Source organism: Magnolia sinica, chromosome 2 (genome assembly GCF_029962835.1).
Source record: "Magnolia sinica isolate HGM2019 chromosome 2, MsV1, whole genome shotgun sequence".
Lineage (NCBI taxonomy): Eukaryota > Viridiplantae > Streptophyta > Magnoliopsida > Magnoliales > Magnoliaceae > Magnolia > Magnolia sinica.
In genome coordinates, this window is record NC_080574.1 from 18,680,448 (window position 1) to 18,752,536 (window position 72,089).

The window sequence follows — 72,089 nt, forward strand, 5'->3', positions numbered from 1 at the left end:
TTTGCCCAAAAAACTAGATTGGCCCACTCATCAAGCAGTATGGACTGACCTTCACATCAAACGTGCCGACACGCCACTATAGGAGATCTGATCCATTAATCAGGCTAGCAGGGCATATCTGCGCATTCCCTGACCCAAAAATTGGATTGGCCACACTTGTATCCAACGGTCCATATTCAACGTACGTTTTTTTGGCCTACTTGATCAATGTACTTACTTGAATTTGGGCCAGAGAGTGCTAAAAGTGGGCCATACCTTATGATTGCCACGTGTCTCAGACAGGTTTCCAAGTTGGAAAGTGTGCCGCGAAGCTCTTACATCTATCTCACGCGAGCGTGTCTCCTTGCATCCTCCTAGTTTCTAGGTATCTCGTCTTGCTTCAGTCCTTCGATCTTACTTCTTACGCGAGAGGATAATATCGTACATCGCCAGCATACTTGCACAGCATACATGGTTTTTAATTCTTAAAAGTGGGGGCCATTTTTTAGTAATCCAGACCATTTGTATGCTGAATCTCAACGTGGATGGAGAATAACCCGAACATGTGATAGATTGGAAGATCCCAGTGATCCTAATAGGAGTTTTTGTCAGTTGATGTCAGCTGTTATTGATTTCCTCATCCTAACCGTAAAATTTTCAGGACGAAAATCGGACGGTTGACATTATACCATCAAGAAAAGTTTCAATTTTCTGTTAATCCGAGGTGGGATTCAATAGACTAATGGTTTTGATTACCGAATCACAGCCCTCACCCATCAGAAATGAAAACCCGCGTATTGTGTGCAAATATGCGGGCGACTTCTCGTATATAATTCTCTCCCGCCACCACGTTTTCACCGGCCTCAAAACGTACTCTTTGAGAAACCCCTTACAATTCAAACCTCCGAAAATTGCCAGAAAAGAAACGGATCTCTCTCTCTCTCTCTCAAGCATTTTGGGGCCCTGGTTTCTTCTTTAGCTCTTCTCCTTGAATTCCACTCTGTTTCGTTAATTGAATCTATTTCTGCTACTTGGGCTTCGCTGGTTTGCTATCTGGTATCTAATTCTTCCCATTTCGGTATTTGTTTCTACAAAGAGAAGCTCTTTTTCGGTGAATTGATTCCTTCTGGCATTTGGGTTTTCTTCTCTTCTTCTTCTTTTATCATACTGGCATTTTCATGATCGAATCTTCCCGGTGGTTAATTTTTGGTTTGAATCAAGGTTCAAATATCAGAATGTATAAAAAATAATAATAATATAATAATAAAAGCATTACGAAGTAGTAGTGTCAAAATGTATCATTTCCATCAGTTTGTATGTTGATAGATTCCACTACAGACACATGGTGGCATTCCTCCCCATATATTTTTTTATGGAATTCAATATCATACCAAGGTCTCTGTGTTGTTATGGCGGTGTAACGTGATGAATTCGCGCAGAAATTGATGTGTTCTAATCTAATAATACTCCGAACCTTGATTTGAATCTTTATTATTATTATTAAGGTTTCCTTGATTCGCTTTTCTTATTTTTTGGTGGAGTATCTCCAGATTCCATCTGGCAAAGAATGATCAGAATCTGCGATATGGGTTTTCATTCTTTCCCAGATTCTCTTCTTTGGTATTGTGATTATTGAATCTTTCTTGGGTATGTTTGGCTGTTTCTGTTTTTTATTTAATTCTGTTTCATTTGGGTTTGATTTTGTATTGATCCTAGATCAGATGTTATCTTCCACTACTTCAACTGGATCAAGATGAGAGGAGCCGGTGGTGCATTGCCAACTGTTGAGGCCAGGCATCGGTCGGCTGGACCGCCGTAAGCTTCTTTTTTATATTTTTTTCGCATTCGATCTTTCTCCTAATTTTGTGCCATTTAGAGCCCAACTGTAAGAAGTAAATTTCAGAACATGGCACAAACTCATGGAAGTATATCTTCAAGTTTCTTCTCAATCCACATGTTTCTACAAGATCAGGCCTTTCATCAGGTGAGATCTGCTATACGTGTGGTGGTCTGTTAATCAGGCCATTGCAGTGGGGGGGATATGATTTCTTTGTATGAATGTCTAAAGAGCTTTCCCAAGCTGGGTAGCAGATAGATTTATATCCTGACCACTGCAAAAAACAGGAAGATGTTAGAATACATTCCAGAATGCTCATGTGGGCAGGCTCTATCATTGATGGATCGCGCTCTCCGGAAATTACAGAGACTGGACATTCCGACCGATCTGGCTGGTGGATTTTGTTCAATGCCGATGATTGCCAGTATTCCTTTTCACTACATTTGTGGATCGTCTTCAGATGTTGAGATCATCTGGAAAATGAAATTTAGCATGGCCCTGCGTGTGAATTTGTGAATTGTTCGAGTCAGTGAATTTCCATGCTATGCATCCAACTTGTGTGCAACACACCCCATAATAAAATCTGTTTGGCATGTGCTGGCCCTTGTTCAAAAGGATCCCATGTATGGTTATCTACTTCGCTGCATCATTCATCTGGCATTGCCTTTAGGAGGGTCGGAAAGGTGCTGAGTGAATAGTTTGGATTGATGCAGGTGGTTTGGATTGATGTGGATTGTGCCACTATATGGAAATTTTCATATAAATTTTGATTCCCAGTCAGGAATGTATTGGGTTCTATCAGCATTTGGAGGATCACTAATAGTTAGTTTCCTAATTACTTCGGGATCTCAAGGGTAGACAATGTAGCCATACAGCTGATTGCTTGCAGGAAGTTTTCTTCCTATTCATCGGTGGAGATTTGGTACATAGTTTGGGAACTGCCATGGGATTGTCGGTAGACTTGTCTAGGGGTGCACACGGTTCGGTTCGGTCTGGTTCTGGGGTGAAACCAAAACCAAACCGTTCCTTACGGTTCCAGGATTTTCGGAATTAGAACCGGACTGTTAGCAACCTAGAACGGAACTAGAATCGGACCGTGAAAACCGGTTCAGTTCCGGATCGGCTCCACGGTTCTGGGCTTTTTATAATCAGGCCTAATTGCATGTTCTATTTTATAATTTAGCCCATGTCCATTCGTGTTGTGATCCACTTGATGAATGATTTAGATATTGTATATAGTGTGAAAAAATACAGTTATGAAAATAAACAAAGGGTGCATTATAAACCATAAATCATAAGTCAAATATACAACTAAAATATATTGTAAACTCACGATTCCAGGTTTGGTTCCACGGTTCGGTCCTAAGTTTGGTTCCACAATTCAGATTCACGGTTCGGATCCACGATTCAGTTCGGATCTACATACCCCCCAAACCGGAACTAAACCGAATTAAACAGTTCTTTAATTTTTGGAACCAAAACCAGAACTGGAATCGGTGTACTCTAGAATTGGACCAAACTAGACTGTTCGGTCGGTTCCGATCCGGTTCTACAGTTCTACTGGTTCAATGTGCACCCCTGGACTTGTCGAACGCCCTCATTGGGAAGTGCTTAAGGCCCCCTAAATCTGAAGGATTAATTCGTTGATTCATTAGTTGGGAAATTTCTCCTTCTCTACAGCTCTGAATTTTTGCCACTTGCAGTTTTTCTGTTCATGGGAGGTGTTTGTGTGTGTCTAAGTGACTTTTCATTACTGACTGGACCATTTTTATTATCTTCTCACTTCTACACATATTTAAAGCTTCCACCATTACAAATATAGAGATGATAATCAGCATTTCAGTTTCCAAAAGTTCAATACTACAATCTTTAGTTTGCGGTGTTCACCAGAATGTGAAAGATGCTCCCAATATCTCTAGTCTATGACATGATTCACCATGTGTTTTGTTCTGTTTTTTAATCTCTACAATAGCCTTGCAATGCTTTCCTTGACCATCCCTCCCCCCCCCCCCCCCAAAAAAAAGTATCATCTTAGACCACATTTTCCTGCTCTAAAAAACAATTTACTTACATTTTTTTTGGTTCATTGTCTCAAATGTGGAATTTCTTTATTTACAATTTCCTGCTAATTTCGTTCCTTGACGCTTGACTGATTTGACCACTAACTTGGTTCATGGATTCTTGCCTGACTAGTGATGATATGAACAAAAGATCTCAAAGAAGTAATGATTTCAAAGACACTGACAAGACCATCTACACTTCCATCCAAGATAGGAGCTCAAGTTGCAAACTTCGTTCTTTGAAGCTTGTCCTAGTTGTTATTGTATGTGGCACTTTCATGACACTCCTCCACTCTCCAGGAGTGTATGACAATGAGCATTTCTCACCTACTGGTTCGCGGTATGTTCTGTTTTCTCACATACAGCTCAATATTTGAGCATGTCCAGGTTTTTGGGTTTTGCCAAGGATGATGAAAATACCTAATTGCCTTCTAAGAACTGTATAAACCTTCTCTCTTTTTGTTCTTTTGAATCAACATTTACCGAATATCCTTGTTATTTTCATGAAAGACTACACTGAAATGTCACTGGAATTTTGGATATTTTGGAGATAAAGAAAACCCCTTGCTATTTCTTATATAACATACGTTTGGATTCTCAATTGAACTGATGTACAATAATCGATATAGAAGAAATGATGAAAATGAAGACACCACCATTTTAATTCGCAAGGATGACCAAGCCCCTAATTGCAATTCCATGCATTTCAAGTCAGAACTAGAACTATGAGAGTCGTAATTTCAATTGGTCATTGAATTTGATTACTGCAATTCTGTACATTAGGCATCTAAAATGTAAATATGATATGCTATTCTAAAATGAAGGTGCTCGGGATATTTAAAGTTTAGCCAAACTTCACACTGTGATGCAGGATAATTAACTGTTTGATATAAAAGCTCGAACGGTTAGAGCATGGCGAATCAATCCTTTTATCTCATAGCCCGAGTTACCCCACTCAAGCCCAGTGTGAAATGCCCCTACATTAATCACCCCCAGTGAGGAGTTTGGAACACGAGACCTCCCGCTTTGATACAAATTTGATGTGAGACAATTAACCACTTGCTTTAAAAGCTGGAACTGTTAGAGCATGACAAATCAATCCCTTTATCTCATAGCCCAGGCCTCACATCGTATAGGTTAGGATCTCGGCCGAACTCTCCTCGTGGACCCCAAATCACATGAGCCGCCTACCCTGAGTATGTCCCCGCATCCCATAGTTACCCCACTCGAACTCAGTGTGAAATGCCCTTACATTAATCACCCTCGGTGAGGCGTCTCGAACACAAGACCTCCCCCGTGGGCCCTAAATCACATGGGTCACCCACCCTGAGTGTATCCCCATATCCCACAGGCTACCCCACTCGAACCCGGTGTAAAATGCCCCTGCATTACATTGTTTCATCATGTTATTCTCGCATCAAATTTTTCTCATCTGAAAATCACACAAAATAAGATTGTCATGAATGCAGGTTAAGATCCATTGGAATCGGGTGGACTTTTGCAGATTCACGTTATGCATCACATCTAGAAGTCAGCTGGGATAGAATTTCCAAAATCGTTGAACAACTGGCGGGGAGCAAGAGTGGAGAGCTGCAAATCGGCCTGTTAAATTTCAACGATGGTGAGATCAACCAGTGGAAGCAGTCGATGCCAGGTGCAAACTCCATCGCTTTACATTTAGAGCATGCCCAGAAGAATATTACCTGGGAGGCTCTGTATCCCGAATGGATTGATGAGGAAGAAGAAGAGGAAGTCCCAGTTTGTCCATCTCTACCTGAGCCTGATGTCCCAGAGAAGTCGCAACTTGATCTAATCGCCGTCAAGCTTCCATGCCGCAAGTTGGGAAACTGGTCAAGAGACGTGGCCCGGCTGCACCTTCAGCTCGCGGCTGCAAAGCTCGCAACTTCTGTAAAGGGCCAAGTGGTACATGTGCTTATTGTTACTGATTGTTTCCCTATCCCAAACCTCTTCACATGCAAGGAACTCGTTCTTCGTGAAGGAAATACCTGGCTGTATAAGCCCAACTTAAGAGTGATGCAGCAAAAGCTCTGGCTTCCCGTCGGGTCATGCGAACTTGCCATCCCACACAAGGCCAAAGGTTGGTTAGCCTGGTTTTCTTTCATTGGTTTCTATCACCTTTAAATTCTTGGGTATTTGGTGAAGCTGGATCATAAGAATGTTATTTTGTCTGGCCCATCAAATGGCACTGGCTGAGCCTAACTTTAAGTGCATATAAGCCGTTGGTCTGGTTCCCCCATCATGGGGTGGGTCATGCCCAAATATCTCATCTATTGGATGATCCTAGCCATCTGATGGAGATGGACAATTACAACTTACTGTTGAAATTTAATGGGAACCAATTTCAGTCAAGGATGATCAAGTCCTTGATAATGGTACACAAATGAACCATGGAAAATCCTTACCGTATGGCATTTTTATCCTCAAGCGGCACTGAAAACTTGAACAAAATTGGCATTGTTGAAATTTTATTTATTTATGGTAACAGATCGGTCTTACGTGGGAAGTGTGCATCGAGAAGCATATGCAACAATACTACATTCTGCAGACATGTATGTCTGTGGTGCGATCGCTGCAGGTCAGAGCATCCGCTTGGTGGGCTCCAAACGTGATCTTGTCATACTCGTTGATGAAACCATCAGTGAGTACCACCGTGGAGGCCTCGAGGCAGCTGGGTGGAAGATCCGGACGATCCAGAGGATCCGAAACCCGAAGGCTGAGCGGGACGCCTACAATGAGTGGAACTACAGCAAGTTCCGACTCTGGCAGCTGACGGACTATGACAAGATCATCTTCATCGATGCAGACCTCCTCATCTTGAGGAACATTGACTTCCTATTCGGGATGCCAGAAATATCGGCCACCGGAAACAATGCGACACTCTTCAACTCAGGTGTGATGGTGATCGAGCCATCAAACTGTACATTCCAGCTCCTGATGGAGCACATCAATGAGATAGAATCCTACAATGGCGGTGATCAGGGGTACTTGAACGAGATCTTCACATGGTGGCGCCGCATACCAAGACACATGAACTTTTTGAAACATTTCTGGATAGGCGATGAGGAGGAGAAGAAACAACAGAAGACCCGTTTGTTCGGAGCCAACCCGCCCGTTCTTTACGTTCTACACTATCTGGGCAACAAGCCATGGATGTGTTACCGTGACTATGATTGCAATTGGAATGTGGATTTCTTACAAGAGTTTGCGAGCGATGTTGCCCATGAGAAATGGTGGAAAGTGCATGATACAATGCCATATGGTCTGCAGAAGTTCTGTCTACTTGAGTCAAGGCAGAAGGCAGGACTTGAGTGGGACCGGAGGCAGGCTGAGAAAGCGAACTACACTGATGGACATTGGAGGAGGGAAATCAAGGACGGACGCCTCATAACCTGTATTGATGAGTACTGTCTTTGGGAGAGCATGTTATCACATTGGGGAGAAACGAATTGGACCGACGACGGGGTTACTGCAGTTCCTCGGACTCCTTCCAAGGTTCTTAAAGTTTCTCTTTCCGGCCTGTAGTTTGTAGTCTCTCTTTTCGTAGGATCCTGAGTTTGTTAGGGGATGCTAATTCCTGAAGCTTATCTTCAGGTGCCAAACATAAGTGCTCCATGCATGCCAACATGGCCCATTTGTGCAGAATTTCATAGGGTCGTCCCGCAGTGAATGTTTCTCGGCCCAAAAACCAGGTCAGTCCACTTACCAAGTGGGCCATGCATGTATGAAGAAATGGGAAGTGGGGAAAATGACAACCAACTCACCTGATGAGTGGCCTACTATTAGGACAGGATCCATGCACTGAGAAGACCATCTGATGAACATACTGGATGTGGCACACATGTACCATGTAGGCAGGTAGGGCAATTGTGTTCGGCACTCAAAAATGGGGGAAATGAATTATCATTCCTCTGAGTTCGGTATAATTGGAGTTTAGACCTATATAGACGGATACTACGAAATGGGTGTTGTATCTGTAGAGGCCATGTTCATGGTACATACCTGCTGTTTCTGGTTCTGGGTACCGTAGGTTTCAGCTGCTTGGATGCACCACGGAGGATTGATCAACACTTGACTTTGTATTGGCACCGTGCAGATCAATTCTTCTATGCATATCTTCTTGCTTATGTCTTGTTCTGCATGCTGCATTGGTGTTTCCTTTCCTTCATAGCTCTCTCTCTCTCTCTCTCTCTCTCTCTCTCTCTCTCTCTCTTCAAATAATTTTTTGTTTTTGATTATGGTCGAATATTATGAATGAAGAAAAAGGTAATACACCCAAAAATTACAACAGCTCCAGCAGCCGCACTGTGAGAAACCATCCATTGGCTGTCCCCGGCTGAAATAATTGCCTGTGGTTTTGAGAAGTTGCTTCAATAATATAAACCTAACATCCTATAAGTGGCATGTGAGAAATGAAAGGGGAGTAGAAAAAGAGGTCAGGATTCAGATGGAAGGATCATCTGATTGGTGCATTTTTGCACGGTGACTGTGGAAGAGTGGATTGAGCTTATTAGAATGTCTAATAGATGTATTGGAGTGTGGACTTTCCCTCTTGTAAATATGTATGTATCCAAATTCTCCAATGTCCTGAACAGTCTGATCATGCTGATTTGATGCAGATGGATGGCAGAATTACAAGATGTCTCATGGCTTAGTGTCTCACTCTACCCTATCCATGACTAATTCTAACAAGAAAAGGGAAGGCAATAGGTGCCTTGGCCTGAAATTTTTCCAGACAGCTGATCAGGTGGAGAGCACGGACTCGGATTGCCTAGTGTAGCACAGCACCAATGTTGGTACTGTGTGCTACTCGAAAATCTGTGGGCCCCACCATGATGTATGTGTTTTATCCACACCGTCCATCCATTTTGTCAGATCCATTTAGGGCTGAAGCCCAAAAATGAGAAAGATCCAGATCTCAGGCAGACCACAGCACAGGAAATAGTTGTGATTGAATGCCCACCATTAAAAAATTTGTGGCGGCTACAAAAGTTTTGGATCAAGCTGATATTTGTGTTTCCCCTTCATCCAGGTCTGTGTAAGGTCTCTGTAATCTAATCAACAGGTTGGATGGAAAATAAGCATTAAGTGGGCCCTAAAATGTTTCTAATGGTGGTCGGTCAATCGCCGCTATTTCCTGTGGAGTGGTCCACCTGAGATCTGGATCTGCCTCATTTTTGGGCTCAAGCCCTAAAAGAATCTGACAAAATGGATGGACAGCATGGATAAAATGCATATACAATATTATACATCAAGCTGCGGCACACAGCTTGTCCAGTAGCCCACAGGACCAACATCAGTGCTGTGTGCTACACTGTGCAATCTGAGTCCAGGGAGCACATGCAAAAGAAAAGGACAGTTAATACATGGAACAAGTCCACAATTAAATCAGATATCATGAGCTTAGCATTTATTTTGACTGCACAAAATGGGAGAGCTAATCACCAAAAGTAGATCCATGTGGCAGTAGGAATCTGCTTGTCGTGGATAAAACACATACATCATGATGGGGCCCACAGCTTTTCCAATAGTGTACAGTACTGACACTGGTGCTGTGTGCCACACTACGCAATCCAAGTCCAAGGAGCGCATGCAAAAGAAACATTCAGTTCATACGCAGAACTAGTCCACAATTAAATCAGATATCATGAGCTTACATTTATCTTGACTACACAAAATGGGGGAGCTGATAGCTCAAAGTAGATCCATGTAGTATTAGGAATCTGCTTGTCATGGTAAGCTGATTAATGAGAGAAATAGATGGCAGAAAACCCACCTTTTTTCAAATGGAAAAACTCTTTGTTTTTAGCTCCCCTTTGTAAATAATGATGAATTATGTGCATGGAATCAATCAGATCCTCTAGAAAAACCCAAAAGACCTAACATACTCAATAGATGGCATACAGATAATGGCAGATGGTCTGATTTTTGCAACATATCACAGGATTCCTTCACAACACATCACAATCTACTTCAACGGATGTATCACAAGCGGATTGTTGCAAACAGCATATGGGATATCACAAGACAACAGCAGATGGTGTCTAGCTGATTCTTCAAACACAAGATAAAACCCGTTCCTATAAATCACAAGCTGATTTTCCAAACCAAATATCACAGGATGACAGAAGATGACAAGTACAATATGATAGCATTTTTCAAAAATCAGAAGCTGATTTTTGAAAAAACATGTCACAGCATGACAGCAGATGATTTTTCTCCACGGAGCAGATGGCTTAACAGGTTTCAAAGATACACTAGGACTACTCATATGTAGATTTCACACAAAAATACATACCGATAAAAGCAGTAAGCTTGCCCTCCATAATACACCTGTTAGAAGTAACGGATCACAGCAAATACATGTTTCAAAAGCAAGGTCGGAAAGGTATCTCCAGTCGCACAATGGATGACCCGTTGGACGATATGCAAATGAGGAAACAATTTACATTGTAAAGATGCCCACATAATATGAATTAACATTAGTATGACAGTTCAAGCAATCCATTGCTATGCCATGGAAAATGGGCATGGTTTGAATAATTGCATTTTGAATTGCCTTTACATGTCTTCAAAATGGTCAATTGACAGACTGCACAGAGGATAATCGATGGATGTTGTTACTTGGAAAGCAATTACCATGGGATATTGATCCATGTTTGGCAGAGCTGCTCTTGGACTTTCCTCTGAAATGCAGGAAAGGGGCATAAGACAAATTGGGAGTACCTTTCTTTTAGTGTTATCTTCTTGCAGCATTGCCAGCACGGTAAATGAAGGTTAGAAGTATTTCAATTCCATGCAACAAGACTTGTGTATTGATCCTCAAATCAAGCATCACGCAGAAGAAATCTTAATCAGGCTGAAAGTTTTATAAAGAGAATGTCTTTAGTCCCGACAGCAAGAATATGGGAATCCCTATTGGTTGCAAGTAGAAACAACGGGAACATAGAATTAGTAGAGCTTGCAGCAAAACATATCTTTGCCTTGCAAAATGATGACACCAGGTGCTGCATTCTGCTATCTGAAATGAATGCCAAAGCTGAGCAGTAAGAAAATGTGTCGTGAAGATGAGCTCTCTCATGAAGAAAGAAGGTTTAGAGAAAACAATATGCTGCGGCATCATTGGGGATAGGTGATGCAGGACAATTAATCACTTGCTCTAAAAGCTCGAACTGTTAGAGTATGGCGAATTAATCCTTTTATCTCATAGCCCAGGCCCCGCATCTCATGGGTTAGGACCTCAGCCAAACCCCCCTCGTGGGCCCCAAATCACATGGGTACCGCCTCACACAGGCCGCCCATCCCGAGTGTGTCCCCACATCCAACAGGCTACTCCACTCGAGCCCGAAATGAAATGCGCATTAATCACCCCCGGTGAGGAGTCTCGAACACGAGACCTTCCCTGTGGGCCCCGCCCACCCCGAGTGTGCTCCTGCATCCCACAAGCGACCCCACTCGACCCCGGTATGAAAATGCCCCTGCATTAATAGGTCCCATGATAAGACCAACATGATTTATAAGGTGCTTGACATTCTGTTGAGGAAGATAAGTGAAGTTGTCTATATTCATAGTACTATGTTTTGATAGCAAGATATACTGATATAGTAAAGGAAAAAAGCAAGCTTACTGAGTAGTATTAGTTGGAGGCCGGTGCGTTGTCTCGGTTGATCTCCACGAAAGTCAAATTCCAATCCTTGTGAAAAATAACATCATCAGGCCACAAAGACAATCTCTAAAGTTAGTAGACTGAAGATTATAGTGGGGGTGATGCAGGACAACAAACCACTTGCTCTAAAAGCTCGAATGAACTGATAGAGTGTAGCAAATCAATTCTTTTATCTCATAGTCCCTGCACCCACAGGTCACCCAACTTGAGTCCGGTGTAAAAATGTCCCTGTATTAATCACCCCTAGTGAGGAGTCTCGAACACGAGACCTCCCCCGCTTTAATACCACTTTGATGCAAGACAACTAACCACTTGCTCTAAAAGCTCGAACAGATAGAGCATAGGGAATCAATCCCTTTATCTCATAGCTCAGGCCCCGCATCCCATAGGTTAGGACCTCGGCTGAACCCCCTTCGTGGGCCCCGCATCACATGGGTTCCACCTCACACGAGCCACCCGCCTCGCACAAACCACCTGCTTCACACAGGCTGCCCACCCCGAGTGTGCCCATGCATCCCACGGGCTACCCCACTCGAGCCCGGTGTGAAAATGCCCATGCATTAAGGGGATTTATGAATCTATCACCACACCACTTGATATTGTTTACTACAGGCTATCGCTTTTCTTTTTTTAGTACTGCACTCAAATTGAAGGTGAGGGTTTTGGGAAATGCATGTTTACCATATAAGATGCAAATGTTGGCAATGAAGGATGAGGTAGAATTTCTTGCCTTTTTCCTTTTGGATGAATGAATGAATTTATTACCATAAATATGCAGTATATGAGCATTGAAGTCATGAAATGATATCATCTTTAAGCATTATACAATGCTTGGGCCAAATGTTCATAGAGCAACATTCTGGCTTTCAGTGTGTACAAGTGAGGCCAGGGTTCAGTGTCCAAACAGTTGATACAATGAACTTCAATGTGGATGGTCCACGCACTAAAAATCTCCCAGATTGGCAATCCTAACTCTTCAGCACTTGGCCAAGAAATAGACAGTTGAGAAGGAAAAGTACTAACTCGTAATAGTTGACCAAGAAATAGAAGGTTGATAAAGAAACCACACCAAAGTTTCACTATTAACCAAACAAAAGCCAAATATTCGACAGCCAGGTTTGGATCTTCAATCCGGGGGATTTTTGGTGCTTGGGCAGTCCACATCATATAAATGGCTTGGATCACTGAACCATGGGCCCCCACTTCTACAAACTGAAAGCCCAAATGCTACCATACAAGCATTCAGTCCAAGCATTGTTTAATATCTAGTCATATCTTTATGTAAAATGCCAGGAAGTTGATGGCAAGCTGCATTTAATGGAGAAATCTGCAGGGGCTCAACAAACTATTCTTGGAATTTTGAGCATCTGACTGACTGATATACTAGCTGAAGGAGCCTGCTAAGAGGTTGATTGGTTCAATTTATGGTGAGGGACCATGCAATGGGAGCTTCTTTTTTTTTTTTTTTTGGAACTACAGTGAGAGAAATTTAGAGCAAGCCTAGCAAACAGTCTGCCATAAATTGGCAAAGGTTTTATGATTGACAGCCTGTTAAACATCAACCGTCCTCTTTTACCCAGGCTCTGGAACTCGCCATGGATACAAAAAACATAAGAAATGCCCCTCATTTAAATCCTCTCGAAAAAGCAACACTATACCATGAAGACTTTCCACTGCCAGTAGCCCTGACCATTAGGGAGTCTCTTTCGTTTAAGATTTCTTTAACGATCTCTTTTTGTAAAGACCGGAAGATGGAATACCTAAAGTATTTCTTGAGAATTGACACCATTTGATGTGTGCGTGCATGCATCAGGGGAACATGTCCTTAACTGAAAGATATATCAGGAGAGCACAATGTACCATATAGTTCTATATACATCCTGATTGCAAAATTTCAATAGCTATAGCAGCCTTCCCCTGGAATGTGAAATATTATTTCATCATCATCTAAGCCTTATCCCAATTAATCAGGGTCGGCCAAAAGAATCTTGTTCTGCCATTCCAATCTATTGAGCACCATGACTTTAACTTTAGTTAGACCATAGGTCATCAAGTCTTTCGTACTACCTCCACCCACGTCCTTTTGGGCTTTACCCTTGCCAATTTAGAGCCTACAACTTGAACCAACTCACTCCTAACTGGTGCAATTCTTTGTCCCTGTTGCACATGACCAAACCATCTTAGTCTACTTTCCCTCATCATATTACCAATTGGTGTTACTCCTAAGTTTCCTCAAATGCATTCATTTTTAATTCTATCTTTGTCTTGCCCCTCATCCATCTCAACATAATGCCAAAATAGTATCTAACAAACAAAAATCAACATTAGTTGGAACCAACCAACATCAAAGAGGAACATGATAAAGGAGTTCACATGTCGGATAACAAAATGAGATAAACAGGGGAATGAAAGAGGCAAATGTGGTTGCTTCTTAGGGAATCGGAGTCTTGAGCTCTGTCGGTGTTGACTGTTCCAGCTGTTGTATTTTTCTGTTCGTTTCTCTTCTCATTTTTTTCTCTGGCCTTTGCCTTCTGAATAAGTTCCATTAATTCTCAAAAAATAAAAAAATAAAAGAGGCAAATGCAGCAAAACAAACAGGGAACAATGTCAAAAGCTTTTCATTATAACTGGTGTCCGAGCTCAGCTCTGCCCACTGGGGGTTCGCTCACAAGGGAATTTAGGGTAGTCTTGGTGGTGGGAACATGTGTGAGAGAATTGGACACATTGGAAATGCCTGTATCAGAAATTGTACAGGATGCATATATTAATTTTTTTGGAGAGGTAAGAGCAACTTTATTAGAAAACTCGCAAAGCGAGGAAAGGATGCATATATTCATGCATATCAAACTGAATAAATTCTTGATACCGTTGTCTATTAGTCACAGTCTCAAAATCAGATTGGTTGAACAATCCTAACCTTTTTTTTTCAAGGGCACTGGCTTGCTGAAATAGGACCATTTGAAATTTTCACTTTCAACCATCCATCAAATGTCTACCAATCTGATAGTTATATATATAATCTAATAAGCATGATTCACCTAAACATGGACAACAGTCTAATCTGAATGAATTGTATTCCATGTCTGCAATTTCTAAATAATTTCTAAGTGCCTGTGTATCATCTATCGCATTCTGCCAGAGTATCAAAGTTTTACTCTTCTAAAACCCTAATACTAAAAACAGGAAATGGATTCAAATGTAATCCACACGCTGTATAAGGCATCAATTTCTAATCTTAAAAGGGGGCGCAATTAACACAAAATAAAATAAAAAAAATGGCGAATTGACATACAATCAATTCCAATTAACAATTTCCAATACCAAACGTTATACCTTTTTATACACCAAATAGAAAAAGTAACAAGACAGAGGATTCTATTTCGATGTGCGATCGTTTTTACCGTCGCCCGCTGCCATCCGTTTGTGTTGGTCCACGAGCTTGTCGAGGGCCGCCTGGACGGCATCCCGGCCACCTATCAAGAGGCGGGTGACGATCTCCGGGTCCCGCTCGTAGCGGGCCTCCTCGAATTCGCGGCGGGCGTTGTCCCTGAGCACATCGCGCCAGGGGACGCCACGGGCGTTGGGCCAGGCGAAGAATCGGGTGGCACGGAGGATGTCGCGGTAGAGGCTGAGGGCCTCGCGGCGGGTGCTGGTCAGGCGCTGGCGGGCTAAAATCTTGTCTTCCTCATCATCACCATTCGGTGGTTGCTTCTTAACGAGATGACGATCTAGGAGCTCTTCTACGGTGTCTGGGCCATTGTGCAGAAATCGCCTCTTCCCGAAGATGCTGCTGCTTAAGGGGATTTTTAGCCATTTCTCTGCTGCTGCTTTCATGGCCATTCTAATCTGTTTTCGATCCTTGTCTGGGTATTCTTCGGTTTTAGGGAGGACGCGGATAGTTACTGACGGAAGCGGATTGGCTAGTGTACCTCACGCCGTTTATATAGCTGCTGCTGTGTTGACGTCAGCAAGTTATGTGGGTCTAATAATGAGGTATGTGTTATATCCAAACCGTCCATTCATTTGGCGAGCTCGTCTTAAGGCTTGAAACGAAAATTAAGACAGATCTAACCATCAACTGGACCACACTTCAAAAGGCAGTGAGGGATTGAACATCTACCATTGAAACCTTTTTTGGGGTCACAGAAGTTTTGGATCAATATGAAATTTATTTTTCCTCTTAATTTATGTCTTTTTAATCTTATGAACAGATTGGATAGAAAATAAACGTTATGGTGGGCTTTATAAATTGTTTAACGTTGAAAATCATTATTTCCGCTTCTTTTAATGGTGTGATCCACGTGATCTTTGAATATGATATATTTTTTTAATAATTCTCTAAAATGATCTCTAAAAATAGATGAACGGTATAGATATAATAAATACACCACTGTGGGACATGTAATTTTGATCTCCTTTGAACTGTTCATACAACTCGGCGCTAGAGGAGCATCAGTAGAGGTGGGCATATTGGACCCGATTCGGTGGATCCGACCCAACTCGGTACCGTTCCGAACAGAACCGACAGCTTAGATCGGCCCTGATCGAGTTTGCCAATCTAGATCCGATCATTTTCGGGTCAGGTTCGGATAGAGGTGTATCCGGACAGAACCGATCCGAAAACTCGAACCAAAATGGTCCGACCCGACCCGACCCGACCCAACCTGGATGTAAATATATATCTAAACAAAAATTTCATCGCCTAGGCTTTTCGTTCGGCACCAAAAAGTCTCGTCCAACTTTATCTCTATATCTATCTATTTCTCTTTATATTTGCCTCTCTGTCTCTGTTGAAGAAAAAAAGTAAGAAGAAAGGAAGGCTAATTAAATGTTCTTTGATAGATCAAATTCTTTTTTTTTGCTGTTGGGTTTTGTAGCTTCATGGTATTTCTCTGTTGGAGAGGAATATATACAGAGAAATGGTATATAGTTTAATTCGAAAGAGAGAGAGTCATACTCGTAGCAGGTTGACAGTTATACCCAAAGTTGACGGAAGAAGATTGATTGGATCGGCCGGTGTAACGGGTCTGATCACGAGGTATGTATTATATCCAAATCATCCATCCATTTGATCAGCTTATTTTAAGGCTTCAGACAAAAAATAAGACAGATCTAGCATTCAACTTGACCACACTTCAAAAATTAGTAGGTGATTCAACGTCTGCCATTGAAACCCTTTCTAGGGTCATATTAAATTTTGGATCAAAATTTGTTTTTCCTCTTCATTTGGTACTTAAGATCTTATGAAATTTATTTTTCCTATTCATTCAGTTACTTGTGACCTTATAAACAGATTGGATGTAAAATAAACGTTATAGTGGGCCCTACAAATTTTTTAATGATGAAAATCATTATCTCTATTGCTATTTATGGTGTGGTTCAGATGATCTTTGGATATGATTCATTTTTTTTGGATAATGCTCTAAAATCATCTCTAAAAATAGATGAACGGTGTAGATATAATAAATACATCACTATGGGGCCCACATAAGATGTAACATTGATCTCCTTTGAACCGTTCTCACAACTCGGAGATCGAGGAGTGTCAGTGCTGTCTTCCCACAACACGTAGCCAATAGGCTAGGGAGTAGGGAAGCGAACTGCGTACTGAGTAACTCAGTACGGTAAGCGTACTAAGTAAACTCCGTGGGCCACTGTGTCAGTCGTGCGTTGTATCCACTCCGTCCATTTCTTTTAACACATAATTTTTGGTCTTTATACCAACAATGGATTATATCCAAACCTCAAATGGACCACACCACCGGAAACTGTGTGAATTGAAAATCTACCGTTGAAAAATTCTTAGGGACAACAGAGGTTTTAGATCAAGCTGATATTTGTGTTTTTCATTCATCCATGTCCTTCTCATCTTATGAACAGGTTGGATGACAAATAAACATACTGGGGGCCTTAAAAAAATTTCAATAGTTGAAATCAATAGTTTCACTTTTTCCAGTGGTATGGCCCACTTAAACTTTGTGTATACATCAATTTTGGATTGAACCCATAAAATGATCTAGAAAAACGAATGGACGGCATGGATAAACCACATGCATTCACAGTGGGTCCAATCGAGTTTACTCGGCACAATAAGAGTATACTACACGGACCAATTTCATAGGCTAGCTGGTGCTAGCTACAAATAGCATTTATAAAGCTTCTCTAAGAAGCTATATCACCGGTGTGAAGCTTCTTCAAGAAGCTACATACCAATAGTTTTTATTTAACTGGGTAAACTATGTGGGCCCATCATGAATTTTTTTGGTTTATCTACACCGTCCATCAGTTTTTTCAGATCATTTAAGGAGTTGATACTAAATTTTAACTGAATTCAATAATCAAGTAGATCACACCATACGGAACACTGATATAATGATTTTAATGTCGTTGGAAAAAACGAACGATTCAAGCTTTCCCCAATCTGATCCGACTCGGTTTTCCTGACCGGGTCGGACCCGGATCGATTTAGGTCAACAAATGTTCGAATCTGTTCGAATTAGATGATCCAAACTCGGTCCCGGATCGGAACGAGTTCGGATCAGGTTCTACAAATTTCGAATCTAGTCGGGTTGGGCCGAATCCGATCTGACTCGGTCCGATGCCCACCTCTAAGCATCAGTGATCTTCGTCTCACGACAAGTACCTACAGCAGCTATATATCTGCTGTGTGGTACACCGGCCAATCCGCTTCCGTTACTGACGGGTTGAGTAGCCAGAATCACTGAGGGCCCGTTTGGCCACCTGCGTTAGGTGGGATTGAGCTTGATGGAATTGAAAAGTAGCATTAAATGCATATATAAGGTGTTGTCTCTGGATTGGATTGAGTGTATCGCATGCTTTTTAATGACATGCTTGGAGGATATGGGAGTAACTTTTATCCAGCAAGATTGGAGCCAAATCCTGTTTGGGAAAGATAAATCATGGGATTGCAAATGTATAAATCATTTTTATATTTTTTTTGTCACCATCGAGGTGGGCTCCATTTGGACAATCCAACCTGTTCACCAAGTAGGTCAGCTCGAGCGAGTCTTATGAATCCTAACTTTGATTGGTTTGGATAATCAGGAACCCCACAGAGAGCCTTGAAAAGTTTCAATAGTAGGAGTTCATTTCCTTCTATGTGGCCACTTGAATCTGCCTCATTTTTTGGCCCATGGCCTAAAATGATATAGAGAAACCGGTGTACAGTGTGGATATATCATATACATCAAGGCGAGGTCACGAGTGGGACACCCCACCCTACCTCAGCGAGCAGTGACATGAGTGGGTCTTACCAACCCACCGTCACCTATAGTGTGGTCCACTGATAGTTGGATCAGCTTGATTTTTTGTTCCAGTGGTCAAAATAACCTAATTAAAGAGGTGGATGGTGTGGATCTAACAACTACCTCATTATGGGTCCCATAAGTAAAAACCCACTATAAAATTCTATGCGTGCGAGTGTGAGGTAAGAGTTTTCCGGTCTTTATGGCCCACTAAGATGAGGATAGACTTCATTTTTGAGTTTTAAGGATAAAACAAAATGAAAAATTGGATTGACAGCTTAAATGAAACGTACACATCAAGTTGGGACCCACGAGTGGAGGCCCCACCCTTCCTTTACAACTCGTGGAGATGGGATTTGGAGAATCAACAAGGGATGGCAAAATCCTACCCATAATCATGTGTTTGGGCACCAAACTTAAAATGATTTTAATCCTCCATTCCAAATATGTCAACCAGATGTATTAGATGGGATTATGAATACCATTCCATCTAATACCACCTAATGCACCTGGCCAAACAGGCCCCAATGAAGAACGTCATCAACTTCTGTGAGCCTCACTGCAATGCACTATGTTGTATCCACACCACCCATTCATTTGAAAAGATTATTTTAAGTCATGAGCTAATGAATGAGAAATATAAAAGCTAAAGTAGACACAACCTAGGAAACAGTGGGATAGTAACACCCAGTGGTGAAACCTTCCTAGGGCCCACCATAATGTTTATTTGAGATCCAGTGCTTTAATAAGTTAATACAAATATGAACTAAAGTAAAACACAATTATCAACTTGATCGAAAACTTCCGTTCACCTGAGCAATTTTTATTGTACTTGTTCAATCACTACTATTTTCTATGGTGGGTCCACTTGAGTTTTGAATTTGCATCATTTTCTTTGTCTCATGTCTTAAAATGATCTCTCAAAATGGATGCATTGTATGATACAACACGTGCATCATGGTAGAGCCCACATAACTTGGTGATACCACTTCAGTAGCAAGATCAATGTCAGTACCTAATCCGCGTCCATTTTAGGTGCAAAAATAAAAAAATAAATCCATGGGTCCATCATAGGATGCGTGTCTAAAAATCAGGCCCTTGAAATCCCGAGCAAAGTGGGGGCAGGGATACGCACCATTGAAACCTTAGTGGGGCCACTATGAGATATATGTGCCATCTAATCCGTTCATAGGTGAGTCCAATAGATAAATGGAATGATTTCAAATTTTCAATGGTAAGTACATGCATCCTCACTTTTTCCTCTGGCGCACCACACTTGAGTTTGATAAGCTTAATTTTTAGCCTCACGTCCTAACTTGAATTGCCGCCTAAAAATGAATAGAGTGGATGTCACACACATATTAGGGTGGGTTCGATAGAGCTTTTTGTTGCACCAGCTCCCAGCAAATTCCCTTCATGCATTAGGCCACACGCGCACAGACAGCCAGTGAGAAAGGACTCGCATCCAGAGATGGACCGTGAATAGGGCTATGTGCCATGCCGGGTCTATTCTAGCTGCTCGGGGGCTTTTGGGTTAGGCAGGTATTTGAATTAGATTTGAATATGTTTTTTTTAAGCCATGAGATGTGCTTGGACTTAAATATTAAACTCGGAACAATTTTAGTACAATATTAGGCTTAGATAGGCTTGAATGATTTTGTGCTCAACCTCAGCTACCCCAGCCAGTACATATTATATATAGAGATGCTCTAGTGCTCTCAAAGCACAGCAAGCTATAGTCCTCTTAGTAGCACCGGTTCACTTGGACTGTCCATTTGATCAATCTAAACTGTCCATGAAATCTAGAATACATTTATAAAGTTATCTTACAAAAATCATACTAACTAAATGATCTAATCCAACTTTGATTTGGTGTTCTCTAAAATCATTTATTTTCTAAAGCATGGATGCGATGGTTAAAATTGCCTAACGAAATTGATTATTTAGGGTCATTAGCAATGTATGATCTACACTAACAAATATTTTGATACAATTGTTGATTGGACCTTTTTTATATATAAAATTTATCTTCACTGTTCATTTTAAAGGCCATTGATCAAATGGTTCATATTCGTCAGAGTGACATGATGTTTGTATGGTAGGCCATGCAATGTGTGCCGGATCTAATTAATGGCCTATATTAATGGATTGGACCGTCCATGTTTCCTAATTGAACCAGGAGCACAATTAACTTCTAGTGCTTTGGAAGCACTTGGGTGACCCATCACCAATGTGATTGTCAGTCATGCAAGTACAAGCAAACCATGATATGGAATTTATGCCAATATGATGATTTTAAACATCCAACCAATGGCATAGAAAATGGACAATTATTATTGAGTGGAGAAAGAAAATAATTCTAATCTTTATCTTGAAACATCTAGCAGCTGAATTTTTTTTGGCTTACTCATGATTCAAAAGTAGCAATTTCGTTTTATAATTATAACCACGTAAATTACTCCTCCTACTTACATAAGTAGATTAGTTAACTATTTAAGATAAGTAAGTTGGGTTCATGATTAGTTATAAGTAACTTTTTTATTAATTAAAATTATTTAATCACTTTAGTTTTTTCTTTTTTCTTTTTTCTTTTTTCTTTTTCGTAAGTTGCTGAAGAAAGGTGTAGAGAGACAAAAGAGAGGAGAAGCCAGACATACTCATATGCTTGATAAGTAAAAACTAAGATAAATTATTTGAGAAATAAGTGGCTTGATCTTAAGTAACTTACAATCCAAACACCCCCTTGGTGAACCTTAGTCACATGATCTAATGTTTATAATTCTAACTTTTTTATTAATTTTTTTAATTAGAAAAACACTTATACGCAGCTGATGGTACATCTAACTAGTTAGAATATGGGGCCTACTATAGTGTTTGTATGATATTTCAACGTGAAAAACATTGTCCCGTCGTTAAAATGAAATGCCCCACAAATCAAGTCAGCGGAATAATCAAGCAAGCACATCATAAAAATCAGGTTAATGGAACTAACCGGCAGAGCATGTAAATAAAAAATACAAATAACCACCGAAAAAGACAAATAAAAACCCCACCTCATTTGAGGAATCTCATTTTCATGTTTGGATCATGGTTTGAAAGCTAACTTGTTTTCATGGAGAAACAACCTTGTTAGATGGGCGAGATGTCATGTGAATATGATAACGAGCATCAAGTGACTTGTAGCTATTTCCAAGTGGGCATTTCTCTTTTAAAGTTGTTGGTTAACTTATCCAAAATTGGCTGAACAAGGCGAAGTTCTTGATTTCCAACGAATCCTTGTGCCAGTGCCCCTACCTAGAAGCTCCTATAGTCAGAAGCTACACAGGCTCATAAAAATGAATTAGAGAAATCCACTATATCCATCAGTTTTTCAAGCCCATGAGAGGATAAAGTGTTCAAAAATAAGCGGGAGGAAAATTACTTATCTTACAATAACACTTTGGTTTGATAATTCTAACTAGGTAAATTACTTTTTCTACTTATAGCAGTAAATAAATAATCTATTCAAGATAAGTAAGTTAGGTTTATGATTAGTTATAAGTAACTTTTTTACGTAAAATTACTTAATCATTTTAGTTATTTTGTTTTGTTTTTTTATTTTTCATAAGTTGCTGAAAAAAAGGATATAGAAATGAAAGATAGGAAAAATTAAAAAATATGTTATTTACCAAACAGACTTATATACTTAATAAGTAAAAGCTAAGATAAGTTACCTGGAACATAAGTAGCTTAATCTTAGATAACTTACAATCCAAACACCCCCTCAGTGAACCTTAGTCACATGATCTAACATCTATAATTCTATCAAATTTATTAAAAATGAAATGCCCCAAAAATCAACTTAGTGGAACAACCAGGCAAGCACATCATAAAAAATCAGGTTTATGTAACCAAACAACAAAGCACATAAATAAAAAATACAAACAACCACCAAAAAAAAGAAGGAAAAGGTCCCACATTCATTTACTTATCTTACAATAACACTTTGGTTTAATAATTCTAACCAAGTAAATTACTTTTTCTACTTACAGTAGTAAATAAATAACCTATTCAAGATAAGAAAGTTAGGTTCATAATTAGTTATAAGTAACTTTTTTTACGTAAAATTACTTAATCATTTCAATTATTTTGTATTGCGTTTTTTATTTTTCATAAGTTGCTGAAAAAAGGGATATAGAAATGAAAGATAGGAGAAACAAAAAAATATGTTATTTACCGAACATACTTATATACTTGATAAGTAAAAACTAAGATAAGTTACCTGAGACATAAGTCGCTTAATCTTAAAAACTTACAATCCAAACACCCCCTCGATGAACCTTAGTCACATGATCTAACGTCTATAATTCTATCACTCTTATTAAAAATATTTTTTAATTAAAAAAGATACTCATACACGACTAATTGCACATCTAACTAGTTAGAATATGGGCCTACTATAATGTTTGTATGATATTTCGCCCATGAAGCAACATTGTCCCGTCGTTAAAATGAAATGCCTCAAAAGTCAACTCAGTGGAACAACCAGGCAAGCACATCATAAAAAATCAGGTTTATGTAACCAAACAACAAAGCACATAAATAAAAAATAAAAACAACCACCAAAAGAAAGAAGGAAAAGGTCCCACATTCATTTAAGGAATCTCATTTTCAGGTTTTGATTTACATGGTTATGAAAGCAAACTTGTTTTTATGGAGAAACAACCTTGTTAGACAGGTGAGATGTCATGTTTATACAATAATGGGCCTCACTCGCTGACTAACTGGACGTGTGGCTATTTCCATGTGTGCATTTCTCTTGTAAAGTTGTTAGTTAACTTAGCCAAATTTGGCCGAACAAAATCAAAGTTCTTGATTTCCAACTGATCCTACCTGAAAGCCGATGGGGCTAATAGAAATGACCCCGAGAAATCCACTGTCTATCAGTTTCTCAGGCCCACGATAGGATAAGAGTTCAAAAATCAACACTTGAAAACTCAAGTGGACCATGCCATATGAATCAGTGGGTATTGAACACCTACCATTGGAAACCTAGCGGGCCAATGAAAGTATTGGATCAGTATCATATCTGTGCCTACAGTTTATCCCAGTGGTTATAATCTTACGAACGGTTTGGATGGCTTATAAACATAATGATCGGTTTCAGGAAGGTTTCAACAGTGGACATTCCCATTCTACTGTTTCTTATTGTGTGGCCCATATAAGATTTGGAACTTCCTGATATTTAAATTACTGTACCATTGTTATATTTAGAAACTGATGAACTGAGTGGATTTCTCACCGGAATCTCTGTGGACTCCATTTAGGTTCCGACCACCGGAACTTCCTGTGGGCGGGAGCACGGGCAATTCTCGTCCGTTTCGAACAACTGGCGGCGAGTCTAAAAAAGGAGGAATGCTCCCGCACGCTGTGTTTTTTTGGTACTTATTCACGCACATTGTTCGCCGTGAACTTCCACACGCCAAGGCTTCCCTTTCCTCCAAATGCGTCACTTGCGATGACCGTCCAATCTCTGCGAAAGGTGGGCCCAACCGAAAAGGTCATTTGGGGAAAAACATCATGGCCAATTTATCAAACGGGCTAAACCATTGAAGTCAATGGAGAGATGATGATCCGACCACATGTATCGTAGTGGCCATCCAATAGGTGGATTGTTCGGATTTTCACTACGGGTAATTTTTTATAGCGCAGACCACCTTTTCGAAGGCTTGGATGTTCTACGAAAAGTGACATTCTTGAAAGAAAAGAGCACTCCAGGTGAGAGTTCACCTACAACCGTGTGTTCAGTTCCCGAAAAATTGATAACAGGGCAGGCCGCACGTGCACAATGTGGCCCACCCGACGATCGACGTAGTTTGGCTTTTCAGGAAATCGGAGCGCCTACTAGTAACTCTGAACGTTCTATCTCACTGAGTCAAGTCCGTTAGCTCATCCTGAATGTATGTGGTTTATCAGCCCATCTATTTTTACATCCCAATCGAAGGATTTTACCCAAAATTGAAATACATCCAAAGTTTAAGTGGACTATTTTACGTCTATATGTTTTTTCAACTCATTTTAAAGATTGAATCCAAAATTGAAACATTTCTAAAACTAAAGTGGACCACCCTACATTGAAATGTTTACAAGGCATACCGTGATGTTTATTTGCCATCCAACTTATTCATGACATACCGTGATGTGTATTTGTCATCCATCTTACCCTCAAACCACATGAACATGGATGAAAGTAAAACATAATATTACTTTGGTTCAAAACTTCCATTGAAGTTTTGGATAATGGAAATTGAATTCACAGTATCTTCTGTGGCATGCTTTTCACCTCTGTCAGACCTAAGTAGGGATTGGACCACGTGAGTAGAGTTCTGTGTGACCCACTTTAATGTACATGTTTTACCAATGCCGTTAATACATTTTCGTATATTATTTTAAGACACAATATAAAAAAGAAGGCACATTGAAGGCTCAAGTGTCCCACATCACATGAAACAATGGGTGTTGAGCACTTACTCTTGAAAAGTTATTGGGCCACGTAAGTTTTGGATCACTGATATTTATGTTTTCTGAACAGGTTGGACGGCAAATAAACATCGGGGAACCGGGTTCGCCTCACGAGCGGTTCCAAACTCGAACACGTTTTCGTCTACCCCACGTGCGAGTGACGTCGTTTCTCAAGGGGGAAAGATGCTGCTGCCGGTGTCTCTGCCTGGGTTTGAAATCTCTCCTCTTCTCTGCGCCTGACTCTGAAACATCTCCCTCTCTCTCTCTCTCTCTCTCTCTCTCTCTCTCGATGGCGAACCTTTCAAACCCAACGTCCTCTACTTCACGACTCTTGCTTGCGCTTTCAAGAACAAAGGTTTCTGATTGAAGGTGAGATTTCTCTCCCTCTCTCTGATTTCATTCTCGTTTCTCCGCAATCTTGATTCGTTTTAGGGTTTTCCGCTTTCAGGACTGTTACCATTGTTTAACACTTTTACTACCCCAAACGCGGCGATATTAGATTTTGCGATTTCATCAGCTGTAGTTTCTTTTATGAATTAGGGTTTTGTCATCCGTCATTGTATCGTCCTCTAGGGTTTCTTTGATGTGTGAATTGCATTTTTGAATTATTTATACACATTGCCGTTTTATTGGTAAACCCTAGTTTTCTTCTCATCCATTTTTCTTCTATTTGTTGTGGGGTTGATTCCGGTGAGAAATGATGGTTTTGATGTTCCAAGAATGCTTTTGAATGTTCGAATATGTATTTTAAAAAATAAAATAACAAAGTAGCTGCTATGGCTTTTGATGGCTTGTAATATATTCATCCACTGATTTCAGTTGGTTTATGTATAACAAGCATCGCAGAATATTTGTTTGCTCTCTCTCTCTCTCTCTCTCTCTCTTCCTTTTTTCTTTCCATAATTTCAACTTATCCTACAATGGATTGCGATGTTTTAACACTTTAGAGTGGTGTTTTTAATGCATTCTTTTGACCGCATGGATTAAAAGAAAATAATATTATACCAAGTTGATCTGGACCCTGTGGAGAACAAAAGGACTATGCTGGTCAAGTTGGAACAGTTTGGGTCTTGGGCTAGTTGCAATCTGAATGTGAGTTTGGATTCCATGTTTGAATATGGAATGGTAGCTTAGATATTTGTACTTGATCATTGAAACTGTCCAGCTATCAGTGCATGATACCCTCAGAGGCAAGTCATTCAGAATAAATGGGAGGTGGATGGTAGTCTGCAGACACCGTCTGACTGAAGACATGGGACTCACCCATGAAATGGTAGGACCCATCTTTATATTGCATGGGTTCAACAACTGGCAGGTGGGTCCTGTTGCTTCTGTAAACGGACTGCTGTGGGACACGATGCTGACTTGTTGCTCATGTTCAGCTTTTTTAACTTAAAATCATGGCCAGAGCTGGCCAGTTGACTCTTAAAGACTAAAATGCTGTTGACTTTGTGACCAAAAATGTCCATATAACTTGGGGGTTTTGACCCTTTAAAAAAAGAAGAGGAATGATTTCTATTTTTCCACTAAAAATTTGTTGGAGAGTTTTGAAGTTACATTTCATTAGCATTGTTGTTGAATTGGTTGCTGACTTATTTGGAATGACAATGGTGCAGTCATTCTCGCAGAATTGTTTTATTGTCGCTTTGGAAACAACTTCTTAGCTTGTTAAGACAAAGTGGCCTGGGAATCTTATGGCTAATTTATCTTGTTATATCAAACAATTTTAATGCTAAGCACTAATTTAGAAGGAAGTTCTTTACATAAATTGATTGATATATCTGCCCGTTTTTAATAAATCCTTTATACATCCCCGAGCAACTATATGGTGGTTTCTTTAATAATATTCCTTTAGATTTATGCATCTCTATTAGTCTATGTGAACGGAGTTATTCAAATTTTGGTAAATTTGTAGCTTATAAACATAGATCCTCAAATGGCTAATGTCACCTATGTTTGTTTGCAGTACTATTTATGGGGGTTGCACGCTTGAGGGTTTAGTGAGGCCCTCTAACGTAGCGGATACACTTGCTAAAGCCGAGACTATCCTCCATTGCACAGAAGCCACATTGGATATTCGTGCATATGAATGACCTTTTTCCAAGTCAATGGCAAGAAGCCATATAACAAAACAATGTTCTTTCAGACACTGCTGAAAGTTCTAGAGCTGACCCATTTCTACCTAGTCTCATGGTTGAGAACAAATAGAGAAGCACGAGGACTATAAGCAAGTTTTTCATGATTTTTTCCTGACATTTGATGCATATCAATGTCATACGCAATCAAATTTATAGCTCCAGACAAGAAAGTTTTTTATGCAATAAGATTGCAACATATGGATTTGGACCTTCTCTACATTGGCATTTCATTGTACGTATGCTTCTTAGGTTTGCTTGGAACTTACCTCAGTGTTTTCAACCAACTTACACCCATCTCAACCCCTTGTAGATGCCCGTGCTGCAACTTAACCCTACTCAATGTAAGCCTATGTCATCCCACGCTTACACACCCTCACGTAAGAACATGACTGAACCAATTGATTTGTCCAACAAGCTCCATGGCAATCGGAATACCCATGATGCTCTGCCCTGTGCCTTCATTACTGAGTCCTACAACACTGCAACATGATGCTTACTCAAATCCAAACCGCCGATTTAGTTGTCTGCCAACTAATGGTGCTCAATCTCCGTTGCACACCAAGGATCTCCCCAGGCTCACATATTGCAGCAAAGCCTCACCCATGATGTTTGTTCAAAACTCGAATCTGTCGATTAAGTAGTCCACTAACCTTAAATCACATGGGCGATTCCATGTATTACAAGCCAACTGATGAAGCTCGACCTTGTGGGCACCATTGTGTGATACAAGCCAACTACCATGATCTGCCTCATAGACATCTTGTGCATTACAACTTACAAGTTAACTAAAATCCACTTCACCAGCTCTTTGGTCCATTTGTCTCTTTTCACCAAAATCTATCTTGCATATATAGCACATAGCTGGACCCAATTCTTCATTGTACAAAAATGATAGTGCAAGTCTCCCACCTTGCAGATCTCCCAATTAACCATGAGAATATTTTCTGCTCTATAGCCATAGGCATTTTTAATTCCAAGTCGGACTTCAACACTTTCTTCCAATGCCGTCTTTGGAACCCAGCTGAATGTATGCCACTGTACAACATCAACACAATGACACCAACCATTGGAGAAACTGAATCCAAGCAGCATTCACCACTTGCATACTCGACATTCACCACCAACCTCATGTTTAATGCCCTGCCTGGTCCAAACGAAACGTTTCGCTCGACACCCCAACTGCATGTCATCTCAGTCATGTGCATGACATCATCCCATGCCAAATTGTTAGCGGCAAGGGAGACGAAGAGGGTTCCCATGTGACCTAGTGCTCTACATTACATGTATGCCTGATGGTGCTTGCTTGGTCTTACACCCATGCTTCTGACCCTAGTTATATACCATAACCTATCAGCACCACTTAGCTGCCAAGAGCTCCTAAAGGTGCTAGAAAAGCATAATCATTGTACTTTATCTCCTTGTGGGCTAACAGTCAATAGTCCCAATCACAACCATGTCTCATGGCCACAGTAAAAAATGCTGTGACAAAGTTTCACTTTATAACTTTGACACCTACATTGATCAAGTTAATCTACCCATCAGCTGACTCCCAATGTGCAACACTTATTCTTTGGCTACTCCATCTTCACCATCAGCATATCCCTCCTTGTGCAATGGCCCTTTCATTGTAGCTTCAACTTTATCTTCACCATCCACACAACTCTTTTTGGTGGTACATGAGCTACCATGTTGTTCCCTATTCCCATGTTAGTTCCCATCTCTTAAACAAGCGAAGCCTCGATACCATACGCTAAAGCCGACAAACCTTGAGGCTTCATTCGTGTACCTTAATGTTCATATGTATTTGCCTTGAAGTTTACTTCAAGACCTCTTTATTCTTCATCTACATGCTGCTTGCTCCTTGTGAGTTGGTGCAATTGCTACGGATCCTATACCTCGAATGTTATAATGCTGGCAACCCAAAACTTAAAATTGACACTTCCGTCCGCTTAAATACCTCGAATGTTATAATGCATCCTTTGCACATTCCAATAATTTTCCCATGGATAATTGAATAGAAAAGACGCAAATCCTTTTATTTCCTCAGTTGGTACTAATCCTTGGAATGCCCTTCCTAATTCTTAATGATTTCCCTTGCCATGGGCACTCACCTCAAATCTTGACCTTACATCATTCTCTACTTGTTGACTTTTGCTCCATCATCCAAACAATTCTGACATGGTCTTAAGATACTCACTGTTGCATGAGGCTTCATGTTCTACATCATGCAACACACTTTGCCTGCTTCCTGGTGCTTGCCTAGCTCACCCATCTTAAGAATCTAGCCAATACTAACCGACATACTTGCATGCTCAAACCAAGTTACCTTGATGCTTGCATCAAAGCAAACCCCACTATTACTCCAGCCCCTCAGTACCTTAATGCATCTTACCTTGACTCCTTGAGTGATCTTATCTTCCATTTTCTAGCAAAATGTGTTTATTTTCTCTTGCAAACTTGCTCTCCCAGTACTGTGTCTTTTTCCCGATCTTCACCTCAAACCCTCGATTGTAGTACCACTACCACGAACTAAGACGCTTTCGACTAGGGTTTGAATAAGCCATTTGTACCTTGAGGAAGATCAAGTTTAGCTTCTCGCCCATTCTTTTGGTCCATACCAGCTAAAGGTAGCCTAACTCTTGAGCGGTACAACTTCAAATTATCTGAAACCCTACGATGTGGCCCTACATGAAGATTGCCAAACTGATCGAACCTTTCCTTGGTTCCACCTTGAAAGTGCATTGTCACTCTCATCCTTTGATGAGTACTTTCCTATTTGTTGACCTTAAGTGTGTGTGTGTGTGTGTGTGTGTGTGTGTGTGTGTGTGTGTGTATTAATAATGTCTCGCTTGCTGTGGCCCAATTGCAAGAAATGTATCACCAACTTCACTTGGAAATCATCAGTCATCACATCACATTTATCTTCACCTTGGACAACACATTCATCATTTTTTTTTTCTTTTGAAAGGTAGCATAAATTTTTGTTAAAGAAAGCACCAAAGAGAAGGCGAAATATGATAGCTAAAGCCTAGACAACAAGGACCAATCACTATGGTCAGGGGCCTTTATACAAGATACCCAACTTATTACATCTAGCTTTGCCCTCTTATAAACATCCATAGCTGTTCACTTTTGTTTTGGAAGCGCCTATTATGCCTCTCACCCTGAAGAGCCGAAATTACTACCAACAAAACCAACATCCACACCACTCTCTCTTTTTCCCAACCCCTCCCTCGTGTCAAGCAAGGAAAAGGCCACTGATGGATCTGACATCACCCATGACATTTTAAAGAAGACGAGAAATCTCTCCCACACCTTCTGAGCAAACGCGCAATGGATGGACAAATGATCTATTGACTCCACATCTCGCATACACATGACGCAACAATTGGAAATCATCATTGATCCTTTTTTTTTTTTTTTTTGTAGATTGTCAATTGTAAGTACCCTATTCCTTCCCACTAACCAAGCGAAAGACGCAACATTGGGAGTGGCACCACAGAACCAGACGTTGGATGTGTGACCATTGCTCTCACCCAAAGGGGGGTCGCACAACAACCTATGGAAGGAGTAAATAAAGAACTGACCCAACTTATCTTTGGTCCACGCCATCTAGTCACTCTTACGTGAAGAAGGCTTGAAATGGTGAAGCCACTCTAAGGGCCTGTGTGGCCATGCGAATCCCATGGGATTAGGAGGGATGGGATGGATTTTAAGGTAATGATGGTGGTGTCAGTGGATTGGTTTAAGATCCATGGGATTGCTATATCCCGGGACAAGTTCACTAGGTCTATTTGGCACGCGGAGCATATTTCGGGATTTTACCTTCCAATCCGTCCAACCTAGGGATGGGATCGATTTTAAGGTAATGATGGTGATGTCAGTGGATTGTTTTAAGATCCATGGGATTGCTTATATCCCAGGACAAGTTCACTGGGTCTGTTTGGCTCGTCATGCATATCTCGGGATATCGCGATCCCATCCCTCCTAATACCGTGGGATCGGTCCGGCCAAACAGGCCCTAAGAGCCGAATGAATTCTTTGCCTTCCCCATACTTCGAATTCCTTTTAACATGTAGGGGATAAATAACTGTATCGCCTGAGAAGGAAAAGCAACAATCCACGGTAATGTCTATATTCGGAACTAGCCTAGCTAACATCGGAAACACAGCTTGGAGTGTACTCTCATTGATCCATAGGGCCACCCAAAACCAAATCTTCTTCCCATCACCATTGTTCTCAAAATTGTTATCATATTGCAAATCGTAATAGGGGTTGAATCGTATCGAATCACAAATCATATTGTAAACCATAAGAAATTTTTTATGATTTTCTTAAAAAGTTGAAAAAATATGAAAAATATAATAAATCAGAAAAAAAAACTCGTCAATTATCCTTTTTCTATCAAAATGCTCCAGGTAATACCATGTCATGATAGTGTTAAAGGATTTTTATCTTTCCATTTATTTTTATTTCCAGAAATTTTCCTTAAAAAACATACAAGGATCATTTAATAATTTATGTTATTGTTACCTTCTTGAGTGTAGAATCACGTTGGAAAAGCAACATTTGATTATGTAGATTGACGAAAAAAGATATTTTGATTTCTAACCATCATTCCACAATACATATAAGTCAACGTGATTGTAACCATCCATAAAAACATTCCTCATAGGTCATACATTTGTTTTTTTTTTTTTTTTTCCCCTTATTTTTGAGAGATACAGATAAGTCATACATCAATTTTGTGTTTCGACTAGTTAAGAAGTAAGAAATCATTAAAGAAGCTCTGATTTAACGTTTAGCCTTTATATATCATTTAATCTCTTATACATAACAAAATAAAATAATTTACCTGCTCGGGGTTTGGGTGAATGGCTAGCATCGTGGGTTTGCTCCCCATAGACGCAAGTTCGATTCCCCTCCTCGTGATTTACTTGATGCACGTGGTTTGCGGGTGATTTCGTATATCTGTAGGGATTAGTCTCGCTTTAAAAAAAGGGGCGGGGACACCCTATTGTCTAAAAAAAATCTTTTCTAAACGATTTTTTTTTTTTTGAAAAGTTTCTTCTAAACAATTCCTAAAGCCCCTATCAATTTAAAAACATAAAATGAATGTCGAGTGAAGCTTAAAATGTAAGAGAATATAATTTGAATTGTAAATCATCGGATTCAAATCATAGAATCATAAGATTTATGTAAAAAGGAATTTGGGGTGGCATTCAAATCCTTTTGCTTAAGATTCGACAAAAATTGTAAATTGTAAGATTTTGACAACACTGTCCATCACCGTGGGAAAAATGGAGCCCCTCCTTAAACTTATTTGCCATTCCACATAACACCTTCGATAGCCTTGAAACCCTATATGAAGATGAATCCTTCAACCGCTAACCTCCTCCTTGAACACTGTATATACCAGCAATCACCTTTCTTGATGGGGACATCACCGCGCACACACGCACACACACCGCCCCCTACCCACGTACGCCAGAAGGAGGACCCTACCGTCGATCTGGATCGATGACAATGTCCAAGGAGGGCCTCCTAGTTAGGAGACGAAGTTTTGATTCAAAAGAGTGGGCCCGACAATCAAGAAAAGCCCACCATGGGAACTCATGATCATAGCCCACTAGTCGGATTAATTTCATATTTTAAGTTTTGCTTATTGTTATTATTTAGAACATCATGAACGCTTTAGATTTCTTTGTTTGGTTTTTATTTTAGTTTACTTCATCGCCAAGTAATAGGTTGCGCACATGGCGCGAGTTTTGGGGTATAAGGTTTTCCTATAAATAGGCACCCCTTGTAGTTCTTTTGATTCATTGAAGATTAATAAAAATTATGCGTTTTCCTACTCTCTGAGTTGTGAAGCCTAATTGGGTGCGAAACCCTCCTTTCATCGAAGGGTTAACTACCGTGATGTGAAGCCATATCTGTCCCAATTCGCCCCCATCCATCGCCATCTTTACTACCCATCTTCTACCATCCTTTCTTCTCATCTCACCCCATCATCTACACTTCGAATCAATCATCTATTGCAACAATTTTCCTCCTCATATTAGAATTTTAGAATCTGGCCCTACAGGAGGGCTGAAATATTGGCGAAGCACCACGCACAAACCGTACATCCGATCGAGCTGAGATTTGGGGGTTTTGGAGTCCATCTCTGGTCGACCAAGGCCAAGGTGGCCTTTTTTTGAATAGTGGGCCCCACACACGTGCGACCGGGATCACACGCACGTGCGTCTGGACCATTGTTGTTGTCCGCGCGTGCGATACTTCTCTGGTTCGTCTCTCTCCTCTCTTTCACTTTGCTTTCACCCAAAATCCCTAAACCTAACCATAAATTACTCAAATCTCCAATTTTATGCTCCTTTTCTTACCTTAGGGTTCTCCGAATTGGAATTTCTGAATCCCTTGGATTAGGGACTGATTACTATGCATGTGTGGATGATTATTTCTTATCTATGAGTATTGTTTGGTTCATAATTTTTATTAATCCAGCCCTATCATGTGTAGGCCTGGACCCGCATAGATTCTCCTTAATTGAATGTTTGGACTTTCATGTTGGATATGGAATTTGTGTAATTGTTTCTGAGCTAACGTGATCAAATTTTCATGTCTTGCATCAAATTTGGTATCAAAGCCTAGGGTTCTTGTAGGGGAATTCATTACATGTTTAGGATTTGGTTGTTTATGTCCATTACGCATTAGTTCTCATCATATATGGCTGTTTAGAGGTCCATAAACCCTGACATAAGCTGCTGAAATTTTCTGTTATCCCTTTATTTGAATTATTTTAGAAATTAACTTAGTTTTCTATTTATAGGTTTAGAAACTTTCCTTTTCTGTTTTTAAAAACTTTCTTAATTTGTTTTTAGAAACTAATTTCCTTTCCTTTTTTTTTTTTAAGAAACTAGTTTACATTCCTTTTTCTTTTTTAGAAACTTAATTTCTATTTTTAGAAACTTTCCTTTTTCTTTTTCTTTAGAAACTTGGTTGTTTTTTTTTAGAAATTTTTCTAATTTGTTTTTTTATTTTAGAAGCTTTCTTAATTTGTTTCTTTAGAAACTTTCCTAATTTGTTTTTAGAAACTTTCTTTTTCGTTTTTAGAAACTAGGTTACTTTTTTTTTTTTTTTTTATAGAAACTTTCCTAACTTGTTTTAAAAAACTTTCCTTTTTCGTTTTTAGAAACTAGGTTGTTTCTTTAAAATTTTTTTTTTTTAAATCCTTATATTTTGACAACTATATTGGTGAATTTTGGTTGGCATCCTACACTAAACATGGAACAATTGCAAGAGTCACTAAACAAGCTGTCTCAGAAGTTGGAGTTTATGATTAAGCGCTTGGAAATGGACCAATGCTTTGAATAGCTTGATGTACGCATTATCCGACTAAAGACCATCGCCAAGGCAAACCCCACCATTGGGGTAGATGTCCAATCTCAAGCAGGTGGCTTGAAGGATAGACCAATGAATGGAGTTGGTCAAGGAATCAATTATAGGTGTGCACTCGTGCACCCACCCCATGAGAGACATCAAGACCACTATTTTGAGGGGTGCGGCCTTGTGGCTGGAGAGAGTACACCAGAGGCTAGTGTAGAGTTATCCACCGAGGTCATTCCGGTAATGGATGAGTTATGTGATGTCTTTCCTGATGATCTACCGGATGAGTCTCCCCCTAGGAGGGATATAGAGCACACCAGAACATGGGACACCATAATACCTAAAGCCGAGTTTGCGTTTAATAGTTCTGTCGATAGGTCCACAGGTCTCAGTCCTTATGAAGTCGTTACTGTTTATAAACCCAGGAAACCTATTGATCTTGTCCCTATGTCATTGTCCCATAGGGTGTTAGAGCCTGCAGAATCTTTTGCGCATCACATTCATTCATGACATCAAGGAATTAGGCAGAAGATCACAACTAGTAATGAATATTACAAATTTTTTGCAAACCAACATAAACGTTTTAAAGAATTCAATATTGGGGACTCTGTAATGGTCCGCATTTGGCCCGAGCGGTACCCTCCGGGGGCTGTTCGTAAGTTACACGCGCGTAGCACTGGACTCTTCAAAATTATAAAACGAAACGGTCTCAATGTGTATGAGGTAGATTTTCCACCTTCCTTGGGAATTAGTTTCACATTCAATGTGGATGATTTAGTTACTTTTCAGGAGACCAGTGATACTTTGTCCGGCCCTTCGCCCACCCATCCTGATTCCCCATATTTATCTTTTGAACCATGGATCCTTCTCGACCCATTTTCCCAACCCTTACCTCTTATACCTATTCTTCCTGACCTTTCTTTCTGGCCTCTACCTCCCATACCTACCCTTCCTGACTCATTTTTCCAGCCTCTACATCCCATACTTATCTGTCCCGACCCATTTTCTCAGCCTCTACCTCCCATACCTACCGGTCTCGACCCATTTTTCCAGCCTTTACCTCCCATACATATTCTTCATGACATTTCTTCACAGCTTCTGCCTCCCATATCTAACCTTCACACACCCAGAGAAGAAATAGAGGATATCCTGGACCATCAGATAGTTTCAACGTCGGACGGCGGGTTTCAGAAGTACCTGGTTAAATGGAGGTCACGTCCAGCTTCAGACAGCACGTGACTCACTGAGGAGGAGCTTTAGAGACTTAATCCTGGTATCCTGGAGCGGTTTATGAGTTTTATTTCGCCAGTGGTGAAATCTTTGTAGTCGGGTAGAATTGATGGGGACATCATCACTCGCGTACGCATGCCGCCCCCTACCCACGTACGCCAGACCCCACCGTCGACCTGAATCGATGACAACGTCCAAGGAGGGCCTCCTAGTTAGGAGACGAAGTTTTGATTCAAAAGAGTGGGCCCGACAATCAAGAAACGCCTCCACCATGGGGGTCTCATGATCGTAGCCCACTAGTTGGATTGATTTCATATTTTAGGTTTTGCTTATTGTTATTATTTAGAACATCATGAATGCTTTAGATTTCTTTGTTTGGTTTTTATTTTAGTTTACTTCATCGCCAAGTGATAGGTTGCGCACATGACGTGAGTTTTGGGTATAAGGTTTTCCTATAAATAGGCACCCTTTGTAGTTCTTTTGATTCGTTGAAGATTAATAAAATTATGCGTTTTCCTACTCTCTGAGTTGTGAAGCCTAATTGGGTACGAAGCTCTCCCTTCATCGAAGGGTTAACTACCATGGTGCGAAGCCACATCTATTGCAATTTGCCTCCATCCATCGCTATCTTTACTACCCACCTTTTACCATCCCTTCTTCTCATCTCACCCCATCTATACTTCGAATCAATCATTCATTTCAACAATTCTCCTCCTCACATCAGAATTTCAGAATCTGGCCCTATAGGAGGGTTGAAATTTCGGCGAAGCACCACACACAAATCATACATCGGATCAAGCTGAGATTTGGGGCTTTTGGAGTCCATCTCTGGCCGACCAGGGCCAAGGTGGCCTTTTTCTGAATAGTAGGTTCCACACACGTGCGGTCGGGATCACACGCACATGCGTCTGGGCCATTGTAGTTGTCCGCGCGTGCGATATTTCTCTGGTTCGTCTCTCTTCTCTCTTTCACTCCGCTTTCACCCAAAATCCCTAAACCTAACCATAAATTACTCAAATCTCCAATTTTATGTCCCCTTTTCTTACCCTAGGGTTTCCCGAATTGGAATTTCTGAATCCCTTGGATTAGAGACTGATTACTATGCATGGGTGGATGATAATTTCTTATCTATGAGTATCGTTTGGTTCATAATTTTTATTGATCCATCCCTATCATGTGTAGGCCTGGACCCGCATAGATTCTCCTTAATTGAATGTTTGGACTTTCATGTGGGATATGGAATTTCTGTAATTGTTTCTGAGCTAACGTGATCTTAAGCCTGAAATCTCGCACATCATATTTAATATTCATGTCTTGCATCATTTCTCCATGCCCTCCCTTCTTTCGAGCTGAACCTCCACAGTCATTTTCCTAAAATGCATTTCATTAGTATGACTTGCACACCTCTTTCCATCTGAAAAGATAAAACTTTTGCTTCACTTATGCTCCATGCCACAAAAAAATCCTGTCTCAATCTTTCTAATTTGTTCAACACAGACGATGAACATTTGAAAAGATACATAAGATAGAGCGACAAATTCAACATAGTTGCGTTAATCAATGTGAGCCTGCCACCGAAAGAGAGTTGCCAACTCTTCCATCGACGCGGATTGCGTCCTACCCCTGCCCGGACGGTAATCCGTCCGGGCAGGGCTCTGTGGGGTTGACAGTGATGTAAATGTTTTATCCACATCGTTCATCTCTTTTCTCAGATCATTTTAAGGTATGATCCCAAAAATGAGGCAGGTCCACAACTCCAATGGACCACAAAGTGGGGATTGAACGTCCACCATTAAAAAGTTCTTGGGAGCTGGAGAAGCTTCGGATCAAGCTTATATTTGTGTTTTCACTTCATTCACGTCTACATGAACTTGTTAATAGGTTGGATGCTAAAAAAAAATTATAGTGGCCCTTAGAAAGGCTACAACGGTGGTTGTCATTATCACTGTAGCTTCCTTGGGTGTGGTCCACTGGAGCTGTGGACCTGCCTCATTTTTAGGATGATAACTTAAAAAGGTATGATAGAAGCGATGAACGGCGTGGATAAAATACTTACATCGCGATGGGCAGAGCCCTGCCCGGACGGATTACCGTCTGGGCGGGGCTAGGACGCAATCCGTGTCCCTCTTTCACATAGCTATTTTTTCTTTTTACTATTTCAATTACCTTATCCAACAAGTGTCTTACGAGCTTGCGAATGCATAGAGGGAGCTTGAGATAAGAGTTACGACGACGAAAGAGACCCTGTCCGACGCCTAAACACCTCTGCCAACTTGGCCGCCGGCCCACTGCTTTGTTAGTTGTGCCAATGCCCAACATTTGACTCTCGAGAATACCAACCTTTAAGTCGGACACCACCTTCGAAACATCTCACTATTTCCCTCAATTCATCCACCATTTCTACATCTGTGTCGCAAAAAATGATTGTGTCATCAACAAACTGAAAATGAGAAATGTGGAAATCCACACTTTTCACCCTAAAATCTCTAATTAGCCAATATATTGACCTTTGTCCAACTTCTTGCTAAGCACTTCGACCACCACCATGACTAGGAATGGAGAGAGGTGGTCCCCCTGCCTAAGTCCTCTTGACATCTGAAAAAAAAAACCCTTTAGGAGACTTATTGACTAGCACTAAGAACTTGGCCGATCAAGTACATTCTTGGATTAATTTCCTCCATTTTGACCTGCATCCCAACTCCTCAGCATATAGTTAAGGAAGTCTCCAATTCACGTGGTCATAAGCTTTCTCAATTCCTAGCTTTTATGTGATACCCTTTTTCTTTTCCTTGTGCCATGAAACAATACACTTATGGCAAGTAACGTATTATCCAACATTTGCTTCCCTCTAATAAATGCATCTTGGGCTTCAGATATGACATTCTCTAACATTGCATGGAATCTTAATGCCAAGATCTTAGCTAGGATCTTGTAGCATCCCCCAAATAGACTAATAGGCTTGAAATCCCACAAGCATTTAACACCTTCGGCTTTCGGAATGATAGATATGAATGAAGCACCCAACTCTGACAATAACTGACCTCTTTCCTAAAATTCGGTTAAAAAATTTAACAAATCTCCTCTTCCTTTAGGTGGTTCATGTAATCATGGTATAGTTTTTGACTCTCATGGCTCTCTCTTCTTCTAATAGCTCTCCACCCTCCATATCGATGGCTAGAATATCCCGAAGGATGTTCTCGATTTTAGCTTCCCTCTCACCTAACAACTTCCTCCAAACATTGATTTTGCCTTCTAAAAGTTTTGAGTTGTTGAAATAATTTAAACCCTGTGAAACCCTCCACCTCAAAGGAGTTCCACCACTCCTTCACTAACTCCAAGAAGCCTTCCACTTGAATCCACGTTAGCTCGAATCTAAACGGTTTAGGACCCCAATTCTCCTTGTCCACTTCCAACATAATTGGACAATGGTCGATTTTTGAAACGTAATTTTGATTACACTGAAGTCTCCAGTTAGATACCATGGGTTCTGCCACCTGCAACAAAGAGCTGTTAATTCCTCCTAGAATGATGTTTCGTTGTGTTGCCTGATCGGACCATAGATTGGTGTGAAGACCCATTTGAACCCCGATGTCACAACTCAAGACCCTTAACAACATTGATATGGAGAAGATCCCACTCCTTTTCTTAAGAGGCAACTGGATTTTATTAGAAGCACGCAAAAAGCATGAAAGGATACAACCCACCTCTACAACTCAAAAACAGAGGAGAGATTGGTAGGATTGACTACCTTTACATAAAAAGCCTAAACCAAAACATTACATTTAATTTCCCTAATGACCTCCTTAAGTGAGGATCTCTCATTCCGAAAGCATCTCTTATTACGCTCCCTCCAAAATGGACTAAATCACCATTAAAATGAGCCATCTCCATAAAGCTTTCCCCTCTTTTCCCACCCCTCCTTCATGCCAAGCCCATAACAAGTCCGTAACCAACTTTAGCATTACCCATGCTGTATGGAGAGCATTAATAAAATAGTCCCACACCTTTTAGGCAAATATAAAATGAATGAAAAGGTGATCAATGGACTTTGCATCTTTTATACACATCAATTGTTAGGGAGGATGAAGGATATTCTTAGTAGATTATTAATGGTTAGAACTCTCTTTCTACCCTCGAGCCACACAAACGCCGCCACCCTTGGAGGAGCGCCATACAACCATAAATGATACGGAAAATGATGAATACGAGGCTCACCACATATCAACTTGTAGAAGGAACGAACGGAGAAGTGACCTAAACTATGAGCTTGCCAAACCATTGAATCCTCTACTTGGGACAAAAGAACTACATTCTTTAGCCTGACCATCAAATTTGAAAATTCAGAAATTTCCTCGTCTATCACATGCCTTCGGCAAGGAGGGGGTCATATGATCAAACCACCACACACTAGATAGCATATGTTTTTGGACAGATAAATCAATTTGTGGCGACGCGCCACACTAGGAAAGATTTATTGAAGCACCTTATCTCCAATCCAAGTATCCATTAAAAAATGAATGCAAGGGCATGTTCCTAAGGAGAAGGAAGTTCCTCTTTTAAATATATGATCCACTGAAGCAACCACCTTCCACAAACGGGAAGCTTGGTACAAAGAAGATCTTTTCACTTCCCAATCCCTCTCCCGCACACCATGCTTGTGATGATTTCCCTCCACAATCTTCCTTGCCTGATACTGAACTGTCAAAGCTATTTTCCAAGCAAAGACAAATTCATGGATTCCAAGACTTTTAACCCTGCTTCGTCTTAAGAAAATAGCTCACAAACCTCATCCGATTTGAGGAGATGAAACTTATTTTTAATCCCCACCCATTGCTATAAGAAATCTCTCACTTAACTTCTAAAGTCTTGATAATATAAACTTTTTGATGCCGGATCGATGCATGAACTAAGTAACATGTGAGATCATATAACCGAATTAAGATATTTAACAAAAAAACACAGACATCGCTATATTCATCACAAATATCCTGAAAATAAAAAAGAAAATCATGCATAATCCTGACTTAAGCTACCAACATTGTAACATAAGATTATTAAATAAAAAGAAACTAGGATCTAATGGATGTAGGGACATCCGATTAACATAGGGTATAGTCTATTTCAAAATAGGAAACCTAATACAACCTAGGGTGAAAATTAGGAATTCGGTAATTTGGGAAAGTAGGAAAATGGGGAATTTTAGGTTTAGGTTTAGGGTTTCGGGGATAGAAGAAAGGGGTTTTGATATAATGATGGTGGGAAACTAAAAGGGGTAGGTGAGATTCACACGTGTGGTCGTACGGTCACACCTGTGGCGTGGGAGGATGAGTTTAGGTTGGTTAGGGTTTAAATTGTGGATAAGTATGGGAGAAGATGAAGATTTGTGATGGGGAGAATGAAGAACCCAAAGGAAATACCTGGATGGGGAAGAAAAGAAAAGATGGCGTGGGGATAAATGGAGACCTCGCACCTCCGTTACGAAGATTAGCTTCGCAGCAATCTTCTTTCCAAATCGCATGGAAGTATCTTCAAATCACATGAAGATGAGAGAAGAAAGCAAGAGCTTTTCTCTCTCTCTCTCTCTCTCTCTCTCTCTCTCTAATCACGAAATTCAATGTGAGAGAGGTCACATGCCCTCCTCTTTTTATAGATCCAAGAAATTTCAAATATTACAAAAATTCCCATTTTGTGAATTTTAACGAAATAGCCCTAATCTAAATAAAAGCAACTAAAACACTAATAATGTATCCAAATATAAAATAATTAAAAACTAAATCCTAAAATATGATAAAGTCTAAAATTGATGTGGACGATCAACAATCAATGGCCCGATCATGTGATTCATGCGATCCAATGACCCGATTTTCACGTCCCTTCGATCCAACGGTCTAGATCACTCTATAAAGCAACCCATGTGCATTTTCCCAGTGTGGGGTCTTCTAGATGCCCGCACATGCACATGGGTTCTTCAGCATAATCACGGGTACTTGCCTAGTTATAGGGAAATTGGTGCGGCCCGCCTCCTTTGATTCGTATGTAAGGGTGTATGTGACGTGATGTCCTCAACACTTGTGATATTCGAAGGGCGACATAAGATACACCAGCATATTGGAGAATGCCAATTTAATGAGTTAATTGGGCCCCCAACAACATATATCGACGCTTCCAAGTCGAGAGGTTTCTTTCACCCCACTGCTTTTTAGAGTCCCAGAATATCATGATACACCCTACAACTCCCATAACATTAAGCACCACCCAATCCTTCTCCTTGCCACCCTAAATGGACACAACCAACTTCTTGTCGATTGATTGATGCTTTGTCTCTTGCGTCGTATCTATATGAGCTTTGGAATGAGTACAAAATCTTTTATCTGAAGCCTTTTGTCCTGGCACCTTAAACCCTACACATTCCAGCTTAGAAGCTTCATTAATGCACCATCCATATCCCTTTACTCTTCTTCTCGCCTCTAGAAGATGCCCCAGTGTCATAGTTGATTGAAGACCCAAGACTTTCTGACTCTTGCCTCCCTTTAGGGGTCTTTTGGACCTTCCCTTGATGACTAGCCTGGATTTTTGGATTCCTCTTTCCTCCATGAGCTGGAACAATGCTATAAAGTCCTCTTCATAGTCTCCGAATGACATGCCTACCATCCTGGCAACGTGGCCAATTACTTCCTTGATCCAACCTCATGCCTCGAGTCGTGGGAATATGACCCCTATCTCTCTTAGTGGCCAAGATGGTTTCGCATGCTTGGAGACCAACCCTGACACCCAACTTCAATGCTTCATACCTCTTGAAGAGGTGAGATATCTACAGCCTCCGACAGAGGCCCACCAACTTAACCTTTCATTCCACCCCTCCCTCACTGCTTGTCTCCTCTAGGGTCCCACCTTCATGAAGCATCATTGCCATGGCATGCTTGATTTGAGTTAATTTGGGCCCACAATCCATGGGCCAGGCCCAGGCCCAGACCCAGACCCATTAAGCCCAAGTCCAACAACCAACCCATAAATAAGGAGGCCCAAGCTTATTATTTAGGTAGCTAGCTGGCAAAATCTATTAGCTAGTTATGCAATAATCCGTTAGTTAAATATTCTTAAATGCATTCTTATTCCTTTTATTTCTTATTCATATTTATAATAAGTAATTGGTTGTCAGTGACATTATGAGTCTTCCTTATATGTATGTTTCAAAGCTTATGTAAGGCCTGGCATGAGTAGTATGAAGGCACCTTTAAATTGAATGAAAATTCTAAATTGTCTTTTTGTACTTTGTATGTGATTCTTGTGCTTAGCTTGGAGGTGCCTACACTTCAACGGATCCTCCCCATCAGCTAACTCTATTCTGGTCCATAAAACCCCCAAAATCAACCCCATTTTAGTCCGGCCCATTAATATTAAAAAAAAATCACCCCCCCCCCCCCCCCCCCCTCGCGAACCCCCAAAAAAAAAGAACCCTATTCCAGTTCACATCCAACCCCCATCACAACATATCAACGGTCCGAAATCCCAAACCAATAACAGTCCCAATCCAGCCTTATTTTAATCCACTAAAGCCTAGAATCTCAGCCATTAACAATCTTCTATTCTAAACTAGAGACCGCCCATATATTTTGTCCATTACTTTCTAACGTTATCTCTTGATACAATGTCTACTCGTAGTGGTAACATATATCAATGGAGGCTTACTGATCAACATCGAGATAATTGCATCACTGAGTTATTCGCAAGGGTACCCTTGCGAACCAACTACTCGGAGAACAACATGTAGAGAAAGCTGATCCCATTGGAAATCCTGGTGGTGAATCAAATCCACAACAAGGGTTTCAACTAGAACTTTTGGTAAATCAAAATGGTACTTGTCCTCGGGAGTGTTTATGACTTCATGCAATGACTTTTTACAGAGATAGCCCATGACACCTCAATAGAGACACCCAAGAAAGACAATATCACCAAGAAAGTAGGGTTGAAGTTCTAGACTTCATGGGTCGTCTCGATGCTAAGGTTCTTGTCGACTATGCTACAATGTTTGAAGATTATTTTGCATGGTACAACATGGATGATGTCTAACGAGTGGCTTTTGTCAAGATCAAGTTGAAAGGCCCCAACAAGAATCTGGTGGTGAACCCTTGATGACCACAATCTCATCATGGATCGTTTTGCTACCAGGTGGGCTGACACGAGAGAAAAGTTGGAAAGTATTTGTCTTCAAATTACATGGATGCTCTTCTCTAGGAGCGCCTTGCGTTCAAATAGGGAATCTACAATGAGAAATTTAATAAGCTTTTTTGTTTGTTATAAACTCGTAGAGACAGACCGCATAACAACTAACCAATATCAGGTGGGATTGCACCAATAAAACTAGTGCAAGATGGTCATTTATGATTTTGAGTCAGTTGATGATGTCTATCGGAAGGCTCAGTTGAACAATAGTTGCGGCAACATATACTTCGACACTTTAGTTCTCCAATTGGGGAACCTTCTATGAGAATGGGTTCGGATCCACATTTTAACCATACTCCACCACAGTGCTACCAACCGTCACCCTACCCTTTTCAATTGCGCCCACAAATGCATACTTCGCTTGTAAGGCAGCCAAAACGTTTGTAACACCCTCCGCCACAAAATTTATACCAAAGACAACTAGCGCTGTAGGGACATAACACCAGAAGGCAGGGTTTTGATCCTAATCCTCTTCTCAAGTGAGAATGACAGGGTAGGGTGTTGATTGTTGTCGCTGCGTACAGATAAGACACTTTACTAATGAGTGTCCGTAAGGCAAGAATCTCCATTAGTGCGGTAATGAGGAGCCCTTCTACCCGGATGACCCTCAGTCTTACGATGAGCACATCGAGATGGAACCGACCCATGTAGAGCTAGCATCACAACTAGAGGACCCTTTTGCTGAAATTGCATTTGAAGCTGAGGCTGAAGGCCCTACTCTTGTCATACATCTCCTTACCACCACTAAGGAATAAAAAGACTGACAATGGACCATTGTTTTTTGTACTTGAGTTACATGTCAGGGTAGGTTACGTAATATGATCATTGATGGCGGCAATGCAATGAACATCGTATCTCAAGAGGTGATTGATAGGCTAAAGTTTCCAACTAAAAGACATCTTAATGCAGGGGCATTTTCACGCCGGGCTTGAGTGGGGTGGCCTGTGTGAAGTGGGGGCACACTTGGGGTGGGCGGCCCATGTGAGGTGAGACCCATGTGAAGTGGGGCCCACGAGGGGGGTTGGCCGAGGGCTATGAGATAAATGGATTGATTTGCCACGCTTTATCAGTTCGAGCTTTTATAGCAAGTGGTTAGTTGTCCTGTGTCACATCTAAAACCATATAAGGTTGCGTGAGTCGGTGACATTGCCATCCCTGACTCAAAGGTGTTTGGTATCCTTTAAAATCGACATATATGAGGACGATATTTGGTGTGACATAATTCCAGTGAATGTCACCCACATCCTTCTCATTCGAGCTTGGCTTTTTTATTAGAAGGTACAAAGCGACGGTGAGGCCAACATGCACACATTGTTGTGGTGAGGTCATTGGATTCACTCTCTTCCATTTCAGCCTACGTCACCTCCTTCATCCACATCCCCATCATCGACATCGGTTGCTCTTTCTAAATCCCGTGTTCTCACCATGCAGAAGTTCAATTAAAAGAGTAAGGATGAGAAAGTTGTAATGTTCGTTCTAGTCACAAAATAGGTGCATGAGCCTGTTACTAACCGGGATGAGCCTATTCTCGATGAAGTCAAGTCTATGCTACATGACTTCTAAGATTTGGTCCCCAATGATCTGCTTGAGGAGTTGCCTTTGTTGCGGGATATTCAACACACTATAAAATTGGTTCTCAAAGCATCTTTGCCTAACTTACCAGCATACCTAATGATTTCTGTTGGGCGTGTCGAGTTGAATCGTCAAGTTTGTGAGTTGTTTAAAAAGAGCTACATTTGAGAGAGCCTTAGCCCATGTGCTGTATTGGCCTCGCTTACCCCCAAGAAGGATGCAACTTGGCGGTCATCTGTAGCCAACTGAGTTATTAATAAAATCACAGTGAAGTACAACTTCCCCATTCCTCGGCTTGATGATATGCTGGGCTTAATGTCAGGTGTTAGCATCTTTTCTAAGATTGATATTCGCAATGGATACCACTAGATTCACATCTGACCTAGTGATGAATAGAAGACTATAGTGTTTCAAATAGCGCTCATAGCGTACGCTACGCTGTAATGTATTTTTATTTTTATTTTATTTATTTTTGAAGAGTGATGAGAACATTTATTTTTAGTTTTGTTTGTTAAAAATGGTGTAGAACTCATATTTAAAAAAACTTAAAATACGAAGTTAAAACCAAACCCTTCTTTGTTTACTTTCACTAAAAGGGTGATGATTCTTTGTTAAAGCTGGTGTGAAACTCGCATGCTAAAAACGTATAAAAACTAAACTTAAAAGGAAAAGGGTATTGACTTGTATAGATGACATCTATATTGTGCTTAATACTCTTAACCCATCGGATTTTTATTTCCTTTCATACTTGTGAGTTGTGACTTGTGGTTTCAATTAGACATTATTCATTAAAGTGGTTTGATTAAAAAATAGAATAAAATTTAAAGTTGTTTTCCTTAGAAAGTTGTTGATGTGATAATTATTCGATTTGGTATATGACTTTATATGTGGATTGACTTTTGATAAATGATATTTAATAACTTATTTGAATATGCTTATACTTGAAAAAAATGAAGCATCTTTTAGGCATTTTTATATCTATCTAGCATTTTTTTTTTCTATATTTAAATTTAAAAATAAAAGTATCGTGTAGCTTACGCGCTATAGGCTACGCTATTTACGCTACATGCTACAGAGGGCTGAACGCTACACAACACGCTACTACTATTTAAAACACGAATGATGGCCTGTATGAGTGGCTAATTATGCTATTCGGCCTCACAAACATGTTCGACACTTTCATGCGCCTTTTTATTGGTAAGTTTGTTATTGTCTATTTTGATGACCTTCTTATCTACAGGAAGTTGAGGAAGGAGCACCTCAATCACCTGGGTCTTATCTTCCGAGTTCTTCGTTGTGAGTGTTTATATATCAACCTTAAAAAGTGTATCTTCATGAATACATCTGCGATCCTTTTGGGGTACATTGTCTCGTCACAAGATATAAATGTGGATGTCGCGAAGGCGAAAGCCATTGTTGATTGGCTGACACCTACCACTATCTTTTAAGTTCATAGTTTCCATGGCCTTGCCACTTTTACAGATGATTTGTGCTGAACTTCAACAACATCGTGGCTCCAATTACCGATTGCATGAAACATAGAGAGTTTCGATGGACAAGTGCTGCACCAAGAGCATTGGATACGATCAAATGTAAGGTGATCGAAGCTCCGTTTTTGCGCCTTCCGAATTTTGAGAAAGTATTTGAGGTGAGCTACGACGCTTCCAACATCGACATTAGTGGAGTTCTTAGTCAGGAGGGCCATCCAATAGTCTTCTTCAGCAAAAGGCTCTCCGATGCGAAGCAGTGATACTCCACTTATGACTTGGAGTTTTATACCGTTGTTCAAACTCTATGGTATTGGCATCTCTATTTGGTTTACAAGGAGTTTGTCGTATATTCTGATAATGAAGCACTCAAGTACTTAAGCTCTCATCAGAAGATGAGTGCTTGTCGTGTCAAGTGAAGCGCTTACCTTCAAGGAGTTCTCTTTTATCATTCGTCACAAGGCTGGCAAGGACAATCGGGTTACTGATGCAATGAGCCGTCGTGTACATTTGTTGTCATTAATGTCGGTCACTATTTCGGGATTCGAAGAGATACGATGTCAGTATTGTTGACGACAAGGATTTCAGACGTCTTTATACGGACGTTCTTAGTGGAGGGCATGCGGAGCACCCCCATTTTAGCATTCATGATGGCTATTTGTTCCGAGAAATGCAACTTTGCCTTCCCAATACATCCATCTCCGAGTATGTTATGAGGGAGTTAGACGCCGGTGGGTGTAGTGGTCACTTGGGCTATTATAAGACCCTAGGCCTCTTTAGAGAGATAATTCTAGCCTCGTCTAAAATCACATGCGGTAAAGATCTACCATTTATGCATGGTTTGCTAGCTTGCTAAGGGCCAAAAGAAAAATAGTAGATTGTATCAACCACTGCTAATTTTGCATGCGCCGTGGAAAGATCTCAGCATGGACTTTGTTTTGGGTTTACCAAAGATCGCTCGGAAAGTTGATTCAGTATTTGTGGTGGTTAACCGATTTTCAAATATGGCTCATTTCATACCATGCTCGAATACAAAAAATGCTTTTAACATTGCCCAATTATTTTTTCGAGGGGTGGTTCGTCTTCATGGGCATCTGAAGACAATTGTGTCAGATCGTGATACCTAGTTCATGAGTTATTTTTGAGAAACTCTTTGGGAAACAACAAAAAACAAGCTTCAGTTCTCTAGTGCTTACCATCCTCAGACTGATGGTCAAATGGAAGTGATCAACCGTAGCTTGGGCAAGTTATTACGATGTCTTGTCTGCGATCATATAGCTACATGGGACCTAATAATACCTATGGCTGGATTTACCAATAATAACTCAATCAATAGTTACAGGGATATCACCTTTTGAAGTAGTAACTGGTATATGAAGGCATCTTCCATTCGATTTAGTTCCTCTGCCTATAGAGTTGAGACCAAGTGCAGAAGCCGATAACTTCATCCACCATATGTAGTAGGTGCATGACGAAGTTCATCACAACATTGCTGCTAGTAATGAAAGTTATAAGCAACATGTAGATACAAGTTATTTTTGTAGAATTTCGGAAGACGACATGGTTATGGCCTGTATTTGTCTTGAATGGTTGCCCACTGGTACTTCGAAGAAGCTCCATCCTCGTAATGCAGGACCGTTTAAAATCATAAAGAATATCAGTGCCAATGCTTATGTTTTAGATCTCCCACCAGATTTACCTATCGGTCATACTTTCAATGTGGAAGATCTTTCCATCTATCATGGGCACCATATTGACGACGGTATCGAAGAACAAGCCATCACACTTCCGACTACTTTGCCACCTACAAACATGATTGCTGATGTTCTTGACAATTAGATTGTTTCCCCACGTCAGGGTGGTTATCAGAAGTTTCTTGTCCGTTGGCAATGATAACTTCTATCCGATGCTACATAGATCACAACTACAGACTTCCAATGTCTGAATCATAACCTCTATGAGCAATATCGGGCCATTAATTTGCTGGAGTCAAATTCTTTCAAGCTGGTGAGGACTGATGCAGGCTAAATTGGGCCCACAATCCATGGGCTAGGCCCAGACCCATTAAGCCCAAGCCCAACAACTGGCCTATCAATAAGGAGGCCCCAGCCTCCTACTTAGGTAGCTAGCTAGCAAAATCAATAACCTAGCTATGCAATAATCCATTAGTCAAATATTCTTAAATGCATTCTTATCCATATATATATATATATATATCCATATTTGTAATAAATCATTGACTGTTAATGACATTATGAGTCTTCCTTATATGTACATTTCAAAATTAATATAAGGGTCTGGCATGAGTAGTATGAAGGGACATTTGAATTGAATAAATATTCTAGATTGTCCCTTTTCATTTTGTGTGTGATTCTTGTGCTTAGCTTGGAGGTCCCTACGCCTGGGCGGATCCTCCCCATCAGCCCACTGTGCCAATACTTCACGAAATCTTCAACACTTGATATCCCTCTCATCAATTTGCCACCTGAGTGTGAGCCATTCTTCACTAGACTAGACGAAACAAGATATCGACTACTCTTGGAGCTGGCCAAGGGAGAAGCAAGGGAAGAGAGGGGAGACCCTGCACTTCTCTGAGCTCCTTACTGCTTTCTGCTTCCACAAACAAAGAATGAGATTGAGATTCTTTGTTTGTTGAACTATAAGTGGGATTCTCCTCGCACATGTGATGTGAGGGGATAAGTGAGTATGTCCATGAGCGAACTGAGTTGGAGAACCCACCTACTTGGGGGAATCCGCATGTGTAAGTCTCTTGTATCGAGCACCGGCCTGGATACATGGAGACGCCACAGCTTCACCTTCCTTACCCAAGTCTATCTCATCCCCACACTTGTCCCCATTCACATCCTTTGCTCCCCTGAATCTATCAGCAGAACCAATATGTGGCCCTTGATCCAACCCTCTTACTCCACCTACCCCCTGCCCATCAGTCGCATCCCCACAAGTGACCCAGGCCACCTGCTCGTCTCCTCCAAACTGAGAGCCACCAAGGCAATGTGGCAGGCTCGTTGGCAATCAGCTATCCAATGGCTCATTTATTAATTTTCATGAGACCTCCACAACCATCCCGACCACCCTAGACACTTGTCCGGGTATGTGTTGTGCCCATTGTGCTCCACCTACTACCACATCACTAATAGTGATAGGAGAGCCCACATTTGGTATTCTACCGAAGTATCAAGCATGTACTCTGTTGTTGATTTCCACCTGCCTGGTCTGCATCACCCTTTAGTAAGCCCCCGGCCTTCCCTTCTTACTCCCTATCTCTTCTCTCACCACTCTAATATAAACCTCCTCACCACTCACATAGATCTTGGCCACCGTCAACTCCTTCAAAGCTTCTGTCACTGGGTTGACAGCAACCACCTCCTTGATGCAGGATCCCACCGCCATGCAAGCTTCCATGTACCAAAGCTTCGGCCGTAACTTGTACAGCTGAACCTGGACATCATCTAACCCAAATGCTGACCTTCTTGCCCTCTTATAGATGGAAACCACCAGCCTTTCCTTGAACAATGCCCTGACAAGGATGACTTTGTCTAGATTTTTAGATGGCCTGAGAGAGAACCATACCTCGGTCGGGCTTGAGGGGCTTGTCTTCTTCCTCTAAACCGCAACAAGAGGCTAGCCACTCTCCTAAATTTGCATCCGAAGCTCCTTCCTTCACCATCACCACTAGACTCCATTGGAGAGCCTTCCAAAATTTCCCCACCATGCCCGAGTGAACTCTCACCACTCCCTATTGGCCCATCTACCTATATCTTCTTCCACACCCATCTTCCCTCCATCGATGACAACTCTTCCCCTGCTTTGGATTCATTTCCGCTTACCTTCTCCCCTCGGAAGGTCTCTTCATAAGAGAGGTTTTCTTTAGGTTGAGGAAGGGCTTTAGGATTCGGTTCTAGACGGATAGATGCGGGCAGTGTCCTCGTAATTTGGCATTCTCCAGGTTATTCGGACTTGTGGAGGAGGGAGAGATCACCATTTCCCAATACGTGCCCATGGTGGGGGAGAGTGTGGCTTGGGGCCAGGCATTCCGCAAGAAACTGAGGAACCGTATGGCTCTTATCCAGAAATTTGGGTTTGTGTTGACTGATCTGGATTGTTAGGCATGGAATGAAATAGGTCAGGCTGGTTTTTAGTCAAATCCTTTATTTGGTCTTCGTTGGGACTGTATTTCAAGCTCTCTACTCTCTAGATCCCATTCTTCCTGTATGGAAGTTAGTGCCGCTCGGGTCATTGCTTTTGCATGATAACTGGAAAGAAACATGGTGCTCTCAGGTTGTGACTGATGAACTTAGGAAGAGAGGATTTACCCATAATGAATTGGGTGCATTATGTGTCTTAAGGACAGGGAGACTCTGAATCATTTGTTTATTCGCGTTTCCTTTGTCCAACAAATTTGGTGGAGAATTTTCTCTTCTTGAGGTGGAGTTGGTGATGCCTCAATATATGGGGGAGCTCATGAGTCATGAGAGCCTGGAACGGGTGCGGCAGGGGTAACAACATGAGATCAGATGTTTGGCACTATCCTTGCTTGTAGTGCTCTGGGCAGTTTGTCATGAGTGACCACATCTTCTGCAATCAATCATGCCATTCTGATGTGGTTTTCCTTAAGGCTACACATTTTGCAATAAGATTGGGTTTGTGTGACTATGGTCTTTGGGGTGAATCTTCTTCTCCTTGTTTTTTTTAAAAAATTTTTTTTTTTTTTTGAGGGATTCTTGGGAAGTTTCTTACCCTTATGCCTTGGATGATGCCTTGTAATCCTTCTGCTTGGTTCTAATAAATTTTGTGATCTCGCCCCACCCCAACCACCCAAAGAAGAAAAAAAAAACAGAGAAGAAAAATCTTCAATCGTGCTAAACAACCGTCAAACAGTGCTTTCAGGCATTTGTATATTGAATACCTTTATAAGCTATTCTCTTTCAAACAGTTGATCTTTACTCGATCATGATGTACGGGGTCGGTTTAAGAAACTGAAGAAACTTCCATGGAACTGCTATTTGTAATTCTTAGCCGGTGGTTAATGTGCAAACTCCCCCCCACCCACCCACCCCCCTTTCTCGGGGTGATTGTGGTGTTAAGCGTGGCTTCTCTCTCTCTCTCTCTCTCTCTCTCTACTGCATATCATAAACTGTATTGTGGTTCTTTCGCAACCATTAATCTGGATGCAACTGATTGGATGATGCACGTTATTACTTTATATATATATATATATATATATATATATATATATATAAGACAGATGTCACATTGTAACTCATATTAGGCCTGCCACCAGGCCGACATTGGGCTTGTCTTGAGTCAGGCCAAGTCTTGCTATTTTTTCATGGAGCCTGAATTTTAGGCCGGGATCAGGCCTTCGTGTCTGAAAATTAGGCATATACCTAGTTGATGGCAGTCATAATGAACCCAGATTTGCATTTGGGCTGGGCCCCAGGGGGTGTTGTTAATTCTAGGACCGAGTCCGGTCCAGTTATTTGTTAGGCCTAAAAGTCAGGCACGAGCCCAACCTGTGGGCCTAAACTTTAGACCCAGGCTCAGCCTGTGGTGGGTTGGGATCCGTAGCCTGACAGGCTAGCCCATCCCATTGACTACCCTTCATGATGCATTGTTCTCTTCTTCTCTTCGTTGCTCTTAGATGAGAATAATTTGCTTGGTACGTGAGAATTGGCGTTGGTTCCCTTTGTTGGAAGATCATGTAATTAACAGTTACAGACCATGTTGTCAAAATCCTATGATTTACGATTTTAGTTGAATCTTAGGCAAAACGATTTGAATCCCAAGCTTGAATCCCTTTTTATATGAATCCTATGATTTAGGATTCAAATTATACTTGTTCTCTTCTATTTTAAGCTTCACTTGACTTTCGTTTTATGTTTATAAATTGGTGCAGGCTTTAAGAATCGGTTAGAAAAGTTAAATTATTTTATTTGTCCTTTATAAGAGATTAAATGATATATATTCTCTTCAACGTTAAATCATGTCGCTTTTCTTTTCTTTTTCTCTCTCTCTCTCTCTCTTCTTTTCTTTTTTTTTTTTTTTTTTTTTTTTTTTTTTTGGTGATTTCTTACTTCTTAGCTCGTCGAAACGCCAAATTGATGTATGGCTTACCTGTAATGTTTTAATGGATGGTTACGATCATGTTGACTTGTATGTATTATGGAATGATGTTTAGAAATCCAAATATCTTTTTTCATCAGTCTACAATATCAAAGGCCGCTTTTCCAAAGTGATTCTACATTCAAGAAAGGTAATAAGAACATAAATTATTAAAGGACCCTTGTATGTTTTTTTAAGGGAAATTTCTTGGAAGACTAAAAAATAAAAAAAATGAAGGAATAATAATCCTTTAACACTACCATGACATGGTGTTACTTGGTGCACATTGATGGCAAGAGGAAGATTGATGAGTTATTTTTTTTTTTTAAATTTTTTTGTTATTTTTTTTTCAAAATTTTAATAAAATTGTAAAAATCTTACAATTTACGATACGATTTGCGATTCAATATGATTCAATCCCTACCACGATTTGCGATACAATAACGATTTTGACAACATTGGTTACAAAGAATATCTTTGCAGCTTAATTTTTATCCTTAAACCTCATTCAGTACTAGCCTGGTTTATTTTTTGCAGAGTTCTATAAGAAGTGAGCTTACATTTTAATTGTGGGCTCTTCTTAGCGTTACGTATTTTGGGCCGTTGGAAGCTTAGCAATCATGGAGTCCACTTCTTTAGAAGAAAATACGATGATTGAAGATGAGGGGAAACAGACTTCTAAATGGGATTTAGCAGCTGAAATCGTACAAGATCACACTCAACCTGGGGAAGCAGGTGAATCTTGTCAGGATAAAGAAACTGATTCAGTGTGGGAATCTTCCAAGGGTGCTGGTAGTGATGTCCCAAAGTGGCCTGGCATTGAAGCTGACAATAATACTATGTCAAAAGAATTTTCTGGATGGTCAAAATGGGAAAATATGCCTGGAAACAAGGATGAAGGAAAAGGTGGCGATGTCAACAGGGATGGCGAGGAGATTATGCCAACCACAAGGATGGATTGTGGAGATCGGAGCTGGGGTAAGAGTATACCTCTGGATCCTGATGCTTGGAGGCGACGGAGTCGGAGTCCATCTCCAAAGAGTGGGTGGAGCAGGTCACGCAGGTTTGTTGCTGTCTGACCAATTTACATTTTAACTGCTCATGCATTTGTATGATTTTTCTTTAATTATTTTTCTATACTCTCATTTACTGTCATGAAACCCAAGTATCTATGCTCATTCTTGTGATTATTAATTGAAATGAATGATATTTCTACCCTCAACATTTTGATTGTTCCATCCCTGCAAGAATAGTTTGGTCCCTTCGGTGATGCTTACAAGCACTGGAGAAATTTTTTTTTACTATCAGCAAATTACCCCCATAGGGGGTGGAAATTACAATTTTCTTATGCAAATACAGGCATCTCCTCGCTAGTTCCCTAGCCTTCATGTGATGTTTTTGGATATGATATGCAGGACTAGAAGCAGGAGCCCTTCTCATGGTTTTAAGCATGAGACAGATGGATGGAAGGACCGGAGTAGAAGTAGAACCGGAGGTTCAACAGCACCATGTAGGAATTTTGCAGTGGGAAGATGCAGAAGGGGAAGTCAATGCAGGTTTCTTCATCAGGATGTGCATGATCATGATGATCGGAGGTATGGTGGGGGGTCTGCAGAAAACCGGGCAAGTAGACAAGAGGAGGGAGGGTCTCCAGGGCATGCCAGTGATGAAGCGTTTACTGATTCACATGAGCAAGGGAAGCATTATGATGTGCACGGGAGTCGCTATGATGGACATCCTGAGAAGCATGAATCGCAGAGGAGCACCAGATCATCCGAACTCTGCAACAATTTTTTGAAAGGCAGATGCCACAGAGGGTCAGCATGCAGATTTGTCCATGATAGTGCTTCTGCTGATGGATACAATGAGTGGTCGTCAAAAGCAGGGAAAAGAGAAAGGCCCCATGACATGAGAGAGCCTGACGACTCCTTTGGACGTGATTGGAGGCATGAAACCCGCCGGAATAGTGATATTCCTTGCAAGTACTTTGCTGGAGGTCATTGCCGCAGTGGAGAAAACTGCAAGTTCTCTCATAATGCTCCAGTGGTTGATAGCCCTGAAGGAAGGTCTCGCGGTGATAAGTTTAGTCATGAATTGGTTAGTGAGAATCGATCATGGGATGGCCCAAAATGGAGTGAAAGACCAGATGCCCGACATGCACACAGTTCCCCTCAGCGGAGGAATGACAATAATGGTGCAGGGGTGAGCGCATCTGAGAGTCGATCTTGGGATGGTCCAAAATGGAGTGACAAAGCACCTGGCAAAAACACATCTAATTCCTCTCAGCGGAGCAAGGATGGTGTTGGATGGGGTATGGAAGAGTCACGATGTAATCCTGAAGATCTGCAATCTCAAAATCCTAAAGAAGACATGAAACATGAAATTTCACCGAAAGTTGTCACTGAGACCATTTTACCCACCTGCAAACAGAATCTAACTCAACAAGTTTCAGGCCAACAACAACATGTTCTGACTGGCATGATGCAAGTGGTTGCATCTGAAAATGCGCATATTCAACAGTATCCTGGTCAGAATGGACAGAGGCAACAAATACCCACTCCATCTGTTGTTCAGAGCTTTAACCCAAATACGCAGAGTCAACAGATAGGCTTTCCACCCCCAAATATGCAAAGCTTAAACTCAAATGGGCAGAATCAACAAATTGTCCCTCCAATTCGAAATGAACAGAACTTCAACCCAAATGGTCTGAGCCAGCAGACAATCCCTCAGCCTCTTTTAAACAAGAAACCCGATCTAGCAGATGCAAATATGTCACCGGTAACTTCTGGAACTCCGACCGCCCCAAATGCAGCAATCAGCAAGCAGGTTCCTCAATTGACGAATCTTTCAGCATCCCTAGCACAGATACTTGGAAATGGGCTATATGCCTCTCTAAATCATCTCAGTGCCACCGGAGTGGTGCCGTCTCTCCCCTATCCTCATCCTAACTCTGCAAATCCTCTTGCACAGACAGCAGCTCATGTTCAGCCTAATCAAGTGTCTTGGTCCCAAAAGCAGTATGATCCCATATGTGATAGCATAGAGCCTGTAAAGCTGGACATCAATGATCGGCCTCCAGGTTTCCCACTAAATCCCCATGAACAGACTGCTGTTGAAGAATCACAAGCATCTGTGTTGACTTTGGCCCCACCTGCTACTGGCAGGCCCAATGATGGTGATCGTCACAGGAGTGGTGGTAGTTTGGAGGAGAATCTGCATCAGAATCGAGAGCTTAAGAGTCGGGATCCTAGGGCTAAGAGTGTTGGTGAACAGCAAACAGGCCAAAGTGAGAAGGAACAGAAAATGGGCCAAAGTGAGAAGGAACAACACATGAGGCAAAGCGAGAAGGAATGGCAGACTGGGCAAAGTGAGAAGGCACAGCAAACCGGTGAAAGCGAGAAGGAACAGCAAACGGGCCATTCGAAGGACATGGATGCAGACTGTGAGGCTGATGAAGAGGGTAAGAGAAGCAAAGATGAGAAGGGGATGAGGTTGTTCAAATTTGCGCTCGTTGAGTTTGTTAAGGAGCTCCTAAAACCGGCTTGGAAGGAAGGCCACTTGAGTAGGGAAGCGCACAAAACCATAGTGAAGAAAGTTGTTGATAAAGTTACTGGTGCAATACAGCCCCCTCAAATCCCTCAGACACAAGAGAAGGTAGACCTTTACCTGTCGCATTCCAAAACCAAGCTTACCAAACTTGTACAGGTGAATGCATCATTTCTTTTCTTTTTTCTTTTCTTTTTTTACCCGCTTTCTATTCATCCTAGATAAGAAGCAACTATTTGCAATTTTGACTGCTCTTTTGATGAAATTTCTACCTTTTTGTTTGTCTGTGCAGGCATACGTGAGCAAATATTCAAAGACTTGAGAATGTGCTTGAAACCTATGTTACATTCTCTCCCTCTCCCTCCCTCCCTCCCTCCCTCCCTCTCTCTGTGTATCAACAAGACAGTTAAAATATTTCTTTCTTTTTCTTTTTTCTTTTTATTATGTGTAGAAGCTTAAAAGACAATAGCGGCATAGAATTTTACGGGTCTGGATCCCTTGGCCTCGCAGTTGAGGGACAAGCTCACTACTGATTAGGCAGGCTTGAGATTGGTGTTGAATCTTTGTTTCTGATACTGCAAGTTTTGTAAATTCAAGTTCAGTTTCTCCCCTCTCAATTTGTTGCTGAGGTTTTTCTGCATCTTTCTGATTTTGCTTCATAGGAGAAACTGCTTTGTCGGTAGAATCGATATAACAGTCTTTGTAGCGATTGGGCTATCTTTTCTTCTTGTAAATTGCATGGCTGGTTGTTCATAATAGCTGTGCTAGGTGTGCCATCCACAATTCTATCACCATGCCTATAGAAGAAATGGAAGTTAACCTCACTGAAGACTTCAACTACCGAACAAGCAATTGGTGAGTGCTATCCATCCTCTCTTTTTCTGATTTTTCTTTTATTTACTGCATTTGGTTAGTACGCATGGTTGTTGGCCTGTTTGCAACATGGGAGATTCCCCTGCCTCTGTGGATTTTCATCTGAAAGGATTTGACAAGTTCAACCACAGAGGAGACGCATTAAGAGGGTGTGTGTCTATTAGCCATTTGTTTCCGTTCACCACCTGCCTGAAACTGAAATGGAATGGGCTCCATGCATCTGATTTGATCTATGTTGTGCCCGCATACAAACTGGCCGCCGATGTGCTGTATTTTCTTGTCTCATTACTGCTTGTTTGAATCAGGAGGCAGTGGGTCTGCTGACTGGCACAGCAAATCTCATGCAGTGACGAGGAAACTGATCGACACAACATTGACTTGCCGCAGTGATGCCAAAATTCAGCATGCGGACACACATACATTGCGATATGTGGCAAGGCTTGTCAGTTTTCTTGTGGCAATGGCCCATTTATGGTGCGACTCACTGGATGTAAGGCTGGAACAATGGATTCGCATATGGCTGGTTAAAAGATTAAGCAAAGAGTGGCAGCAATCTACATTCAGCAAGCAAAATGTATACTTCATTTTTTTTTAATTTTTAATTTTTTTTTTTTAATTTTTTTTAAAAAACGTGTTTGGTTGATGGGATATTTGTGGATATTTGTGCTGCGGCCCATTGTTAACTATGATCATGGGGTTCATTTTGAGCATGCTGACATGTCCAATGTTATCCTTTTGCTTTGTTAATTTAATTTATTTTTAAATTTTTTTTATTTTTTTTAATGTCAGTTAGAGATCATCAACTGCTGGATTGGAGGGCCATGCATCTATCTAGTCGGCTTCAAGCGGATGCGGATTCCCTTCTGACACAGTCAGTGGCAACGCCACTACTGGACTTGCTGTGGGTGCTGCCATGATGTAAGTGTTTTATCCACGCCATCCATCGATTTTAGATCATGATTTTAGGGCATTAGCCCCAAAAAGAGACGTCCAAATCCCAAGTGGACCACAGCACATGAAAACAGAGGTAATTGAACGGCCACCATTAAAAACTTTTTAGGCCCCACTATAATGTTTATTTGCCATCCAACCTGTTGATGGGAAAACCCAAATATCAACTTGATCCGAAGCTTTTGTGGCCCTCGATATGTTTTTAATGGTGGGCATTCAATCACCACTGTTTCTTGCGGTGGTACAGTCCACCTGAGATTTGCATCCGTCTAATGATCCAAAATGGATGGATGGCGTGGATAAAACAATTACATCATGGTTGCTTCTGAGAATGTCAGTAGGCAATCGGCATCCACCTGATGCCGACTAGATGCATGGCCCACCATTTCAGCAGTTGATCTCTTGCTAATATAAAAAACCAGGTATAACGATAACACTGGACATGCCGTTTGATCATACTTACCAATGGGAAAGTTTTGGATCTAGTCGATATTCTCGTTTTTCCTTCAACAAGTTGGAGGCTAAATAAACATAATAGTGGGCTGAAAGAAGTTTTTAATGGTGGGCGTTCAATCACTACTATTTTCCTGTGATGTGGTCCACCTGAGCCCAAATCTGCCTCAATTTTTGGGCTCATGCCTTGAAATGAACCAGCAAAATGGCTGGATGGTGTGAATAAAACACATACATCATGGTGGGGCCACTGCTGTCTGGGTCAATATAAAATGAGCCAGCAAAATAGCTGCACGGTGTGAATAAAACACATCATGGTGGGGCCCACGGCCGTCGCCGGGTCAGTATGCAATCGCATGCACTTCAAGTGGGTGTCAGGCATGCTATAAGCAGAATCGTCGTACTGGGATCACACACATCACGAGTACGAGACGCCATGTGTTCCAAACACGTCATTTCCAAAGCACGGGCGCGGTTCTGCTGACACTGTCAGTTGCGACTAGCTAATGGACGGTGATCTGTGGGCCTACCAAGATTTATGTATCCACACCGTCCATCCATTTTTCCGGATCATTTGAGGACATAAACCCAAAATGAGGCTGATAAAAATAGCAGGTGGACCACACGGCAGGATACGGTGGTGATTGAACACCCACCATAAAAAACTTCCTGGGTGGCCACAAAATTTTTGGTTCAAGCTGATATTTGTGTTTTCCCTCCACCGAGGTCTTTGTGGTCTAATCAACAGGTGGATGACAAATAAACCTTACAGTGTACCCTGGGAATTTTTCAATGGTGAGCGTTCAATAATCACTGTTTTCCTGTGGCGTGGTCCACCTCAGATCTGAATATGCTTCGGTTTTGGGTTCATGTTATAAAATAATGATCCAAAATGGATGGACGGTGTGGATAAAACACATACATCATTGTGGGGCGCACAGAGAACCGTCGAGTAGCGACCTCGCTATTGACAGTGTCGGTACGCAATCCCCGTCCCCAAAGCACTCTCCCGAGTCCCGTGTGAATGATGCCAAAGGGGTAAGAGGTATGACCCACGCACGTTTATGTGGAAGCTTTGTGTGAGATCAGATCCGCTCATCAGCCGTATGATGTAGAATCTCTGACCGAAAGATGTAGGCTGGTCTGCTCGTCTGTGTGAGATAGAGCCACTCATCAGGCCTGCCCGACGGTGTAGATACTTGGCTCGAAAATCGAGAGGTGCACCCAAGAAAATTACTGCCTTGAAAAAATATCTAGATATGCATGCGTGGCCCACTAGAGGAGCAGGCGAGCTTGATTTTCAAGATGGGGCATCAACACTGGGTGGTCAGCATTATGACTGACGAGAAACTTGTATTCCTCGTGCCATGTTGGCACGTGCTGCCCACATTTGCTCGGCATGCACGAACGGGCAGTACGCGGATTAGATACTGACAGGTTGAGTAGCGAGTCGGCTACTGAAGTGACGTCACCAAGTTCTGTGGGCCCCACTATGATGTATATGTTATATCCACACCGTCCATCCATTTTTAGATATTATTTTAAGTCATGAGGCAAAGAATGAGGAAGATAAAAATCTGTAGTGGACCCCAGCACAGAAAACAGTGGGGAGAGTGATTCCCACCGTTGAAACTATCCTAAGGCCCACCACAATGTTTATTTGAAACCTAACCTGTTCAAAAGTTAAAAAAGACAAGAAATAATGGAAAACACAAATATCAGCTTGATCTAAAACTTTTGTGGCCTTTATGAGTTTTTAACGGTGGGTGTCACTGTCTCCACTGTTTTCTGTGCTGGGGTCCACTGGAGCTTTGGATTTAACTCTTTCTTTAAATATTGCCCTACAATGATCTCTCCAAATGGATGGAAGGTGTGGATACAAAACATACATCATCGTGGGGCCCACAGAACTCGGTGACGTCACTTCAGTAGCGAGTCTCGCTTCTCAAACTGTCAGTAGCTAATCCGCGCCCGTACCTTTCGCATTTGATTTGAAAAACTGAAAAGAAGAAAGGAGGGAGATACGGCCGCGAAAGAGATTCCCTCGTAGCTTTATGGTTCGGTATCATATGATTTTAGCTGATCCGGTGGAGCTATTTGAAGCTTAAAATCTTAGAAAATAGCCATCTTTCAACAATACACGTGGCAGGGTTATTCTCAATCAGTACTGTCCATCCACTGGGCGGCCCTGTGATGGATGGCCCATCTTTCTTTCAAAATAGCAGGTATCGTGCTATCATATCCATCAGTTTTCTTCCCATCTCTGCAATGAATGTTGACCGTTAGAATTTTTGTTCTCGACCGTCATTTGGAAGGCCACTGATATGGTGTCTGGGACCATCCTTTTGAACCACTCACCATCCACAGTGGGTCCACTAGATGGATGGTCTTGATTAATACACACCTGCTACGTGTACATCTTCCATCAAATGAAACAAAATGGTACCCACAAACAATACCAACCGTAGGAGATTTCCAAGGAGAATCATTATAGTCCAAACCTCCTTTATTGACCACATGTAGTCTGTACTTCCACTGCGAAATGATACAATAGAAAAGTACCTATCATATTATAATAGAACCTACCCTTCACTGTACGTGTGTCATCAGGGTCCATAATCAGGACCGTCCATATAATACGCCCTATCGTGGATGGCACATGTGTGAAAAATCACACCAATCCACTGATGGTACCCATACATAGTTGTTACCATTTTTGCTTTTCATCGTCTAATTTGAAATCCACCAACCAGATTGTAGGATCATCAGATTCGTTTGGGTTTTCTCGCGGGCCATTCATGGCAGTTCCCACTAGCTGAAACATTGCAATCCACCATCATTCCTACCATAGAAAAGGGAATCTATGATGATAAGGTAGACTTCTCTATTATGCCGCTGCCCTTCCTAAAAATTATCCCAAAGATCCTTTGATCCTTTGCACATGCTTCAACCATGACAGCTTTCACCCTCGTGATACATGGACCACTTTCAATAAATAGCACGTTAAAGATGGGTCCCTTGGTAGTGTATGGTAGTTTATCCAAATGATAGCTCTAAAATAGAGTAATTTCATCCTACTACTTGGCAGGAGAGGTTGAGATTTTGATATCATGGATTGCACCAGTTTCTCCTCACTTATGCATGTAGCTTGCAAGGATTTGCGGGACCCAACTTGTTAAATGTCACTTTAAAAAGGATTTGTGGGACCCAACTTATTAAATGTGTGACATCTACTTCATATATTTGCTGAATCAGCTAATATTTGGTGCCAATAAAAAATTAGGCCGATGGAAGACTTTTGTTTTGTTTTTTTTTAAACATATTCGCTGAATCAGCTAACATTATATTCCAACAAAAAAATAAGGCTGATGGAAGTCTTTTATTTTGTTTTTTTGTTAAACACACCCACATTGCACACTCACACATATTCCAACACCACATGGGTACCTGATCTTATGATCCCAGTGTTAAAACTGAGTCTATCTACCACTAAGCCATGAGCTAGACCCAGGCTAATCAAGGACTTATATTGTGCTAGATCAAGGGAAACAATGAGGATGTGTTGTCCATTATTACCTTCCATGTACAGTGTGTGTGGCTATCACCTTTCATTCAACTCTCCTCTTATAATCTCTTTGTGACCTTTCTGTTGATGCAAACATCTGAACATCCTCCTCAGATCACTTGAGACCTATAAGATAAGATAAGGATGGAAACCTTAGCTGCAGTAAGGGACCCTTTGATGCCAAAGTCAGACATGCAAGCTAAGCCTAGTAGAACTAAGGTTTTTTGGGTATGTTTTTCCAGTTAGATTGTGTGTACATTTCACCGTTAGGAATGATCTATTTATACTTAAGAGAGGGCAGTAGCGCATAAGACAATCTCCCTATTTAATAGGAGTGTATTGTAGAGGGATTTATATCCCGATCATGTAGCAGGTGTCTCTCGAGATTCTCGGCTGAGATCACGGGTAGATTCCTGTTGCAGTCATCTTCTGATATCTTCGATTAGGATCTGCAGTTGGAACCAGGTCGAAATCAATAGAAGCACGTGGTGGGAGGTTAAACTTACGAGTTCATTGTGGCCTATAGGGTCGTTTCGAACGGTAGCTTCCTGACCTGACTTTTCTAATGAGCCATGGTTGAGTTTTCCTTTGGCATTGAGTTATTGATCTATTGACCTGCCCTTGGGAGTCATGCTTGAGTGTCGAGACCAAGCTTTTTTCCTTAATAGAATATAAATGAAATCGGGAATGACCATCCTCTTCGTCCTATCATACAGGGCAGGGTCTTGCCTCACGTAAGGCCGTGCCTCGAGAGACTTTACTGAGAAATGTTCCGAGCAATAGCTCGGAAATGCATATGACTGTGGAAGGGCTCAACATTTGATGTAAGTGGAAAGACTCTTGATGGCTGAGCTAGCTCAGGGAGTATATCCTTTCCCAGGGAGTGGGTTATCGTTTTTTGGTTGTCGAAGAGTTTCTTGGTCATGACTAGCATTGGCCGACCTCCTCATGTTGTGCATGTATGTCCGAACTAGCCTCTTCTTAGTGGCCAATCCATTTTTACCCATAATACCTTCCTTGCTCCACATACCAAGCACATGCCATACCCTTATGTATGTTAAACAGAAGAGGAGTTCTATGTTAAGGCATTCAAAATTGTGCATGCATTACAAATTAATTCAACTTAAACTACCTAAACATGCAACCAACTTTCGCTTAGTCATAGTCCAAAATAACATTGGTGGAGCAATCCTTACCCTTGATTCTGGACACTTGTTAGTTGAACTATGCTCATGAAATAATTTCCATTTTTAGCCGTCCAATTAATACCCACCAACAAGATAATCAGAATAATCAGACAATCATATAAGCTTAATTTTTAATTCATTACACATCTAAACTGTGGGCACATCCAAACTAGAACCCACAGTTAGACGGTTGAATTACTTGTATGACATGTATGAATTTCTTACTAATTTCCAAGTGCCTGTGTATTGTCCATAAGAGGAAAATCTAGCCGTCGCTAAAATGGACTTTTCATTGCTAACTATTAGGAGTTAGAACAACTGTCCAATCTTGATCAGAGGTGGGGATCACCATGTGCTAGCTTATCAGGTCCAATGCTTAGTCTATTTTAATGGATGGTCTAGACCCTAAAACTAGCTTGGTAGGTTAAAAATAAATAAATATTATTTTGAGAAACCAAACTAAAATGTCCAGCCTTATTCGGTTTTGAGTCTTTTGACAATGACATTGTGCCACATTGGTATAATAAATCTGTCTGGCTCGACAACCCCGGCTAGCGATTCTGGCGGGCCGGACCCCGCCCACACCTATCCTCTGGAGTCTTGTGGGGTGGGTGGAACAATGTCACGAAGAGATATCATCTCTTCCACATGTATTCCATTAAGAAAATAGATTTTAAGCCATATAATATCCTCACTTGTCTTCTTTCCTTCTTTTATATGGGTGCTATCAAACGGCTCATGAATTTACTACCATTGATGTCATTGAATGGCCCATCTAAGTGGCTTTTTTTTTTTTTTTTTTGTGCGTGTGTGTATGCCATTCATTAGGTGGGGACCATCATTAACATGTCCTGGCCCAAAAGATCTACTCATACACCATCAAGTGTGCCTAACATGGTACTTTCTGTATGGGCCATCAGTTATCTTTCTTTTCCCCAAAACATCCAATCCTCATCCCTGTGGCCCATTTGGTGAGTAGACTGGCCTAATTTTTGTTCTAGGGCATGTTTCAGATGGGACCCAGTTGATTAGTGACTCAGATTCTGTAACACGTGTAACACGCTTTCACGTGCGACACTTCTTGGAAATTGCTTTTCTTTTCATTGGAAAAGAATATGGTTTGAAATAATCATTAGATCCATTACCATTCATTCATGAATTTGGCAATTGAGTCTACCATCATTCAAGGTTGCAATTTTGCAGTGTGGTGGATCAGTTTGTTGATCAGGTGGGCCACTTTATGTATAATTCCCTGGCCCACCAATCAGGTGGATTTGCTCATCAGGTGAAGCTGCTCTAAGAAAAATAGATTTTAAAAACTAACGGTCCAGATTGAAGGGAGCCAGAAGCACATCCGTGATTGGGCCCTTTTGGTGAAGCTTGAATGACCCAGCCGTAATCCAGACCGTACAAAACTGTGCTCGAAACATAAAGCAGGGATTGCACTGAGAAGATAATTATTACCTATCTGATTTTTATCTTCGAAAATGGACCACAATGTTTTACTTTCAACCATCCACTTGATAGCTAATTAATTGGATGGTTGAGATTGCTTGATTTGTTTAATTTTAGAAATATGCTCCATCTGAAACGGGACTCACAATTGTATGGCCCGGATATCTGTAAAGCAATGCCACATGCGAGGAGTAGAATGGGTCACTGTCATTTTCTAAACTGTGGAAAACTCATATGGAAGACCGCCCGAGCTAGCAGACGTCAAAGGAAATCGGATTGCGTACTGAGTTACTCAGTACGCTTTTATCGTACTGAGTAAACTCATTTGGGCCCACCGTTAATGTATGTAGTTTATCTACACCGTCCATCCATTTTAATAGTAATTTTAGGGTTGATACCAAAATTGAAGTGAATCCAAAGCTCAAGTGGACCATTAAATAGGAAAGAGTGTTGAGTAATGATTTCCACCGTTGAAACATTCCTAGGGTCTAAATTAATTTTTATTTGTCATCCAACCTGTTCATAAGATCACAAAGACATGTACGAAGAGAAACCATAAACATCAGCTTGATCCAAAACTTCTCTGGCCTCCAAAAAATTTTCAATGGTAGAGGTTCATTAAAACTGTTTCCTATAGTGTGGTTCACTTGACATTTTAATTTGCTTCATTTTTGGGACCTAATCATAAAATTATCTGTTAACATAGATTAACGGAATGGATAAAATAAATAAATAACAGTGGACCCCACACATTTTACTCTGTACACTAAGGGTACTGAGTTACTCGGTACGCAATACGCTTCCACGTCAAAGGGCCGGAACGGATTGCGTACTGAATAAGTCAGTACGCTAACTCAGTACATACCGTACTAAGTAAAGTTTGTGGGGCCCACCATAAATGTATGTGTTCTATCCACGCTGTCTATCCACTTTTCCACCTCATTTCATCGCATGATTCTAAAATAGAAGCATATACAAAGCTCAAGTGGACCATACCATAGGAAAAAGTGGGTATAATGACATCCACCGTCGAAATCTTCCTAGGGCCCAAAGTTATGTTTATTTTTCATCCAACCTGTTCATAAGGTCAAAAATGGATGGATGAAGGGAAAAAAGAAATATCAGCTTATCATCTTGATCCAAAACTTCTGTGGCCACATGAATTTTTCAACGGTAAGCAATCAATTCACATTTTCCTGTGGTGTGATCCACTTTACGGTTGGATGTACTTCAATTTTCGGCTCATACCATAAAAGAAGCTGATTAAAACGATGGACGGAATAGATAATGTACATACATCATGATGGGCCCCACAGAGTTCAATCAGTACGACTCAGCGTGATGAGTTAATCAGTACGCAATCCGCTTCCAGAAGGGCATCTTTTCATCATTTCAATGGCTTTTACGGCCACATAAAAAACTTCATATCATTTTCTTCATGATTTCGTATGGATATTTTTGTAAATTTTCTTAATTGGGTGGTTTGATGATTAGAGGTTCAGACGCCCCTTTTGGCCCATCACATGAACGTCTGTACTTCAAGCCTTCTTTTAGCACTCGCAAGCATCTTTGATTTACGTGGAAATGACATCATACAACCCTCCTTCGAGTGTCCACGTGGCTAGGCGAACTGTTGATCTAGACCGTACACGTAGTGGACTCCACCAAGGATGGCCTATGTTTAAAAATCAGCCCCAAAAGGATGTTCCTCAATACTCATTTTGTGGCCTTCAAATAGGCTGTAACAGTAAAAACTCATCAACGGCAGCAAATGAGTGGCTGAATGTGAGAGAGAGGGATGAATATGATTGTCTTATAAGTATTGGCCATTTATGGCAGATCCTAACCGATGGACGGTGTTGATCTACCGGTAAAGTGAAAATGGGTCAGGTTGACCCGATGGGTCAATGTACCCGACCTAAAATAAGTGGATCTGGGTCAGAAAATGCGTGTCTATCACGTGGACTATAATTCTCCGGTGCGTCTTTATTACAAATACAAAGTACAGCTTTTTGGAACTCGGCGGTGGTAGAAGTCATATAAATGCACCCTAATCCATGCCGTCAAGATCGCGGGCCACAGTGCAGGGTAAGAACAGCCCAAAACTCATAAAACTTGGATGGTCCAACCGATCCTAGCCATTCAGTAATGGCCGTGAAATGGACGGCTAAAAAGAAATGTTCAACGGTACGTATTCTGTGGGCAGAATGAGATGGTTAGGATAATCTAACGAGCGTGATGGACCCCACGATTTTGATGGTCTAGATTGGAGCGAGTTTGTGGACGTAGGCCACAAATCGAATGGTTATGATTATCCTGTCCACAACAACTTTGCTTATCGTCCATCTGAGGTTGGACGAAAGAGACCCTCCGTCTGGATTACCGAATCATGGGCCCGAGTAAAATCCTCCCTTGTGATGAGATCGTTTTGACTTTGTATCGACTCAGGGTTCGGCGTGCGCCGCAGCCCACTGGGGTCCACATGATGAGTTTTCAGATGATCGGAACCATTGGTGTTATGGAATGTATTATTTAAAGGCTACTATAAGAAAATTATGCTGAGTACGTGATTTCGATCCTTACTATCTCTAGATGTATTTACGACATTAAGAGAAAAATTTCAATGGATTGCAATCAACCCTAAATATCAAAGGTTAGAATCACCATTTAAGCATTACTATGAGCAAATAACTTAGTTATAGTAGTTGCGAAAATATGGACGGTTGAAATATAGGTCCTTCGTGGCATGTTCGCCTCATTGGGCGGCGACAGACTCTGGATTCTGAGTCGCGAAAAAGACGAAACGAACTCGGAAATAACGGAAGCGGATTACGTGCTGAATGACTCAGTACGCTTTAGAGTACAGAGTAAACTCCGTGGGGCCCACCGTAATTTATTTCTTTTATCCACTCGACCATCCATCTTACAGATCATTTTCGTTCATCAGCCAAAAAATGAAGCATATCCAAGACTCGAGTGAGCCACACCATGGGAAAAAGTGTCATTTGAACATTTGAACGCCTATCGTAGAAAACTTCCTGCGGACCACAGAAGTTTTAGATCAAGATGATATCTGTTTTTTCCATTCATCCATGTACTTTTGACTTTATGAACAGGTTGGATGACAAGAAAACATTACTGTGGACCCTAGGAAGGTTTCAACGGTGTACATCAATATTCCCACTGTTTTCTGTCGTGTGGTTCACTTGAGGTTTAGATACGATTCGATTTTGAGATTATACAATTAAATTATCTGTAAAAGAGGATGTACGGAATGGATAAGGCACATACATCCATGTTGAGCCTCAAAGAGTTTGGAAGCGGATTGGCTGTAGAAGCGGTTTGGACCACACCACAAGTAGAAGGGGGAGATAATGATTTTCAATGTTAAAAATTTCGTAGGGCCCACCGTAACGTTTATTTTCCATCCAATTTGTTGATAAGGTCACAAAGACCTGAATGAAGGGGAAAAAAAAATAAAAATTCATTTTGATCCAAAACTTCTGACCCCAAAAAGGGTTTCAATGGTAGACGTTCAATATCCTACTTCTTTTTTCAGTGTGATCTACTTGATAGTTAGATCTGTCTTATTTTTCGTCTCAAGCCTTAAGACGAGCTCGTAAAATGGATGAACGGTTTGGATATAACACATGCCTCGTGATAGGACCCACAGAACTTGCTGACGTCATACAGCAGCTATACAGGTGGTGTGAGGTACAAGAAAAAAAAGAAGACGTGAACTCGATGGAGTACTGGTTTTTATACTCATTTCTCTCACGTGCCAACATGAAACATGTGTTCAAGATCCAAGCCATTCATCATACGGAAAACTTACGTTTAAATGTTTTAGATTGAAATCAGCACGTCTTACCGACTGGCATGTTGTACTTTTAAGAAGTTGAATGTGGACATTTATTCAGCTTTTCTTAACAGTACATTACTTTTCATATGTGTAGACAGACCAACATCTTTTCCAGCTTTTTTATTATTATTAAATAATCTATAGTTTGAAATTAAGCTGATGAACGTCTTGGATCTCTCTCACATGTATTAAATTTGCACGTGTGATAGGAGGGCAGGAAAAGAGTGCAGCCTCTTGAGTTCATTTAGCTGGGCCCAAAAAAGCACCATCGAGATCAGAGCATAGTAAATCACGCCGGATCATTATGAGAAGACACGTGGCAGGAGCCTAGTCGTCGATTCAATAACGGCTCTCTCCACCCAAAATCCCCAGAGCTCGACCGAGAGCTTCCAAAACCAAATCTAGTTTTGGGAAAACGTTATCCAAGCCAACGCAAACACTTGCGTAGAGACATCTATTGCAATTCTGCAGCCAAACGATCGCAATTTCACGTGCAAACCACCCCCCCCCCCCCCCCCCCCCGGGCAGAATTCTGTTACCATTCGTCCTCTCTCTTCTCTTCTCTTTTTTGAAGGAAATAAAGAGGAGAGAGAGAGAGCAGGAACCTGTTCTTGAAAATTTGGTGAGATGGGTTGGTGGGGTTTTGGGTTTTGGTTGTTGGGGTTGTTGGCTTTGGGTGGGGTTGATGGATTCCCAGCTGAAGATTTGGTGGTGAGGTTGCCAGGGCAGCCAAAGGTGGATTTCAGGCAGTTTGCTGGTTATGTGAATGTGGATGAGAAGACTGGGAAGAGTCTGTTTTACTACTTTGCTGAAGCAGATGGGCATGCTGAGAAGAAGCCGTTGACTCTCTGGTTGAATGGAGGTCTTCTTTCTGTTCCTTTCAAAATGTTAATATATATATTTTTTTCTTTTTTCTTTTTCTTCGAGATTGTAAATTTGAGTTCTGTTTATGAGTTGTTTTGAATGATTTTGAAATTGGGTTTTTAAGTTTTCGTTTATAGGTTTCTTAGAATTGCAGTTTTTCCTTGTTTATGTCTCTTACCTACAGTGCCCTTGTGGTTCTCTCTCTCTCTCTCTCTCTCTCTCTCTCTCTCTCTCTCTCTCTCGTTTTTGAAGTGATAGTTAGCTTTTAATGATGGGACTTTGTTGGGTTTTCATGCTTTTGTTTGCTTCTTCTTTGATTCCTTTGCTTGGAGTCGTGAGCCTTCTCTCTCTCTCTCTGCATCTATCTATCTATCTATCCATTTGGGACTGCAGTCTCCACTTTCGTAGTCTCTTTTGGTTGCTCATTGAAAAAGTAGTTCTATTAGAATTTGGAATTGGGGCTGACTTTTATATATTTATTTAATGGAGATCCTCTGTTTTTCATTCCATGCAAATTGTTCCCTCTTATAATTACAACAACCAAGAGCTTAAGATGATTTTGCTGCAATTAAATGTCGATAACGAATCATGATGTTTTAACCTCTAAATCATGAAGTCATTGCCGAAATCTTATGGTAAAGTTGAAGGAAAGGAATAGCAGCAATTTAGCCCAATGGTATTTATATGTTTTTCCCAAATAATCTTTTGAACCAGAACATATGGTTTCATGGTTCTCTACTCACGCTTCAGTTCTCTTGAATGAGTTGAATGTTCTTCAAGGCTTGTTTTACTCAATCCAGCCTGAGAATAGGAAACTGTGGCTTATTATCCCCTTCCCGTTATTATTCAAAGTACCATGAAATTTCATGATATTTGGTGCAACCAAACACACCCTTAGAAATAGAATTCAACAAAATAAGATTTTGAGTTTAACAAGATCAAATAGCATATTTTTAAGTTAATCACCACAGAATTGGCTGTGGTTTGAAGATCTCCAGTGCCTTCTGATTCGCAATCTGTCATGATAGATTTCATGCATTGGCCCCTATTTCCTCATCAATGTATTCATTGCCTTTCATTAACGAGTTACGATTTCCAAGTTTTGGTGAGACTTGCTTTCTTCTAGATGGGTGGCCTTGCTTACTACTGAGTCTAGTTGGCTTAAAATCAAAATGAATCCTCACTCTTCAGCTATTTCTCTTTTTTTTTAAAAAAAAAAAAAAAAAACAAAAACCATAAATATGCACTTCCTTCACTATATTCGTTATCCCTTGACGGAAAGACTCAATCAAATACTGCTTCTCCCTATGAATGCAACCTCCAAGGATCTTCCAAACCAGGAGGATTCATGATTGTTGGCCTGAATACATGAATGGCATAATTGGGTTGTCAGTTTGTAAAAGTGTGGTCCATGGTTTACTGATCTAGACCATCCGTCTGTTGGTCCCTACTGTGGATGTACTATGCCCTGAAAATCCTGTTGATAAGACAATCTCCACCTTTCATTTTCTGTCCTGAAAATAGACAATTAATAGGTGAAATACAGCAAAGGTCTAGATTGTACTGAAATATTCGCGCAACTATTGGTGGCTAGGATCTTCTTACTTTCGGACATAATTTTTTGGATGGTCTGCTCATTGGGTTGTATCTAACCAACTTTTCCAGATCATCGAACCGTGGGTCCACTTGTACAAAATGAAATCTCAAGTACGCTTTGCATATCCTTGGGTCGAGTTTTGTTTCTATCATGAATGGAAGATGCTGTTCTCGCCAATATCTATCTCCCCTTTCTATCCAACACTAGAGAACACATGAGGTTTATCTTTTAGGAAATGTGGGTGTGTGTTC

The 72,089-nt window shown here is 41.0% G+C and overlaps 4 protein-coding genes across 7 annotated transcripts in view; 3 read left to right on the forward strand and 1 right to left on the reverse strand.

Moving 5' to 3' along the window:
- The first annotated feature begins 851 nt into the window (after nt 1–851).
- On the forward strand, nt 852–7,918 carry LOC131236510 (putative UDP-glucuronate:xylan alpha-glucuronosyltransferase 3). 3 transcript variants are annotated; one of them, XM_058233749.1, is made up of 5 exons: nt 852–1,035; nt 1,696–1,794; nt 4,010–4,216; nt 5,346–5,974; nt 6,383–7,918. In XM_058233749.1, exons 2-5 carry the CDS (start codon nt 1,733–1,735, stop codon nt 7,417–7,419), a joined length of 1,935 nt encoding a protein of 644 aa, XP_058089732.1. In that variant the 5' UTR covers nt 852–1,035; nt 1,696–1,732; the 3' UTR covers nt 7,420–7,918. The 3 variants fall into 3 exon arrangements, with proteins under 3 accessions (XP_058089732.1, XP_058089734.1, XP_058089733.1); XM_058233751.1 differs by having other exon boundaries at nt 1,701–1,794; XM_058233750.1 differs by lacking the exon at nt 852–1,035 and having other exon boundaries at nt 1,259–1,794.
- A 6,931-nt stretch (nt 7,919–14,849) lies between these two features.
- LOC131236511 (uncharacterized) lies at nt 14,850–15,468 on the reverse strand. The gene has a single exon (XM_058233752.1). It carries the CDS (start codon nt 15,398–15,400, stop codon nt 14,936–14,938), a length of 465 nt encoding a protein of 154 aa, XP_058089735.1. The 5' UTR covers nt 15,401–15,468; the 3' UTR covers nt 14,850–14,935.
- Nucleotides 15,469–25,458: 9,990 nt separating this feature from the next.
- Nucleotides 25,459–57,648, forward strand: LOC131236513 (zinc finger CCCH domain-containing protein 55-like). Of its 2 annotated transcripts, XM_058233754.1 has the most exons (4): nt 25,459–25,695; nt 54,101–54,548; nt 54,901–57,190; nt 57,324–57,648. In XM_058233754.1, the coding sequence occupies exons 2-4, from the start codon at nt 54,106–54,108 to the stop codon at nt 57,351–57,353; spliced, it is 2,763 nt and encodes a 920-aa protein (XP_058089737.1). In that variant the 5' UTR covers nt 25,459–25,695; nt 54,101–54,105; the 3' UTR covers nt 57,354–57,648. The 2 variants fall into 2 exon arrangements, with proteins under 2 accessions (XP_058089737.1, XP_058089736.1); XM_058233753.1 differs by lacking the exon at nt 25,459–25,695 and having other exon boundaries at nt 53,837–54,548.
- A 12,247-nt stretch (nt 57,649–69,895) lies between these two features.
- LOC131236514 (serine carboxypeptidase-like 42) overlaps nt 69,896–72,089 on the forward strand; it is a 6,870-nt gene continuing 4,676 nt past the window's right edge. The window contains exon 1 of the mRNA XM_058233755.1: nt 69,896–70,239. Within this exon, the coding sequence (XP_058089738.1) occupies nt 70,005–70,239 (235 nt within the window). The 5' untranslated portion in view covers nt 69,896–70,004. The remainder of the gene's footprint in view (nt 70,240–72,089) is intronic.

Bases quoted from the DNA above. Each gene is read 5' to 3' on its own strand.
- LOC131236510 (XM_058233749.1), top strand. From the start codon at position 1,733: ATGAGAGGAGCCGGTGGTGCATTGCCAACTGTTGAGGCCAGGCATCGG. The intron at 1,795-4,009 runs GTAAGCTTCTTT...TTGCCTGACTAG, and splicing joins CATCGGTCGGCTGGACCGCC to TGATGATATGAACAAAAGAT. The intron at 4,217-5,345 runs GTATGTTCTGTT...TCATGAATGCAG, and splicing joins TTCTCACCTACTGGTTCGCG to GTTAAGATCCATTGGAATCG.
- LOC131236511 (XM_058233752.1), bottom strand. From the start codon at position 15,400: ATGGCCATGAAAGCAGCAGCAGAGAAATGGCTAAAAATCCCCTTAAGC.
- LOC131236513 (XM_058233754.1), top strand. From the start codon at position 54,106: ATGGAGTCCACTTCTTTAGAAGAAAATACGATGATTGAAGATGAGGGG. The intron at 54,549-54,900 runs GTTTGTTGCTGT...TATGATATGCAG, and splicing joins GGGTGGAGCAGGTCACGCAG to GACTAGAAGCAGGAGCCCTT. The intron at 57,191-57,323 runs GTGAATGCATCA...TTGTCTGTGCAG, and splicing joins AGCTTACCAAACTTGTACAG to GCATACGTGAGCAAATATTC.